General features: G+C 40.2%; 6 protein-coding genes across 7 annotated transcripts; 2 read left to right on the forward strand and 4 right to left on the reverse strand.

The window, feature by feature from the left end:
• Positions 1–20,750: 20,750 nt before the first annotated feature.
• Positions 20,751–24,199, reverse strand: LOC306817141 (neurogenic differentiation factor 2-like). The gene is made up of 2 exons (XM_079333789.1): positions 24,030–24,199; positions 20,751–22,109 (listed from the first exon to the last, which is right to left on the reverse strand). Exon 2 carries the CDS (start codon positions 22,095–22,097, stop codon positions 21,027–21,029), a length of 1,071 nt encoding a protein of 356 aa, XP_079189915.1. The 5' UTR covers positions 22,098–22,109; positions 24,030–24,199; the 3' UTR covers positions 20,751–21,026.
• Positions 24,200–29,850: 5,651 nt separating this feature from the next.
• LOC306817147 (protein phosphatase 1 regulatory subunit 1B-like) lies at positions 29,851–41,382 on the forward strand. Its single transcript, XM_079333799.1, has 5 exons — positions 29,851–30,187; positions 37,079–37,162; positions 38,511–38,586; positions 39,908–40,030; positions 40,133–41,382. The coding sequence occupies exons 1-5, from the start codon at positions 30,059–30,061 to the stop codon at positions 40,216–40,218; spliced, it is 498 nt and encodes a 165-aa protein (XP_079189925.1). The 5' UTR covers positions 29,851–30,058; the 3' UTR covers positions 40,219–41,382.
• Positions 41,383–41,649: 267 nt separating this feature from the next.
• Positions 41,650–44,831, reverse strand: pnmt (phenylethanolamine N-methyltransferase; the record flags this gene model as incomplete). The annotated part of the gene is made up of 3 exons (XM_079333790.1): positions 41,650–42,806; positions 43,801–44,011; positions 44,660–44,831. The coding sequence occupies 3 exons, from the start codon at positions 44,829–44,831 to the stop codon at positions 42,368–42,370; spliced, it is 822 nt and encodes a 273-aa protein (XP_079189916.1). The 3' UTR covers positions 41,650–42,367.
• A 5,767-nt stretch (positions 44,832–50,598) lies between these two features.
• aldh18a1 (aldehyde dehydrogenase 18 family, member A1) lies at positions 50,599–59,179 on the forward strand. 2 transcript variants are annotated; one of them, XM_079333754.1, is made up of 18 exons: positions 50,599–50,986; positions 51,180–51,283; positions 52,395–52,546; positions 52,644–52,793; positions 53,484–53,588; positions 53,713–53,871; positions 54,085–54,175; positions 54,535–54,659; positions 54,937–55,081; positions 55,405–55,478; positions 55,669–55,768; positions 56,007–56,227; positions 56,446–56,583; positions 56,687–56,882; positions 57,017–57,138; positions 57,289–57,475; positions 58,779–58,874; positions 58,981–59,179. In XM_079333754.1, the coding sequence occupies exons 2-18, from the start codon at positions 51,193–51,195 to the stop codon at positions 59,175–59,177; spliced, it is 2,349 nt and encodes a 782-aa protein (XP_079189880.1). In that variant the 5' UTR covers positions 50,599–50,986; positions 51,180–51,192; the 3' UTR covers positions 59,178–59,179. The 2 variants fall into 2 exon arrangements, with proteins under 2 accessions (XP_079189880.1, XP_079189881.1); XM_079333755.1 differs by having other exon boundaries at positions 53,713–53,865.
• A 3,442-nt stretch (positions 59,180–62,621) lies between these two features.
• On the reverse strand, positions 62,622–64,488 carry crygmx (crystallin, gamma MX). Its single transcript, XM_079333798.1, has 3 exons — positions 64,385–64,488; positions 63,460–63,702; positions 62,622–63,239 (listed from the first exon to the last, which is right to left on the reverse strand). Exons 1-3 carry the CDS (start codon positions 64,391–64,393, stop codon positions 62,964–62,966), a joined length of 528 nt encoding a protein of 175 aa, XP_079189924.1. The 5' UTR covers positions 64,394–64,488; the 3' UTR covers positions 62,622–62,963.
• Positions 64,489–64,868: 380 nt separating this feature from the next.
• On the reverse strand, positions 64,869–66,582 carry crygmxl2 (crystallin, gamma MX, like 2). Its single transcript, XM_079333797.1, has 3 exons — positions 66,426–66,582; positions 65,686–65,928; positions 64,869–65,202 (listed from the first exon to the last, which is right to left on the reverse strand). Exons 1-3 carry the CDS (start codon positions 66,432–66,434, stop codon positions 64,924–64,926), a joined length of 531 nt encoding a protein of 176 aa, XP_079189923.1. The 5' UTR covers positions 66,435–66,582; the 3' UTR covers positions 64,869–64,923.
• Positions 66,583–71,378: the final 4,796 nt, after the last annotated feature.

Genomic DNA, 71,378 nt, shown 5'->3' on the forward strand with positions numbered 1-71,378 from the left:
TATAGACAGCAGTGAAGATGACGAGGGACCAGATTGGCATCATCTTAGACAGTAGACAGACCCACAGATAGACATGAGAAAAGAGGGGAGGTGCTGCTATGTAATTGATGTGCCCACCAGGAGCTTTAGCTGGCTGCCTGGCATGGAAGAGGAGATGGGCACCGCTGCCAAGACAGCAGTCAGAGAAAGGGAAAAAGGGAGGCACGGGCCTTGGGGAGCACAGTAGCGGCGCTGAAACCGTGCCCATCAATCAGAGGCTAGTTCACCTTGCCATGCCAAGCGGGACCCCCCTCTGTGCCGAGGGAAAGGGGTGGCACAGGGAGCGAGGCTGGCACAGTTGCTAAACCTTTCCTAATCCTCCTGGTGGGTGTATATGTGCCACGTATACGAGCGGCAGAAGGGTGGATGGAGCCAGACACCGAGGGAACGGAAAGAAAAGTTCAGCTCCCCTTCTGAGAGTGGTATCACTGCCTGATGTTAACTTTGCGATCTTAGTATTATTTCAAGTCAGTACTGAAACACAAATTCTTATTTACTAGAAAGACTACCTGCTTATTCTGTGACCCCAACATTCTTAATACTCCTTTTGGAAAAACTTGAACAGAATATCACTGATTCGTCCAGTACATTGTGTGCCAAATGAGATCTTTGATTCAGTGTAATTTCTAATTATGTTTTTGTTAGAGCCATAACCACTGACAACAACCATTGCATTTTAATTAATCACTGAATTTGGCATAAATATACTGTGTATTATACCTTTAAAAAAAGTGAAAGTGAACGTAACAGATTGATAAAAGAGGTTAAATTACAGATGTTGCTGTAATAACTCTATACGGACATACTGAAAAACAAGTGGACTAATCTACTCTCTTATTGCAGTTGTCCACCCAGTTCCCGATTTATCAATCATTACCAACATCATGTCGTCAATAAAGCACCCCTAAACATTTTCTATAACTTCAACATATTGATAACTTGTATATTTATTAACACACATAATCAAACAAATAAACGGGTATTTTGAAAATGTTCCAATGAATCTTGCATAATCTGGTTTAACAGAGGCACATTTCTTCGTCATCTTATGATATGATGAATTCAAGTCTGTTAAAGTAAAATAACTTCTCTTCATCCAGTTTCAGGTTGACCTTGAGAGTCATAATGATACGGACGATGGGAAGATGCATACTCAGACATTTAGTGCAAACATACATAACTATGGTACATACATTGCGTATAAAGAAAAGTTTGACGGTACTCGTCTTTATCTCAATCTTCATTGTCTCTGTCTACACATAAACCAAATGTTCTTCCGTGTTGAAAGAAGATAAATGAAAATCGTTCGAATCAATAAAACAGCCTGCTGTCAATGCGTCTGGCTTCTCCAGTTTAGAGTTGAATCTGAATTCAGTGAACCTTCGCTTGAGTCAGCTATGTCAGACAGTTCCCGCTGCTTTCTGTTGATATTTTTTTGTCAGTCTCGTCTTAAACCGCTGAAAGGTTTGTTTGATTTTAAATTATAGGCTGCATTTTATCCCATGCAAAGTGTTCAATTATTGTCTATTGCACCAAAATATAACGTTTGTGTACTTTCTATGGAAGACTGTCAGTCCACTGGTTTCTATTCCAAACTAATGTAAAGCAGCAGATCAGAAATGAATCAGTGATATCAGTGAACTCGGTGCCCTCCTTTTTTTAATGAGACTAAAGAAGTACAAAGAACATGACAAAGATGTAAACTCTTGTGTTGGATAACCGTACATACCGGTATACATTTTAAAGCACATGACCAAGAAGTCTATTAATTCCAATTAATGTTCCTTCCTTCTGTTTTCAAACTCACACTGAGTTGACTATAAAATGTCCATAAACGCGCATTTGATTTCCTCTGCATGGTTTCAGTTCTAACACAAGAGATGGAGGTGTGCGAAAAAGCTTGGCAACCTTGTTGAGGGCTTTGAAGTTGACTACCCTCCCCTTTTTCCCCAAATCTCTCTAGATGAACTCGCATTTTACCTGCTGTGAAAAAAAAAAAAAGTCTATTTGATGCATACATGCCTCCTTGGCAATCCACAGATCCTAGACAAATTAAACAGGCAATACAAATAACAGATTTGCTATATGGTTTGTGCGGTTGGTTTACAAGCAGCTTTATTAAGCCGTGGCTCGCATAAATGTGCCAAACAAAAGGAAGAGACTGAGCTCTTTTTTTTTTTTTTTTGCTTTTCACCTCTCATACAAGTTTGAGATCAGTGAGCACGGAGGCTGGAAGCGGTCCAGAAAAACAGTGAAGCATTATCAGGACACAGTTTCTGCTTCTTTGGCAGCCGAGTGCCTTGAAGTGCAAGGGCAGCTGGGAAGACTAGCTGGGAGGGTGGTGGAGGGAGGAAGACCGAGAGAGAGAGAGAGAGAGAGAGAGAGAGAAAGAGAGAGAGAGAGGAGGGGTCGGCCCTATAGGACCATTTGTGATGAGGCTCATTTGCACAACGGCACTTAATTGGCTACAACAATTAATTAATGTGTTGGAAAGTTGGCACAAAAAGTTCATTTAAGAGGGTTTTAATAAGCAATTAGGGGGAAGTAACCAGTGAGGTAGAAGCAAGTGCAGAAAAAAAAAACCGACAGAGGAAACTCTGAAAGTGTAAACTCCAGCTCTTTGGGAATAATGTGCCATATCTGAAAAGCAGGATGTGGTTTGCTATTATGGGTTGTTACTCTGCATCCCATTGTGAGCACTGATGACATTAAAATACATTATTTTTACCCCGCACTTTAACAACCCCAACTGTTCATGGCACCCACTTTCCAAAAATGCCAAGCCCCCCCCCCCCTCCTTCATTCTCCCTCCCACTGTCTGCCTCCCTCTCTTCTTCCTTACTCTGTGTATGAAATATCGCATGACTAATGAGTGGAGCAGGTTGAAATCCTGGGGAAGATGTCCTTGGAAGACGAATGCATTTTCAGCAGAATAATTAACTTAATTAACAAATTCACATGCATATTCATCAGCCTATTAATGTCTCCTCTGCGCGGCTTGATGAGCAGTGGGGTAATAACCATCTCATTTGCATAGCGTGTTCACACGACGCCCCGTTTTTTAAAAGACAAAATAAAGGAAAGGAAGAGAGCGCGGGAGGAAACGACGGAAGGGGAGAGGAGACGACAAATGGAAAGGCGAGGGTGAGGCGCGGCAGGGGGGGGGGTTACTGCGCAAAGGTGAGGAAGTGACGTGGGGGCCGGTTGGAGAGAGGGTCACAGTTTGTCTGACGGATGGGGGACATGAGCCCCAACAGATTGACTCCATCTCTCTCTTTCTCTTCCTCATCTCTCCAGTCAACCTTGTAAACCATCTTCCCCCCCGCCTCCTGCTGTTCCATCACAATTTCCTTGCATCCATACTTTAATATTCTCGTTCTTCCCCTTATATTGACGGTTTTAGAGTTCCATCCAAGTCAGAGTCACCAATTATATGCTTGTGTTGGTACATTTTTGCTTATATGACTCAATGGGAAACGCATGATCATATGAGCGTGCCCTCTACGTTTGTCTGTCTCTCTTTCTCCCCTCTTCCTGTTCTCTCAGGGGGAATCTTCTTGGCATTGCTCCACTCCTTTCTTCTCCACTGCCAGCCTGCTGCCGCCGCCGTCTCCACTCTGTTACTGGTGTCTGCACACAACCTGGTGCTCCTAGCAACGCCACCTCTCACACATACACCCCACATGGCCGTCCACAGCTACGAGTGCGCGTATACCAAACGCACACACCTCACGTTTACTTTAGGTCTATTGCCAATCTCGCATTTGTGTCTGTGCCGAAATAAATCTTCAGTCTACACTTGTAAGCTCAATGTTTATTCAGCTACTTTGAAAGGAAAATTAAAGAAAACAATATAAATTGTCTAAATCAATAACCCTGCATGCTGTCAACACAACTGTCTGCACCAGTTTGGGAAAGTTAGCATTGCAAAACACTTCTCAGCCCAATATAATTAAACAAGAAAAAAAGCAATGATAGTACACTTTAGACCCTTTATTACATGTTTTTCAAGACCATTATTTGAACACACAACATAGTTTAACATAGTCAGAATATTTCTATTAATCAAAAATAACTATTTCATTAAGCATTTTCGACCATTGCTTTCTATTCTAGCTCTTCAGTATTGGCTTATCACTCACATTTTCCATACAGCTTGTGTGCTACGTTCAGTTTATTTGTCTTCGAGCTTGATGTTCTTGTAGTTAAATTATTTAGCCTGACCCTCGAGAAGTTGAAGTGTCCTGAGAGCACCAGAGGAAGACATTCCCGTACATCGAGTACGACGTCCTCAAAAGTAAGTGTTGCTGGTCTCTCATATTAACAGATCATATTAATTTATCAGTACACCTGGTGACTAAAGAGTTTCTACAACTTAGTAACGTTCTCGTTCGACAGTTGGACAACCTTTAGGATTTTGGCGAGCCGAGCTTCAGTATCTTCTCTTCAGCTGTCGCATTTCAAGTCTGTTTGAGTTTTACATCCCTTACTCTTTTTTTTTTTTTTTTTTTCTTGTTCGAGCAAACCATGCTACTGTGTTTCTGGTGCAGCAAACATTTTACTATGATTTATTTGTGTGTGTGATATGCAGGGACGTGTTAAGACCTTTTTGTACAAGGGTGACCACAACTTGGGCGCTGACTTGTGCAGGTGTGGCTTGAAGTTTGTGTTCACAATTACAGCACATGAATAAAGAGCATTCACTTACCCCTTCTGTCTGCACGAACCACATCAGACTTTTAGGTAACACAACAATGGTGACACTTACATCTTATAAGCTTCATTCTTCAAGGACTTAAACAAATACTGTGTGTATGTCCAAAAGTCAGAGTTTATAGTGTTTTAAAAATTGCAAACTATCAGCTTCCTGTTGCAACACAGCCAAATGGTTGATTTCAACACAAGGCCCAATTTTGGCAAGGCAAATAGCGAATCATTGTAAAGGATTTTTTGGGTGGCACCTGGGGTGACCAATAAGATTTTAAGGTGGCGCCACCCATCTGGACAATGACATGCCCCTGGTGATGTGCACGAGTACCGTATTGTGTAGATGAATGCAAAGCTCTCGGTTGGTCAAGGAGGTTCCAATCTCAAGTGTTTAACACATAGTGCAAATATAAAAGTCCTTCACTTAAGGGTGCATACTGTTTGTGTTGAGAGAAGATTGTGTATTGGCTCTCCACAAGAGGGTTAAGATGGCTTGCCTTGATGCCAACTCTCTTCAGTGGCCTTCCCATTGTTTTTCTTTAGTGGTGGACCGTAGTATTGTCCTTGTTTATTTTTTGCATCATTTCCCCAATAATGTCCTCTTCCACTGCACCAACCTTCTTTTCCAGGAGATCTGACTGTATCTTAACTTTTGTCTTGTTTTTTTTTTTTTCGGTCGGCTTTGGTCAAGCTTATTGTCTAAACTCAGGCTGCTGTGTGGACGAGCGAGGAAAGGCGATTGAGATACAGAGCATTAGCCGGTGTCAGGAGGAAATTAAAGGCCAGATCGCTTTCTTAATCAGAGCACAAGCACAGCGTTAAGAAGGAATTAGGTCGACAGCTGCTGTGTGGCTGCTTACCTTGCTTCAGCTATCTCCCCTTCCTCACACCCGCATCTTGTCCTCACACTCCGTCTTTTTGTTTCAGTCTTTTCACTTTTTTGTCACTAGTTAGTCTTCGTCAAGTCAACCCCGCCAGAATATTTTGTTTCCCTTTCTACTTACACTGTTTTTGGCCTCTTAGTCCATGTCCAATCTTTTCCCTAAAAATATTGAGAGTAGAGAAGTGATGGATGATGGATTGAGCGGGTTTTTGGTTCGTTTCCAGGAGGCTCAGTAGTCCCCCTGTGGCTGATGGATGAGCTGTCATCGTTGAGCTCTTCCACGTACACCTGAGATGAATGGACAAACAGCAGTGGTCCTTTCGCTCTCTATCCGTCTTTCTCTGTTTAGATACATTTTGCTGTCCACACTTGTCCCCCTACCCACACACGAGGCACTGAGCAGACACTGGTTTTTCAAGACAAATACCGTTATTTTTAGACCAAAACTGCCCAGTAGCCAATATTTTTGGTCTTTTACTGCATTCGTAACTTGACTATTTGTTGCCAGAACCTGGCAATGGGTTGTGCTTTTCCTAAGATTTGTGTTGTAGCTCGAATGATCAAAAAAAGATCTGTTTTTGTTGCTGGAATGAATAAAATCTCTGAAATAATTGCCAGAATGAGGAAACCATCAAGTTGTAGTCCAGTCACACTTCTTCAATAATAAAAGAGAAATAATACACATACAGACAGCAAAAGTTGAATTGTTTACACGAGTCACTATGAAGCTTTGAAGCTGTAGAAAACAGCTTTTTTGTGCTTCAGGTGAAAGGGTAATATCGTATAAAAGACCAACATATGCTCTGTGCAAAATGAATATACCAGTCAAAATCTACTCCCAAACATCTCTATTTGAACATCACTGTAGCATTTTTTTTTCTACCCCTTTTATAATACCCCACAAATCTGTGTCAAACCAGGAAAATGGGAGATTGGCCACCAAGGTCAGGAGTCACTCAGCTTTTCAGTCTGACAAATTTAATGTGTACGTTTGGAGTTATTGCTTTAATCAGTTCAATCAACGGCAATGACCATTTCAGAGACTTCTTTTACTTCGGGCCACAACTTTTTTTTTGTCAACTAAATGGTAGGACTCAATGACCTGGAATGGATCGTGGTATTTAAACACGGCATACATACTGCGAAAAATGAAAACACTTATTTGGTTTATTTCACTCCATTTTAGGGGAAACTCTCCATACATTAGGTATATTAAAGGTGACCTGCATGTGGTTAAAAATAAACTATAGAAAATGTACACATTTGAATGATATTGCTGCTTAGCGTATCATAGCCTTGACAGAAGGTTCATGTCATCTGGTCCCCCAACTAGATTTTGTTGTAATAAGGTTAAAAAAAGTTGTCTGACTAAGATTTTGAAAACATGCATTTTGCATCTGCTTTAAAATAAATTATTATTGATTATAGAACACATTTTAAGTATTTTGCAATGGGATTTTACAAAGAGTATACATACTTAGCACAGGCGGGTAAAATACAACGCCACACCTTGCCCTTGCAAAGTCAGTTAGATACATAGTCCTTGTAACCTACCTCTTAGCGGCACACGGCTGAAACTACTCTGTCCTCTCCAAGGGGGAAGCTTTAAAAAACATTTAATTAGGCTTTTGGCAAGGCCTCACATTTAGCCTGGAGGTGTTGGAGGAGCTTTTACCGACTTCATCCCTTTCAGAGGCGAGCAGATTAAACATTCATGGGAGCAATCAGCCGACCCGCTGCACTCCTCTCCTGCTGTACAACTTCATCTGCAGTTAGCATGTAGCGTCACATTCGTGTAGGTTTGCGTTGTTGAATGAGCGCACTCATAGCCTTTAGCGTGCACATTGTTTTTTTTTTATTTTTTTATTCTCACTTCCTTTCTAATGGCACAGTGAACGGTTTGCTCGTTGAATAGTTAAATAAATTCAATTTAAATATGCGTAATTGTAAAAAAAGGTTGCACGCATTTGCTTTTTGGTGGTGCCCATAACTGGCCTAGAGTGGTGTCGTATGAGAAGGATGGAGCAGAAAGGCGGAGGAGGTTTTTTTGAGGGGGGGAGAAGGGTGGGTAGTGGGGCAACAGATGGTACGCCACGCTGCGAGGGACGTCGGCTGCCACGGGTGGGGGGGCGGGGATGTGGGAGTGGGGGCAGATAAATGGGTGTGGGAGGGGGGTCCTCCCCCCCCCCCCCACCCCACAAAAGTGCCAGCAGGGATGACGAGGAGGGGGAACTGGCAGTGCGAGTGCGTGCGATCGCGTGTTTGTACGAGGGTGCCGGCGTCTTCAATGTGTGTGCCTGCATGTGTGAAGCGAAGGAAGAGCCATGTTCAGGCTGGAGTTTCTCATCAAGTGAGGTGAAATCTCTTTGCCCCCCCCCCCCATCCCTCCATGTTATGTGCCCACTCAGTGTCCGTCTGTGGACTTTAAGGATTCAAGGACTGAGTCATGGCTCCTCATGACAAGACTAGGGGAAAAAAATGATGCTAAAATTACTCGTAACCCAGTTGTTTAGCTAGCCTGCCCACCCCTCCCTCTCTTCTTCAACACCTATGCATGCACAGACGGCACACATGCTAACACACATGCACATAAGCGCATGCACCAAGCCCCAATTACACTGGCTGCTTGTAAACACACCAGCTTCAGCGGTATATATGGTGCTGCTATCGAACAGATGTTGTGGAATTTAAGATGCAAAAGCCCCCCCCCCCCCCCCCCCCCCCCCCCCCCCCCCCCATCACCCCCTTATCCAACACACACGTATAAACACACACACACATATGTAGATACACAAACCCTCGCTGTCTCCCTCCCCCCCCAGCTGGCCCTGCCATGAACGTGCCATGTGGCGCTCCATTCCCCCTGGCACTTCGACTCTGGCTGTGCCAACTCTGCCGCGTCTGGCCGCCGCCAACTGGAAAGACCAAGAAAACAGCCGAATCAAAGTGGACTGTTTCTTTGTGTGTCTGGAAGAGTGTGTACCTGAAGAAGCACAACAGTGCAAACTTGTTCTGTCAGCCATTGTAGCTGTTATTTATGTCGAGCTGAAGAAAGGATAATCTGTGTTTTTGTTTTGTTGGTGTAAAATGTGGTTCAAAATGTTTTGTATGCTTAGGTCGAGGACAGTGATCAGAATCAAAATGTGCTCGTTTGTGTGCCTCTACGTATGTCTTTTGCAGGTGTACAGTGTACGCAGTGTGCACAGCATGTCACACTGTCAGTCCTGCACATGCTGTTGCGAATTCACCTGGGAATGGCGGTGGAATTTGTGTTTCCATGGAGATGTCCAAGCTCATCTGTAATAAAATTTCAACTTGAGAGAGATTAATTCAGGGGAAAGTGTTGATTTATTCATCCTGGTGGATACTGATGCACTTCCTCATTCGCTCTGATGTTACACTGTGACGGCCGTCCATTCGCTGACTGGTTTTCATTTTTCACACCGTGTCCCTCATACAACACGGATGCTGCTGTTTCTTTTCTGTCCTTGTCAAGTTAAAAGGATAAGACTGCCTTTCTTATCGTAGACATATCCCATGAATAAAGACGCTAATAATTTGAACAAGTCCTGCCTAAAAGCTTGATGTAGTTTCGTCTTCACTGCCATAACTCCATTGTTCTCCAAAAGCCATTAAAAACACATCAATAAGCCTCAAAATTACGCTGCATGACATTTTCCTTCATTACAACAAAATTGGGTGCTGTAGTTCATTTTTGAGTCAGTCCAACATTCACTATCGTGCTGCCGCTACATTAAATCATTCAAATTAAACCACAAAGAATGTAATGTGTCTACGCCTGCGGACAGAAAAGCATTCTGTTTCAACACCCATTACAGCAGGACAACTAGTTAATTTCAGGAGCTTCATATAAACGACAAACAGGGACTCCAAGTAACAGCCTACCTGTGTACTCAGATGCCGGCATTATCAAGGAACACACCATTAGAAGAGATATAACCCACTGCACTCTGAAAATAACTACACTGTGACTTTATTGTGCGCTAATGTCTTTTGGCCAGCTGGGCATTGTTCACAATAAACGTCACAGTACTCTCATTTAAAATGTGCGACAGATAATTTCTTCTCTAAATCTGTTTCAGTGCTGACAAAAAAAAAAAAATGGTTCGACGATACGGCAACAGTGATTTATGATTTGCTGTGGTCACAACAATGACTTGTTTTAGGGAAAGATCATTGTTTCGGTTTTATAATATATCTATTGGCAGATGTGCCAAGTGGCAAGCAGTCCAAGTACTGCAGTATGTTCTCATTGCAATGTCGTCAAATACGAGCATTTTGTCATCGCTTTTAAATGTTGCCATTTGATTGGCTTCGGTGTAATCCATACATCGCACTATTAGACACTTAAAACAACTGCTCCGCGTAAGGTAGTTGAAAAACCATTCATGTTAAGAAGCTAGAAGTAATAAACAAGCTCATCAGTGTAAGAGAGATCCCTGTGAGACTGGATGTTAATACAGTTCTTGTTCTTACCCAACCTATATGGGGTTTTCCCAGTGTTTAACTTATCAAAGTAGTTATTTTGCATAAACCTCTCCAACAGACTGTTTGTAGGTGTCAGAGAAGAACACTTCTATTAGCATCTGTGCGACATGTAACAGAAGCTAACCCTGTGAGTCCAACGCATAGACCGTAAATATAAATGCACGAAGCTTGAGTGACGTCTCCCATCTGTTACTGAAGGGGGGGGGGGGGTTGGAGTCCCATCGATAGCAGCCAGTCGCCATGCTGGAAATGCTGTCTCACCCTAACTTTCAACCTAACAGTCTAAGAACTGAAGATGAGGCGGGTTTAAAGAAGTCTGTTCTGTAGTTCCCTCATGAGACAGCAGAGCATTTTAAAGCATTAATCCACATTCTCCTCCTCGCTGGGTTTTCTTTCTTAGATGGGATTCTGTAGTAATAAAACAAGGCTTGGCTCCTCTTCTGTAAGAGCATCTAATTGATGAAGAACTATCTTCCATTTAGACGACAACAAAAAAAGTTGTAAACTTGTAGGTGGCAACAGATACGGGTCACTTCCCCACAGCATGCAGGTGAAGAAAACCTTTCTCGCCTGCCAGACGGGCAGTTCCATGAATCCATGACATTTCATGAAATCGATGAGCTCCGTGGTTTTGTCTGTCATAGATGATCAACTATTAAAACCCCGCCAAGCTTATTTCTTGATTTCAGTTGTACAGATTAAAGGGTACCTTGTAAAATGGTCATCGATAAGTTTTAGCACCGCTGGAACTATGAACTATTTTAGTTCAGAGGAACTTTTTTAGCTCCTGCTTCAGAGTAGGTACCATGGTGATGCAGAGAGAAAAAAAAGTTCTCATGGTGTGTAATTCTCAGGGAACTATCTAGTGGATAGTTCCTCCTTCAAAAAGTCCCCCGAACTGGTTGGACTGAAAAACACAATTTGAAAAGATACACATTTCTATAAGATGATTTTTTTTTTTAAATGTCTACAATAATGAAATGATGCTCACATGGGTTTCATGGTTTCAATGATTGAACTGATGGAACTAACAAAGGTCAAATATTAGTCTGCAATGTGTAATGCACGGTCAGTGACTCAGAGCCAACATTCTGCCGAATGTTGGCTCTGAGTCACTGACCCTTATCTGCCCTTAGAGGGAGTAGCTGAGTCGGGATGGAGGGGAAGATGGTGGCAAAATGTAACGTCAGAGTAGGCAGTGTCCCGCTGTGTTTACATGCCTCGGCTCTCATACTTCTGCAACGCCATACAGTAACACATGCAATGTAAAATCACGTGCTGGGGCATCAAAAACATCCCTTTTGCGGATGCAATGTGTAAATTCAAAGGCTTAATGATGCTGGAACTCTGTAACCCAAACGTTGACGACAGCGAAGTACCCCAGAATTCTGCCGTTTGACAAAAAGCTGCTGAAAAGGAGGCATTACTTTTACGTGTAATTTTTTCTTTGTGCACATTTCTGGTATGATGACTGTACTCCAAGTATTTATTTTTGCTACCTTATTAACAGATGTTAGTGCATAACCTTCAGAATGGTTTGCATTCCTGTGCTTGTTTTTTTTTTCTATATGCATCCTTGCATATGCATGAGCATGTGTTCCATACCGAAATGTCTCTCTGCGACCCTCCAGTCTTCCTTTTAATTCATTGAATGACCCCCCCCCCCCCCCCCCCCCCCTCCACACACACACACACACACACACACACACACACACACACTCACACACACACACTCCCATCCTCTCCTCACCCCATGTGGGGATGTGAAGTGAGAGCTCCTCTTTCACTTCTCTTCTGATAATCTCTGTTAATCTGAAGAAGCAGACGTGGACTGATACGTCGATCCAAGGCTGCCAACGGGACACGCACTCCATTTTGTTTACTCCTACTTAGGATCCAAAGAGGGGTCGAGGGAGACGAGGAGCAGCAGACAAGAAGAGAGGGGAGAGGGGGAGAGCATAAGGTGGAGGGAGGGATGTAAAGGAAGATAGAGTGGAGAATAACCCAGGGGAAATTATTGCAGGTATGAGGGAGGAGGTGACATATAGTTTTCAAATCATATATAATTGTGTTTATAACAACACCAACTAATTACCACAACATGGTTTACAGTTGTATATCTGTTACTACTTTACATAACACACAGCCACTATTATAAAGCTTGTGAAAATTCATTGTAATCAGGAAAAAAAAGTGATTAGCAATTATTATCCCAGAATGCCCTATACAGTATCTATGACCAGGACTGTGTAATTATAACAGCATAACATAGACAGTTAACATAAAACATAAAATGCATTGATTTGTGAAAATGTTAAATTTACTTATAGGAATATTTTCCTCGAAACAAAGTCCTTAAGCTGTAACAACATCCAACTCATTCCAACCATGCATTAACTAACTGTTTACGATTTAATTGCGGCTTGTGGTGGCTTATTTTGTATTTTGATCTGATGCTCCTTCGTATAACGTCACAAAATTGCAAAACAAAAAAAACAACAAAAAAAGTATTTAACAAGAATTGCCCAAACATTGAGAAACATTTTTCAGAAAAGTATTGAACAAATTGGATTTTTACATGTTTGCTTTCACATTAGAAATACCAAAGAGTGACTGAGAAAACAAAGGGAATGTAAATGGAAAAGTGCTGCAAAAATGTTTTAATATGTACAGGGACAGATCTAACGGTGCCATTGGAAGAAAAAAAAAATCATTCTCTGGTCCATTTTTGATCAAAGACTACGTAACTGGTGTGCAACATATGCACAAATATACACATGGTCAAATGCACACTTAGAGGTCAGACCCACACAAAGTCAAAACCTGTGGGAGGCTGCGAAGTCAAGGCCAGCGACTAAAGAGATGCGTGTGTGTGTGTGTGTGTGTGTGTGTGTGTGTGTGTGTGTGTGTCTGTCTGTCTGTCTGTCTGTCTGTCTGTCTGTCTGTCTGTCTGTGTGTGTGTGTGTGTGTGTGTGTGTGTGTGCATGTTTTGAGCATCTGCACGTGTGAGGGACACTGTGGTCGTCTCTGTATGTGTGAGCGAGTGTTTAAATTCAGTGACAGCTGTTCATTAGTCTATTACAACCCCACATTGCTGATTCCTCAAAGCAGCAGAAAGGGATGCTGCTGATGGTGACGGCACATACTCTGCAGGAGGGACGAGACACATTTTATATTCTAGCCGCAAAAAAACTGACAGGTTTTCTTTTTTTGTTTTTAAGTCCAGTATTCATTTGTAATTTTGAATTTGTTTGTTTTGTAGCCAAGTTTTTTTTAAATTCTCACTGATGGGCAGATGAGTGGTCTGGGCAGTAGTATAACTTTCATTTTTTTTTTCTTTTGGTTTCAGTTTCTGTAGGCGTTGCTGCTTCCTATGTGTCCACTGATGCTAGTCTATTTCTTTAGTTTTTCGAGTAACAGTGCATTTCACTTTACCTATGTTACTGGTGATAGCGTTCGTATTCTTCATTATAGATATGCTGTGTGCGTACATGTGGGAGTTGTCTGTAGTGTGTGAGTTGGAAATCAGAGGGACATATGGACAGTGGACAGCCTGGGTCTCATTCACTGAACTTTAAATCACATCTGCACACCTGGCAGATACTCGTCTTCCAGTACTTACTCTACAAGCCTTTAGGTAGTTGCAGTCAAATGCTTTCCTTTCATTCAAATAGAAGAAGTAAATTACACTATATAAGGGGGACAAGTTTAAGTCACATTTTTAAGCACGTAGTCTTTATTACAATTGTTCAATATAAAGCTCATTTTATTGTGAAGTGTTTTACAGTGTACACATTTATAAAAGTCGTGTCAAGTTGGAACAAACAGAGCAAGAGGAATATTACAGCTTATGTAATAGTTTGGAGAGACGGCTTGTTTTCACCTTTCTCTCCTTTCCTCCCTCATCAGATTCCTTTGAGATTATGTTGAGAGAATGTCTTAATCTGGTGTTCCGCCTACATGGCCTTCTCTACTATATTTAACCATGTTGAACACCAACAGCAGCAGTTGATCATCTATATACTGATTTTAATATTTAAACGCTAATTTAGCTAAAAGCAACTTTAATAACAACCCATTTTCAGAAAACTCTTTCATTTTGTAAATGAGTCAAACTAATCAGTAATTCAAAGTTTACATCCAGAATAATTCATGCAAGCAATGTTTTTGAAAAAAGGAATAAACCATTTATGATTAAAAAAAAAATGTGCATTTTGGTTTTTACCTCAATTGCTCAAGATTGGTCATGTTAAGCTCTTTTAATGTTTATATAAACATATAGCCTCTTAGACATAATATTACGTTATGTTGGATTACACCAAAGAAGATAGGGTGAAATGAAGACTTCTGAAAAGTCTGGCAACTTTGGCAAAATTTGGTTGATTCAGAGAAAATTCTGTTCCTTTTTTTTTTTTTTTTTTTTTTGCTGGGAGGAGACTCAAACCCGTCAGTCATCAGACCACTTGGCTAACATTAGAGGGATCACCTCAACACTGCTAAAGAACCTGCTCATACTACCATCCATACACTGCTCCTTAACACAGAACTTGCATCTTAGCAGTAAGCTTGAAAATGTACTGTACGCATTAAACCGAACATAAACAGTATGTGGCAACTGTTTCACACTGTTTCATCAGAAAAGAATATGTTGGCAGCGACACGGAGCATCTGCGCTTAAAAGTCTCACTATTTCACATATTTTCTGTCAAGCAGCATCTTACTTACTACTAGTACTCATATAATCTAATCTAAGTAGACATCAGTCCTTTTTTGCATTCAAAACGTATATAATTTCTAGATTTATGAATAGAACAGCTGTTTTCTTCACATTTTACTTGTATCAGAACCAAGGTGTAACACACTTTGCTTTAAAGAAGAAGGGAACAATTTCAAGTTTGTTTGGTTGAATACGTCTAAATGTTCTCTGCAATGACAGAAGCACACGCTGAAAGAAAGTAATTCAAGAGTGGAAGCTGGAAATAGTGTGTGTACATGTGGGTGACCAGCGATGGAGGAGCTCGGCGAGGAGGGTGTGATGTTCTTTAAGAAGTTGTTAGCTCGAAGTGACCATGTGCCATCAGTGAGAAAAACTGGAGAAGAAGAAAGTAAAAGAGAGAACAGGCGAAAAGGTGAGGAAAAAAAAGTGCTGGGAATGGAAAGTGCCATGCAGGGAAAAAAAGAAATTACATCGTGTGAGTCTGTGAGTGGGATGGAGCAGGGCCGGTGAAGATTATGGGGGGGGGAATAAAGGGCAAAGAGAGGAAGCAGTGTATAACAAAAAGAATCAAAGATGCCAGGGAAGGAGAGGAGACGGTGGGAAAGAGGGGAGAAAAGGAGCAGAGGAGCGAGGGCAATGAGCTGGATTGAATACCATCTGACAGGTCCAGCTGGGAGTTTGCCCACCCCGCAGCACCGCAAAACCCCTCAATATGGAGGCCAATTACTGCTGCCCGCGTGACCGTGGCATGGCAGCATCAGAGATGCAACCCTCCTCCTCCTCTTTCCAGCTCCCTCTTCCTCCCCTCCTCGTTTCCTCACTCCCCCCTAAAAATAAATAAATAAATAAAATAAAAAAAACACTCCCACCATCTGTGCAGAGTGACAACAACCTCTATACCCTAGCTGTACACTGTGCACACACACACACATTTGGGGCAAACACACACATCAAACATGACATACACTCATTCATGCGCATATGTGCTTTATTTCCACCCAAAATCAAGTCCATACGACACCACTGCTTTTCTTTCTCTCTTTTCTTAAACAAAAAACCCCTGTGAGGTCTGATACTTTGACACCTTCTACATGTTTTTTTTTTTGTAACCCACAAAGACAGTTTGTCACAAGCAGGAAATTCTGAGACAATTACACACGCACGCACGCACGCACGCACGCACACACACACACACACACACCCACAATCACCATTGTTCCACAGATGCAGTGGAATTTCACCCCATGCCAGCTTTATCGTTCTACTCACAGAGTTGGGCGTGGCGCTCAGGCTGGCAGGATGGTGCTGGTGGTGATTGTGGGAGGATGCAGGCATTCAGAGTAGGTGGATGAGCATAATACAGTGGACCTAATGTCCATTGTTGGAGGTGACGACCAGATTGTGAAGCCAAAAGCTTGTAGTAGTGGTGTTTTTTTGTTGTGCTCCTTTAAACAGGTGTGTTGGTTAAAGGGGTGTTTCAGACAAAAATAAGTTTGACATATTCAACATAGAGCTTTCTTCTGTGCCCTGATCTCTCACACACACACACACACACACACACACACACACACACACACACACACACACTTGCATCTCTTATATTAAATATATGCATTCTTGCCGTGATGTTTCTTTAAGTCTGGTTTTCACCTCTGTCAACCTCCTTTCCTGCAATACAAATGGCTCTCAGCTATTTAGATGTAGTAATTACACTCCTGTATTTTTTTTTTTTCAAACATAGCCTAATCCCAAAATAATTAATCCCATAAATGTGCACCTAATCTGATAAATGGCAATAAAAACTGTCCAGATGGAGATTTATTTACAGTAGGTCTGGGCCTACTTTGTGTTGTTGTTTCTACTGTGCTGCAGTTTAAGCAGATCATGTTTGACTTTTTTTTTTTTTCCCTCAAATGGAGCTCTGCACTGGATTATTTAATTATGATGATTGCATGGTATTTAAAAAAAAAACAGTCATTGGAATAATTACGCTTGAATAGGATCCCAATTAATTGATTTTATGGGCTTTAGTTACGTCATGTAAGCACATTTGTCACAGATATTATAATGACCATATAGCATTACATGACGATCTTAGCCAAACTAGGCTACACCACAAAATGAATTAACATTCATTTAATGAACAATCCATGCAGGCGCTACAGGATTACAAATTCCAGTTACATTTTTCGTAACGTTTTCATAATTTTATCACGTAGGCCCATTGAAGAGAATATTGAATGAAAGTCTTACAAAAAATGAGACTATCTGGTTTTATTTTAGAAAGATAATTTCAAGCTTTGGATGTAAATGTAAAAAATGTAGTTTTCTGGACCGAAAGTTGAGAATAAAGTTTTGAGGACTGCTGTAAAAAGGACTGACGGGACTACCTAAACTCCTCTTTCACGTCGCAGGTGTTAAATTAGTTTCACGGGTCGCCTCCTCCGCAGTCTCGTGCAAATTTACGTGACCGGAAGTTTTTTTTATATATTAAAAAAAAAAAAGTCTCTATTGGTCCGGCAGCTCGTGCGGACACTCGGCCTCCTTTAACGGCGGAGAATAATGAACAGATGCTGAGTGAATTAGGAAAGAAATACTGGGTCCCTCCCACAAGGGCCACTTTGGCAGGGGCCGCCTGGCTGCCTCGTGGCGCAGCTGGCACGGGCTCGGTGACGGTGGTGGGCTTTTGCTGGTCTCTGGCTTTACTGGTGCTCAGACATTTAGCGACTTGGCACGAGCTCCGCCATCAGACCCTCTGCCAGCCGCCGCCCCTCTTCACTTAGAAAAGTCCACCGACTCACTGAGAGGTTAGAGACGAAAACCAGATCAGACATGAAGCTCTCACCTTAACCTCCTCGGCCCTTCCTTTACCCGGGACGGCGATCTTAAATAGACCAATAACATAGAGGGAGGCTGGAATATGTAAGGTTATAGCCTTACAGTATATGACTTTATTCTAAAACACTGTAATGTTTAAATAATGAAAAGGCTGAACTCTTTTGAAAACGATCCTCCACTCCTACAAGTGTCCTTGTTAACCTGGGCTGTTTCTCGGCTGAAATAAAATAAAATCGCAGTTTAAAAATTAATAAAGAAAAAACCCAATCCCGTAATTTCAAAATAAAGTCGGATATCAAATTTTTATTTTCTAAAATGAAAGAAACATTTTACAAACTGTACCTGTGGCTTATCTAAATAATGACACTGATAAATGTTGAGTTACCTCGTGAAAAACGGATGACCTTACAGGATGAAAATAGATTATAACTGCCTCTAAATTATTTATATATATATATATATATATATATATATATATATATATATATAAAGAAAAAAAAATGGGCTAAAGTATATTCAGGATTTTAATTTTGGTGAGGGAAACTTGACGTCATTTTTTCCTGGCATTTACACTAGTTTGCCTTCCTAAAAACAAAACAAAAAAAGTGTTTATAAGCATTTATCTTTTAGACTAAAAGTAAATTATCAATGACATATTGAGACTGAACTGTAAAGTTGTTATTTAGATTAAAAAGTAAGATGCCAAAATTTGCAGTATAATCCCTGTAACACATTGATTTTTCTTAGTTTAAGTATAAACATCTTTGTTACAAGGAGATTTGTTTTTTTGCCAGCTAAATTGCATCCTCTTCTATTATAACAGCTCATCCGTTTAGTGTATTCATCCATCTTTAAATATTATCTGTTGTTTTGGTTACCATTTGGTTTGTGTTTTTAATATCTAATGCACAGTTAATTTGAACGTGTTTTGTATTCATGCATGCACCCATGTATGTGTCCATAATGTTATCTCTGAACCCCCTCATTTCAAACAAACGGCCCGTTGACTCACCTGATTGTGCACCTGCAGTGCTAATACTGCTGCCCACAGCCAAATGTGCCTTATAGACAAAAAAAACAATGTAAAAAGAAAATATTATCACTAGGATTATTCAATAATATCTAATGGCTTGCCGTAGAATTTGCTCACAAGTCTTCTGCTCCTTTTTTCACCCGGGTCAGTGCTGGATAGGACGATTTTTACCCTGCCGTGCCCGGTGCTGATTTCCCCTGGACGTCCTCAGTAACATATGGGACCTAGGGCAGAGCTCCAAACATGGAGCCTGTTCTCACTATTTGAGAAACCAACAGTGATGCAGTAAAGCTCGAACTTTAACTCAATTATAGATATAGTTACAATAATAAAAATGCAGAAAAGTAATGAGCATCGTCTTTTTGAATTGCCTGTATTATTCTCTCAAAATTGCCTGATGAGCAGGTTGAGTGAAGAGAAGTATGAAACTTGCTTTTTATTACTCAGTATTTGTTGATTTAAAAAGAAAGCTATTAATTATTTAATCATTTTGATCAGGGCTGATATTTAAAGTTTGTCAGTAGTATAATTTGTCACAAAAAAACTTATCTACCCTCAGCTGAGAGTCTGACAGGTCTCAGTCTGACTCAAACTGTGCTGATATGATCAGACCCACAACTTCTATCACTGCTGGAAAAAAACCCAAAACAAGAGCCCTTTGATATCAAATCGAACTTATTATGTTCAGCATGTCAGCTGTTATTTTGTCTCTTGTTGGGAATGGCGGAGGCCTTTTGTTCACCTACTAATTCATCACTGCACGTCATAAAATGTGTGTGAAGTGTTTGAGTTAAAGAACACACACTTTACGAAACAAAGGTAAAAAGATCAATACGAGTATCACACTGCTTTTTAATCTGGCTTCTAAGACTGTATTTGTTTCAGAGAGTGCAGTCAAGTTAAAACCGTTCTGTGTGATTGTATCAGTGCTCCAAACCCTCCAGCCTGGATTTATTTTCTGTTAAAGCAAACTCAAATGAACTATTGTGGTTTCTCAGTGGTAGTTCACTCATTAAGAGGTTTCATTGTTATAATTCATGGCTGTGTGTTTCAATGGTTACTATCCCTTTGCTGCTGTGTATGTTACACAACATATACTTTTTGATGCCGCTTACCTTTTGCACAGTTCCAAAGGATGCAGCAACTACAAGGTTTTAAGCTTCATTTTATTCTAAGATGGAAGGTACGATTAAATAACCTTATTGAGACTTTATTATTATTATTACTGAAGCGTGCCCGTGTGTAAAATTATTATTGGAATGATTATTTTGTGTGTGTCCATCAGTTTCTCAATCCAATTTCTTTGATTGTTGAATCTTAACTGTGACAAGGTTCATGTTTGATTATTCAAGTGAAAGAATGTTGTCATGTGTAGCATCAATTAATGGAGCTCTCTAAAATACAGTGATTCTACTTCAGGCCTTTACTTTTTCAGATTTTTTCGGTTATCTGTTTTATTCTCCATATTCTACATGTTTTTTAAGAAACCTGACAGTAAAGCTAAATTATGAATACAGTTCATTTAAATAATGTTCTGTGTGTAATGAGCCGCCTACTTTCATGACAATATGCATCACTTTACTACTTTATATAGAAGTGCATTCATTCTTATTTTGAAATGATCTCACATGAATAATGAATAGATAAAGTCAAATTTAAAAACTTGATTATAGTGTATATGACTTTAGACCAAAACTAAGCAAAATAAATGTTTACATAAAAAGCGTAACAGTGAATACTTTATAACCTCCAGGGAACAAACCTTTAATGCTGAATTTTATCTGACTGAAAAGGTATTTCTAAATTTGTTCAACATGATAGTTAAGACTACTATCGTATTTTCTTCGTCATTTGATTATTTTTATTCACTTGAAAATGTTGTCATTGCTCCTTTCTTAAAATTCTATTTCATTTTATTGTCTTTTGCAAGCATAGGTCATTTTTGTGAATAATCACTTCTTTAGGCCCACACCCGGAGTCAAAGTGCCCCCTGATGTCAGAAAAAGATCATTTTAATCAAGTCACACAATTATAAAACACTTTATTTCTGCTGTTTGTGTCATAACATGTTTGGCCTGTACATGGTTAATGCCAGTTGCACTCATTCTGCATACAGGAGATTGCTGCAGTGCACACACTTTGATAGGATGTAACACAGTATAGGGATGACATCAGTAGATTACAGAAGGAAATCAGGGGACTCTGTCTGCCTCCTCCTTCCAGAAGCTTCTCTTGTTCCACAAACAATATTACACATTTAGGATTGTCACTTTAAGGTCACCAGGTCTGATTGAAAGGGCTCAGTTATGGAAAAAAGCATTAAGGTCCTCATACGGGGGCGCCCTGTCGTGGTGCAAATGCACATCGTGGAAAGGTGGAATGTTTTCGGAGTGCGCACCAGCGCTGCGCGCGCCTGCAGGCCCAAACGGGATGCTGTGGCCGGGCCGGGATGTGGTCAGTCCGGTATAATGCATAGAGTAATGATAGTTCCTGTCCGTCTCAGTGGACTCCTGCTGCCTCCCGGACATCCCGCCGTTCAGGCAGACGGGTGGGCTGTGCTGGCCCTCGTAATCCGGGCTGTTATAGTCAGGGGACGTCCCACCCGGGGGATACGCGCCCTCGTACCCAGAACCATAGGAATGGCTCCGCATATTAATTGCACCGGACCCGGGCTGGTAGTGCGGACTGGAGAGGCGGGAGCAGCGGTAAGAGTAGGGATGGACAGAGAAAGGAGAGGTGGGCATGTGGAAGCGGGATCCCTCTGAGCATGGCTCAGTTAGGAAGTTCCTGGTGTTGAGCTGCAGACATCCTGCCACAAGATTAGTGGTCGGCTGGGACAGGCCTTTGCACAGCATCTGCACGTAGGCCACAACATCTGGTCGTTTCCCATTGCGTAAAATCTCCCCAAGCGCTAAAATATAATTCTTGGCCAGCCTCAGAGTCTCTATCTTGGACAGTTTTTGCGTTTTGGAGTAGCATGGCACTACTTTGCGCAGGTTGTCCAGCGCTGAATTTAAGTCGTGCATGCGCGTGCGCTCCCTCGCGTTCGCCTTCATTCTGCGCACCTTGGAGCGCTCCACGCGCGCCGCCGTCATCTTGCGTTTCTTTGGGCCGCGCTTCTTGGGTTTGTCTCCACCGTTCTCATCCTCGCACTCCTCTTCCTCGGCCTCGTCATCATCGTCGTCGTCGTCGTCGTCGTCGCCTGCCATCTCAGACTCTGCTCGGCTGCTGCCTTCCAGAGGCTCGTCCAGGTCGTCGTCGTCGTGCTCGTCGTCCTTGGCTTTGCAGTCCTCGCTCTCATTGTCCTCCGCCCAGTCGGCCGCCAGCCTCTGGACGTCCGGTAGCACCTCGCTGAACAGACGGCTCAACATCGTGCAAGCAACCTGCAAGAGACATATGGTGGAGCTTTAGCTGGACTGTTTGCCACTATGCTGCTGTTCATGCACTCACAGGTGCGCTGAGCACTGGAGCCTGCCTATAGAGATCTCACAAAGGCCGTAATGTTGTATGTCCCTCACATGCAGGCTGAAATATACAAAGTGCATTTTAAACGTTCACAATTTTGATCAGTAATTTTATAATCGAATGTCTAACAAAATAATTTCCTTGTTTGTATTTACTCCGGCTTTTCATTTAATGTCCAATCATCTTTTGTCTTTCAGTGAATCAATGAAGACACATGTCTGATGTATGTTTATATAGAGAAAAAGCCTTCTGATTAAAATGTCGTCACCTTATGTGTAAAAACCAAAAAACTATTCAAATTTAATTTAAGAGAAAAATCTAATCTATGACTAAAGAACGGGTTAACTGAGGCCTTAAAACGTGTAGGCCTTGAAAGCTATGTTTAAAAAAAAAGTTGGTTCAGCTACACTTACATGTTATTGTGATATTGTTTAAAGAAGGATTCCTGAAAGACTGCATGCTGGTTTATTTTTTGAAATGTTTCTAATGTGTCACTTTTATTGACGAAGAGCAATAGAGTGGATGTCCCTTCGGCCTCCTCGTGAGCCTCTGCACCCGCAGTCCCCGTTCAGGGAGCGGTGCTGCTGGCCTGTCTCAGTTCGTCCTCCAGGGACGCATTAAGGGCGCGGGTCCCTCCGTCCAATAAATTACAGCCCTGGAGGAATTCCAGCACAGCCAGACAGGCCACATTCTGGACCGAACCCATACATCTGAATGAACGTAACAGGTTGATCTATAATCTACTTTTGAGAAAATGTATTCAAAACATCCATAAATGATTCCTGTAACTTAAAAAGGCACATAATTTTTATTAGCATTGTTGAACTATTTGTGGAAGTGCACACTGTAATAACTGTTATCAAAAAGGGCTCCTGTTTGTTCATTAAGCCAAATTTTTAACCCCGATATCTTAAAGGCCACGAAAATGAACATTTTTAGTCGTTTATAAAGATCTAAGATAGAGACACGGAGTGTGTTTTAAATGTTACCACTTATAACCTTCTTGACTTTATCAACTCGCCTTATTCCTTTCTTTCATTTGGTTTAAATCTGCATTTTTAAACAAAAAGTCGTATTCAAATTGCAATGATGCCAGTTTTAATGAAATATTTGCACATCTCTGTTACATGAAATCCATATGTCCCCCACCCATATGTTAAGTTATCTAATTCAAAACCATTTCCCAAATCTGTAAGGCTTCGAAATGTTCCCAGATTTTTCCAGAATACACTGAGCTCAGCTGTGCAGGTGGAGCCCAAGGACTTCATCTTTTTTTCTAATCTTGTAAGCACAATGTAATTAATGCCAACCAATACCTTGTCAATTAGCCTGTTTGTGTCTGTGGAGAATTCAACCCCCACCGTGCTGTGAGACACACGCACGCGCTCCCCCCCCCCCCCCCCCCCCCCCCACAACACATCTTTCCATACACGCTCAAACATCTTGATGTTTTGTTAATGTACACATTTTTTTGACATAAACTATATAAATGTGTTCCCTAGCTAAATACTGACAATTCAAAATAAGATGATGAAATCAGTGCCAGAGTAGCCCTTTTGTGTCTTATTTATTTAAACAAAATACATTCAAAGTAAATGCATCAATTGATTAACGCAATAAACGATTAAAAAAGCAATTTGATAAAACACACTTAAAAGCGCCTGAAGAAGAGCATTAAATCTGTCTGATCACGTCGCGTCATGAGAGAAATTCGCATTGAAAAACCATCCCTGATCATTATCTCTGCGTCTTATCCTTTAGGCGTTAACACAAAGACAAAAATCTGATATTGATCTTCATCTGATGGTGAAGTTTAATTATAGAATGTTTGAACCTACCTCCGTGATGGAGCTCAGTGACGGGGTGAAGCAGGTTTGTTTACACCATCTCTCTCTGGGTGGGCATCACATCCACACGCCCTGCATGCGCGGATGCTTTTGCAGGAGGAGACGATCTAGATCTATGCTTCTCTCTCTCTCTCTCTCTCTCTCTCTCTCTCTCTCTCTCTCTCCTCTCTCTCTCTCTCTCTCTCTCTCTCTCTTCTCTCTCTCTCTCTCTCTTCACCTTCTTCTTCTGCTGCTGCTATCCTGAGCCCGCTGAATGCGCGGAGGGGATCCGTGCATGTGGCACCTCAGAGGCAGGACTGGGTGGGTTACATACCAGCTCTGATGCCAGGCCCATATGGCTGGCACGTCATTGGCAAGAGCCATCACATGAGAGCCGGTGATTGACATGCGGCCGCATTCACAGAGACTGGCTTCGCCCCGGGGGAGAGGGACTCGCCATCTGTCACCGAGCTGAAAGAGAAAATGGAATAAGGAGTGAATGGCACAAAAAACACAAACTGGATTGGAAAAAGCTTCTGTAAGCTTCCATCTTTGGGAGAAACGGGGTTAATCTCATAGAAGGTTTAGGCAAACAATCCCCTTACGAGAAATAATTATCACAATCCTATAATGATTAATTTAATAATGATATCGTTCTAATATCATTGAATTGTTAGAGGATTATCCAGAGGATATTAATTTTACAGATAAGGAAATTCTCATTAAAACATACAATCCATAGAGGAAGTAATTCATTGAATGTTATAACGAGAAACAATATAGGCTAATCCCGGTAGAAGTACTTTGAGGTGGAAAAAAAAATCATATAACATAACACTATAACACAAAGGGCCCTGGACAAATAAGGGACCCGCAATAAAGATCAGAGTCAGGGTGCAATTGCCTAAACGAGTCAATTGAACTGAGCCAAGCGGAGCATCTTGGTCCGGGTTGCCAGGTTGGCACAGGTGCACGTGGGCGGGCTCGTGCCAAAGGTGGCAGAAGCACAGATTGCGGAGAGGGGCCAGAGGATGGGGCAGGACAGGAGAGAGATGAAGATGGGGACAGAATAAGAATGACGAAATAAGGGGAAGGTTTACAATCACAATAATGTTATACAATTTTCTGCGCATCAATGTTTCAATATCAGATCAAAGGCTTTCTGGATATGATGGTTCAGTCTGCTAAAATGAAGATGTGCTGTAGAACCAGTGCCACAACCCCTTTTTATATCTGTTAATCCTAACTGCTTATGTAAGTTTGTTTGTTTCAATACCTAGTTCAAAAAGTCAATTTTTTGATGCAAATTGTTTATTTAATTTAATTTAATGATTTACAGTCCAAATATCAGTCTGTTAAGGGCCTGATGATTTATTAACATTTCTCAATTATTCAGTATTTATTTAAAATAAATGGTTGTTTGTAACAAGAGTTTAGTGCAGCACAATGTTGACATGCACAGAGCTCTTGTTAATTGATGTTGTATTTTTCAAATGATTGACAAAAGCTGACTTTTAAGTTAAACAGTTCAGGCCCAAATAGTCAGTTTAATTTTGCTGGCATATTTCGTGTCTTTAAAAAAATGTATAGGTCAACACTAGTTTTGAATTTAAATGTGGAATCCTATTTTATGGTCATTACTTCTTTTGAAGTCTTTTTTTTTTTTAAACTTTAAATATGCTGTAAGATTTTGTTGCTCTGTTCATTAACAGTCAATTACATGACAGGGGCAAGTTGTCTCACTTTGAGTTTCTATAAGCTTACTGTTGGTGACATCTACTGGCAAACTGGTAAAAGTGCATGCCAGAAAAACAAATCTCACTGAAGCTTTTTTCACACATGCAAAAAATTCCGAGAAAACATTCCCCGAATTCTTGGGATGCTGTATGTGTAAACGCAAAGGGGACAACAGTGTATCATACATCTGAAATGAGTTTTTCACCCGCACCTTTATTTAGACCTTTTCCTGCCAGCCCCCCCTTCCAAACTTTCCACGTGAGCCGATGTGTGACAGCAGTAGAAATATTCTAAGATATTCCCCATTAGTGCATCATGTTTTGGGTAAGTGTGTTTGTATCGCGTGACCAGCGCAAACTTCATGCATGTAATGAATACTGTGAATATGTCTAATTATTCTTAGCATTTAAAGGCAAAGAACTGTCATCATGTCCCTCTGATGCATTTCTCTGATTCTGATGCATGGTTGCATCAAAACTCAAAAAAAACTGCTGGGTCAAAACTAGACCAGCTTTCACCTCCAGCGAGGTCACTATGGTACAGTACACACCCTCGGTTACTTTTCCCAGATGTTGTTGTGCCTTATAACCTTGAATGCTGAGTAGTTGAAATAACCTAAGATATCCCAATTCTGGGCTGAATTAAAACCCATACTTTGGGTTGTTGAAATAATCCAAGCTAGATGGTAAATTTAACATGAAATGTGTGGATCACAAGGGCGACTGACCTGCAACAGCCAAAACAGTTTACGTGAGGATAAATATACAGTAGATTCAGAAACTGTATTCTTTTAAAAGCAGATTCAAAAGCTTAAAACACTGCATTTGTTATAGTTGCATTTAACTTCAAATGTGCTGCTCATATATGAGTGATTCAAAGTTGAAGAGATTCATATCCAAAAATCTTGCACACTAAATAAAGCAACAAAAACAGCCCATCTTTTCTTTATCATCTAGGTTTACTCCCTCCCGCCCGCTGTGCTCTACCAATGAAAGGCATCTGATCCAACCCTAACAACTGGGTCCTAAGTCTGAAACTAGACTCTTAGTTTCTGTCGCCCCCCAGTGGTGGGACAAAGTACTAAACATTTCAATGTATTCAATCTGCAAAGCTCTTTCATGAATACCTATACACTCAGTGATATTGATGATGATTTGGATAATGACTATATTTAGGGTGGTTTTGAAGCTGATAAGAACTCTTAAAACCAGCTGTTGATGTTGTTGATGACGATATATATTAACTTGAATTATTTTTTAGAAAGTGCTTTGCCTCTGTGCATGGCCTGTCAGTACTTGGGTCCAATCGGACCTAAAGCTGTTCATTTGCACTTTCTTACATTTCCTTCTCTCTCTATCCTTTCTTGTGTTTTACTTACTTCTTATTCCTGGGTTGATAAAACCCAAAGACAGAAAGTTAAGCCTTTCGCTGTATTTTTTCAAAGATAAAAGAAATAAATTTTTTCCATCCCATGATTTGTCCCTTTTTTGAAGTTTTTTACAGTTAATATTATAATTTCCATATTTTAAGCTTACTTCAATCAAGTACAAATTCGTATTTCAGTATACATATAGTGGAACAGATCCTCAGATTACCTACATTTTACGTGCTAACACCTTTACTCATTGAGGAAAAAGATGCTGGGAAAAAAAACACATTTTAGTCACACAAAATTTAGATTTGCTCATCCACTGTATATTTTGGTCACGTGACAGATGTCGTGGTGTGACTGATAGCAGGTAGGTTAACCGTTATCGCCACCCAGTGGTAAAAAGCAAATCCACACTGACTTTGGTAACCAACAACATTCACTACATTATTGATAATACTGATGGACTATACTTTATCTTTTGTGGATGTAATACTGTAATCCTATAGATAATTCCTCTTCAGCTCAGGGCATGTTCATGCTTTCTGGGTGATTGAATGTAACTCAGGATGTTGTTTAACATACAAACCTGTTCTCATTTTCATTGGAAATATTTCCTTGACATTAAGGTCACAGCATAGTGTTCATAAGGCTCATAACATGGTCACAGCATAGTGTTCATAAGGCTCATAACATCTCTTATATTTTGGCATTTTTAAGGAAATCTGAAAATAAATCAAGCCACAGATTGTCCTTTTGAATTTACAAAGTGGAAGATTTTTTATTGTCTTCTAAAATGTGTATCTCGTGAAAGAGAGACAAAGTGTCACAGGTTCAGCTAAATTCAGGTTGAACCTTTGCTCATCTGGAGACAAACGAGGATCAAATGTGTCACCTCATATGATGGTTTGCTTCTTCTCCAGTCTAACTGCAGGAGATCTGAGAGGAAGTGTTTCAGAGACTGGGAGGAAATTGTACAGTAAGCAATTAAAACAATGTGTAAAGCTCTCATAAGACTGTCCCATTCTCCTCTTTTAGTTCCTTAGGTGCAGCATATTTATAGCTTTATAAAGCAGGGTTTTGTTTGCACATATGACCAGGAGCCTCCACCGTACTGCTAGCTGATTGACATTAAATAAAAAAGCATGACATCTACAGTAAGAGCAGTACACCAAACCAAACATAATCTCTCCCTCTCCATCTTTTTGTTGCTCATTTGCATACAAATTCATGCTCTCGTACATCTCCTCCAACTTAGCTATAGTGCTCACACACACACCAACACATCCATACACGCTGCTGAACACGTTGCCATGGCAATGGATTTCCCAAATGAATATACCTCTTTTATAGAGATATAGTAGCCTATAAACAACATTTGATAAAGTATGTCTAAGGTAACAATGGGAAAAAGAGCAGACTTGTTTTCGACTAACTTGAGAAACATTTGAAAAACATGTTATAGGAATGTAGAAATTCTACATAATCAATGTCAGAATTTAAAACTGTAAAGTGAGCAGGGGTCTGCTTAAATACACTCATCTTACAGTCCTCACAGCAAAAATAAAATTTAAATCACAAAAAAAATTGCACAGATGTGCCCTCAACCCTTTCAGATTATACACATGAATAACTAAGACCTCTAAATCAGAGTATGTGCAAGAGATAAATGAAAAAAGATACAAAGACGTCTCATTTAAAGTTGCATTTAGCAGATCTGTCATTCTTTAGTGTCTCTGGTTGTATGCTTTTTTTAAAAACTATATTTGTTTTATATGAGCTAGAGTTGAAAGATATCTGGTACACTTTAAAAATCTCTACCCCAAAGTTATTTCACCCTCGTTTAGTGTGCTACAAAGAATAACAAAAGAGAAAAACCCAAGTTCATTTTAGAAATGTGTAACACATGACTACAAACACACTGCTCTGATGCTGATGTTTTTTATTTCTCATGCACAAACACTATTGAGCTTACCCAGTGAGTCAGTCCAGCTTTTCCAAGGCTAGCTCAAAATGAGAATTGATTGGCTACCTAGATTGATGCATCAACCCTTTCAACGTAAACCCTCTGGTAGCCTATATAATTTACATGTGGTTTTTAAACAGTGATAGCTGACATTTTTCTCTCTTAGACTAAGACTCTGCTGCACTTGTTGATGTTATTCATCAACACATATCATTAATATGAATAACTGATACTGTGTACCACATTAAAGCAAGTAAAGGAGGACAATACAATATGACAACAGAACAGTAATCGTCTGATGTGATACAATAATAATAATGATAATACATTTTAGTTATAATGCACATTACATTTGAGGCAAATCTTAAAGTACAAGTTAATATAGGTCTCATTGAATAATTTTATTTCAAAAGATAGATTCTTGTCAATTTTGCATGTGTATGAATACACTACATTATTATAAACGTGTATAATTCAAAGATAATGTTTTTGTGACAATGAAGAAATCTCAGGGGTGTTTTTATTTTCTTTTATCAGCCACAACACAGGGCAAATCATTGCTTTCCTTTCACTTTTCGATTTGTAGTTAAACCAAATTTCCAACGGCAAGTGAAAGCATCATACCGCTTTGGCACGATCTTTCCCACCATCACTATTGCCCACACAAACAGCACAGGTCTGTATAAATCCGGTGGGAGCCCGACGCATAAACTGACAGTGTGCGCGTGAGAGAGAGAGAGAGAGGAAGGGAGGGAGGGGGGAGAGAGAGAGAGAGAGAGAGAGAGAGAGAGAGAGGAAAAGCTGTCAAACGCAACTCAAGTGCAGAGAGAGCAGTCAAGGATACCGCTGGTCGCAAACAGCTAAATCTTTACAGAATATTTACAGATTCATACAGCTTCAACCGGAACAGGACTTTCATTTTGCTGGTCATCTGTGCGCTGTAGCTGCGGAGGTGACACGCTGGGTGTCATGGACCCGCTGCTGCCCTCAGACGCGGAGCTCATGGACCGAGAGGCAGACAAAGATGAGAGGAGGAAGATCCAGTTCTCGGTGCCATCGGCCGTGCCAACCCAGCTGGACCCACGACAGGTGGAGATGGTGAGAGGCACTTGGTTGAGGGCGGTGTGTAGGCCCTCCATGGATGGTGATGCATGCGTGTCTATTCGGAAGAATGGGGTCAAAGTGGGGTCACCTGTTTCATGATACCCCAGACATCTCTGCCAAAATGAAAACTTTTTAGAAGCTATGGTTTCAGCACATAGTGTCAGCTTCATCTTAGAATGAGATTATTAAGCAGGGGTGTGTCAAGATTGTTTTTGGTTTGTTTGCCAAACTACCACACTGTGTACTGTTTGTGTTTGGGGTGTGTATCTTTTGAAGGTCTCAAACAAATATGTATCTCCAAAAGTTGTTCTGGTAACAACACATATCCTTTTTAACACGGCACAATAATTTGATTGGCCATGCAAATACAGGTCGCCCCTCTGATCAGTCTGTGAATAACGTGTCTCTGCTGGAAATATAAGTAATGATTAAAATCTGTTAGGAAGCTTTATTTATACTTTCATTCTCATTTTCAAATACACTCAAAGTTTATGTTGCCCTTGTCTGTAGTATCTCAAACATCAGGCCTTGTCACCGACAGACAGTTACGTAAGCAGTCTAGTGCGACTTTGCAGAACTCAGTATTTTGATGTTGGGTATTTCTCTGTGGGCAGCGCTGGGATTAAGCTGAGCTGTGCAGCCTTGATTTTTGTTGCCTTTTAATAAAAAAAATGAGAAAAAAAACAGATGAGGCATCTCTGCCCTTCAAAAGAAGTGTAGGAGGAGGAAGAGGACGAGGGGGAAGTGAGGGATAAAGTAATATTCAATATGAGATTATAGGCTTGAGTAATAATGCCCTCCCCACACATTGATGAAACAAAATACGGAAGGTCAAATTGTGAGTCATATGTAAGAGGGAGGTGGTGCATTATGTAAAATAAAGTTATATGGCTATGTAGCTTTTGCTGAACCACTCAAATGAAAAGCAGGTGAAACATGCTGACCTGGTGGTGAAATAGTGCACTGTGAACAGAAACAATGTTGGCCTGGAGTCAGACCGGCTTCAAGTCTGGCAACAACAACTCATAACACTGACATAACTCTTTGGCTACGATTCCCTCTGCGTATTATTTTCTAGGCTTCCACTTTTCAGAAAACACTTAAGTGTCTTCAGTGCACGCTGCTCCCTTAAGTGAGATCTCCTTGAACACCTGGTGAAATTTCACACACCCAAAAAAAAAATAAATAAATAACAAAATCCTTATTTATTCCCAGAGTTGAAGATTTTGAGATTTCATGGGGCTTCTGCTTGGACAGCTTGTTTGAGACTGGAATGTAAAAATAAACTAATAACTCAACTTTTCCCCACACATCTGTTGTTTATAGCCCAACTCACAATCTCTGTGGCTTTTTTACCCTTTCATTTGCGTTTTTTAAGCAGCCCCATGTGTCAACTCAAAATATTCCCCCAAAAACACTATGTAGGTTAAAGCAACTCCCTTGAAACTATCGAGCCCTTTATTGGTTTTCTGGTTCTAAACAAACTCTTTGGTTACAACTGCTGCTAATTGCTGCCGCAGCCTTAAATTATTAATACCATATCCCATTTATTTTTCAACATGTAAATACTCATTGACAGCATAATGTGAGCTGAGACAGTCTTCACTTCAAGACTCTTGCAGTCTTCTAGCTATCTTCAAGCATGGTTACAGTGAGGATCAAAGCAGCAACATGCAAAAGGTTACGATGTTCTTTTGCATGATATGTCAAGGGATACATCTGCCATGTCAGAAAGAGACTCCTTATGGGATCACCTGTTTCTGGAAATGGTAGTGGAGAAATATCAGCTGGCAAATTTTGTGAATTTGTCCCATGATGAAACTAACAACCCTCCAGCTGTGGGGATAAACACTCGTGCAGCTGCAAAATATTTGTGTCTGTTCATAATTTAGACAGCTGGCATAAGAAACCCCTCTTTGTCACCATCTTCCTTATTTTCTAACCTTACAATGCAGTGCAGGCTGTTTGCCACTCCGTTGCATAGAAACAGTGCCTCATGTTGGATGAGAACAAGTCATAATAGTGCAAACCACAAGCTTCACAGAAAGACAATCTTAAGACTTTTTGAATATTTTCTGGAAGCAGTGGCCAGTTTCAGGGTTTTTTTCTTGGATAAGAAGGTTTCGACTTTCTGGCCAAGACTTCCCTTTCAGGTCGTCATTTCGTCATCGTTTACATTTTGACTATCAACCTAAGACATAAGAATTGAGTTCGAGTAGTGAACTCCAGCTGAATGAAGCACTCATCTTTAAGGTGCTGGGATATTAGATACAGGGACAAATTCCCTTAATCTCAAGGGAAACTCCCAGAAAGACTTTTTACAAAGAGGACCTACGGTCATGGATTAGAGATTGGAGAGGGGAGCTCACCTGTGCCTTGTTCCTGGGCATCTCAACAATACGGAGGAAGTGACCTGGCATCTCTCCAGCAACCAGACTAACTTCCATCTCATGGTCTACACCTACATGGTCTAAAGCTACTTGTGCCCCAAGACAAGCTTTTGATTTTTACATTTGTGTGACTGTATCTCCTGTGATGAAAATGGAAGTTATTACACTTGAGTGTGAGAGATGTTGTTTTTCAAATCCTTTTTTATATAGACAAAGAAGGGTGTATCATCCATTTGGTGCCCTTGTGAAAGGCAGGCCATGCCACCAATAACAACTAAAGTTGACTGTAATCTCTGTAAGTATCAGTAGGGACAGGATATGTCAGGATCAACCAAGTTCATGTGTCAAACATTTCCATAAACAGGCCATAACATTAGCATTGAAATGGAGAGCCCCAGCATGGAAAAAAAGAAATGGAAAAAAAATAACAGATAAGAATAAAGAGTGGGAGGTAGGAAACAAGTCGAACAAAGCATTGAGTTGCCAAGGACAGAGAGGAAGTGGGAGAAAAGAGTAACTGACAGAAGGCATGTAAGAAAAAACCATCAGCCAAGGAGAGGACTGATTAAAATCAAAGAGATTAGCTGTGGATGACAGAGGCATGGATCAAGGGCAAGGGCAGCTAACGCGAAGAACAAATTTCCACTGCAGCACAGCCAAGAGCTCTAAACTCTACAAATCCAGCAAACTCCTATCTGCTCCTGAATATTCAAACACTTGAAGGGGCACATTTCCTGGAACCCGAGGAAATCTGGTTGCATTTTGCTGCCATCAAAACCAAAAGCAAACTTCTTTTTTGACTGTTGAAGTAAAATTGACCTTATTTTGTCGTTTCATACATCTCACATTTTTCCTTTACTACCCACCTGCTTTTGCAGTGTTGCACAACTACCTGAAGTTGTATGTTTTGAAGGGTTAGTCAAAATGAAAGTCCTCTTTTATCCTTTTTTTGTTTTTTAGGGTGTCATCTGAAATGTTGGCTTATAACACATACTTTTGCTTGATTGCAGGTAGCAGGAAAAAAACATTTACTTGCTATTGAAGAGAGGCTTTGCAAGTGTGTATGGGTGTGGGTGTGGGTGTGTGTGTGTGTGTGTACGCCACTCTCCCACACGTGTTATAACTACTGAGGTAGTTTTGGCATCATGATTGTATTTCCAGTCTAGTGACCGTGTTAACTTTTCATATCAGATGTGACAGTCGTTAATCAACTCCTCAGAAATTTCTCTTTGGATATAGGTCAAATGGGAAAGAGTGAATTTCAACATCTATGGGATTATTTAAAGAGCATGTTGAAAGGAATGAACACCAACAGATTTACAGCACAGCATGCTTTCACTGATTGCATTCCTTGTTTAAGGGAGAGGTTATTTCAGGTCATTGAATCTTTCCAGTGATGCAGCTTCATCATAAACGTGCCATATTTCTGCATCACCATGAAAGCGACTCAGCCTACCACAAAATAAGTGAATTGATTAATGATTTATTATGTATGCCTCTCTTTCCAGCTGTTTCTGAGGCCCTGCTGTTGTTGTCACTACATTTCGAGCTGGACATTTTTTGTTGGTCATTTCTCAAATGGGAAACAAAAAACAGGTTATATGGGAACAGACATTCACAAGAGCAGCTTTAAGGGTCACACTGTCGAGGCACGTGTCACCAAAATGGATTTTTTGAAGCTCACATCAATATTTATTTACAAGATTATGCTATACACTTAGTAAAGACAGATGGTCAAAAACCCAATACTATTGTTTAAAATGCATTTTTAGTCAAATTATTTAGAGTTTCAAATGAGATTCTATTAACCAGGAAGAGCCAGTTATTTGACCTTTCTTCTCACATGTTATCACAGTGTGAGACATTTGAGAGGAGACCAGTCATCGCGGAGGAACTGAAATAACTAAAAGTGTCCTGAACTTTTAAAAATAGCTGAAAATACTTTATTCTTGGTAAGGTGTCTCGATCTATTTTTCACTTGATTGAAAGCCAAGGCACATCTCATTCGATCTTTCTGTGCTGCCATCCCCTAAAATAATCATTGAAAAATTATTGAATGAGCTAAAAAAAAAACGTGTCAATAATCAGGATGTCTGGTTCTGTAAATGTTAAAAAAATTAATTTACCTCCACAAACCAGAATACTGAACACATACAACTAGGCCCATATGAGTTACAGCCTCATGATCAATAAAACATCTGATGTAATAAAGTAACACAATGTAGGCTACCTTAAAAAGAGGGAAATAAATCTTCTATCTTCTAGATATGTGTAGCTAATCAAAGCAGTTTACAGCTTCCCTCAACCAACACAACAAGGAACTGATGAAAAGTGTTCCACGTGTGCTTGATCTTTTCCGTTACCGTGTTAGTGAAGCATCCATGAAAAGGTCACTGTGTCTGAAAAGTGCTTTACCTTTAGTTCGGTCCTTTGAATTGGCGTCCTTTGTCTGAGAGGTACGAGTGTGTCAGTGAACGTGTGCGAAATCCCTCCCGATTGTTCAATCAAACGTTCATGTTGACACATTTTTTAACCTCTAATTGGATGTCCTGTAATTCATATTTAAATGTGTTCTCCCACAGAGGCAGCGTGTTTAATTCTAGTATCTGCTGAATATGTATGAGTCCAGAACGCACAGCAGGGCAAAGGCAGTGAGAGTTACTCCAGAGAGAAAGCTGCCCACATGTTTCATCATGCCTACGCTGCTGGCAGCCACTCACATTTCACAACAATCTTATTACCATAACACGTTACAACATAGAGAAAGTGATACATCTTTTGTATATTTCATAACACCTCTAGTTATTGTTAGCCAGAAGAAGGTGTTTTGTTATTTTTGAAAAAACAAAGGTTGGTGTTTCTTGGACTGAATCATGGGTGAAAATAACATTTTCCAAATAAATCAGCATTGGCAGCCGAAGACACTTAAATTATTATTAGTAAAAGGAATGTAGAATGGTCTCTGCGGAGTTCATAATGTTAACGCTTTAACAAAAAAAGTTTACTTGGCCGAAGTTGTCCTCATTAAAAGTCAGCGATGTCAGATTTAAAGTTACATATCTGCAAATTCCAACTCATCTGCGTAACTGTTCCTATCATAGACTGTAAAAATATGTATATGTATCCTATGTATAACTCACTAGCGGCTTCAGACCTAGAAAAACCATTCAAATGAAGAAGTTGTCAAGTTTTCTGGTGCTGTAAAAATGGAACCCAAAAGTGGTCAAAGCCAGTTCAAGTCAAAGTGAATGTTACGATACGATACACTTTATTTGTCTTTGATTCACAGTGCTGCCAAACCTCCTGTCGCTGCCACCCGAATCAATAAACAACAACGATAGAAAAACCACATCCACACATAATGTAGAGGAAATATAAAAAACATACAGGTACACCATGACACTATTCCACAATCCACACAGCCTTACGAAAACATCATTCAGAATTTTTATCAACGTGGAAACCAAAGAGTTTTTAAAGCGGTTCAGTTTACATCGGAGGACTCTGTATCTTCTGCCAGAAGGTAGAAGCACATTCTCAGAGTGGAGGATGTGAGACGGGTTGGACAACACTCTCTGTGCCTGTCTGAGATCAAACTGCTCATACATTTGGCTGGAGAGAGAGATTATCGTACCACGCTGACATCTCGTATCTAAGGATACTCTCCAACATGGCCTGATGAAACAAAAACATGATCTTGTGTTCAACACCATAAGAAAGTTGAGATTTGGAACAATTGGTGCGGTACATTAGGGTGCCAAATTGGGTGGAAAGAGATCCCCTATTTAAGAACTTGAGGACATACATTGCCAAGGACAAACCTGGACACAATAAGAGCAGTACGTTCAGTATCCTTAACCATGTCGTCAACCTTCCAAGTTACAGCATCATACAAACTGAGGACAGTTTTTTTTATTTGTAAGGATGAGATTGGGTGATCTCAGACGGGCACTGACAAGCTAGCTAACGATGCCAAATAAATTGGACTGAATAATCATGTCTAGATGCACACGACCAAAAAAGCGAGGTGTCTTATCATTTAGCACCAAGATTGTTCAAGATGCTATTTGTTTGTTTTTTTCAAACTGACATGATAAAATTTCACTGTGGAAGCTTAATGATTTACCACCAAGTGAGAAGAACATGCAGTAAAATAGCAAGCATTTTTTTTTTTTTGTAATCCAGCTGTCGTCTATGACAAGATTTAATCCTCATTCAGGAATAATCTGGACAACAATCTTTTGGATGTTGTTATGTAATGATGTGCATTTTCTCATTGCATAGTTGTCACAGAAGAAAATCCACCGCAGTCAAAATGTCAGGAAGCACATGGCTGGATGGGTAAAAGGCACAGAAAGGCAAAGTCAGATATCCTTCACACCTTGTTACTGAGTTATGAATGGGGCTTTTCGTGTCAGGGTTTTGCATAGTTTACAGATATTCAGAAATTCTCATGAAGCATTGTTCTAATCTTGGTATTTTCCTCTTTTTAAAGATCCGACGTCGAAGGCCGACACCAGCCACTCTCTTCAGACTAACAGACCCTCCATCACCAGATGAAGAAAAAAGCCCTCACCAGGTAAATCAGCTAGAGAGCAGTTGTTTGGATTTTTGTTTTTAATGGAAATCCATCAAAAACATTTTGGAAAAAAAGAAGCTGGATTCACACTATAACATTAAATATGACGATTTTAGGAGAAGCTTCTATCTATCAATAGTCTTCACACACAAAAACACATTGTGAAGGCAAGTTAATTTGTGTTGAGTATGGGGTATGAATTTGAGGTTTTTATTCGATTGATAATCCCTCATGCTATTTCTGGCTCTTGCTTTATGAACGAAAGCAAATCTTTCACGCATATACAGTACAAAATGATTTAAACTGGCAGGTGTGAATGTTAAGGTGGCATGAGAGAAGGTTACTCACTAAAATGTATATCTACCATTGATGTACGTTTACATATCGAGAAAATAGGATTGGAAATCCAAATATAGACAAAGACATAAATGGCAAGCAGGATGCATGAAGAAAAGTTTTCCTAAAGGTAATGTTTGGGAACTCCCTGTTGTCTTAAACAGATCGAAGAATACAAACACGATTGTTAGTTATGTATTTTAAGTGTCATGCACACATAGTGCTCATAGTGCTTGTGGGTTTAGTAGACACAAGATATACAGCTGCAGTTGTCCAACAATTCATGAATAGTCCTGAAAAAGTTGCTCCTTTTACAGCTCAGTCTTTAATAATGTATTCTGCTCGTTCTCCCAGACTTTGCAGATGAAATCTGCTACAAAAAGGTTCCTATTGCTGCTCTCTCATCAGACATCTTTATTACTGTATTCCAAAATCTATTTACACTTGCCTACCTAATATGGTGTGGGAATAAGTCTTCTTTCATTGTGGACAGCATTGTCTACTTTCTGTTTGTCAAGGATAGTCCAGTGTATCCTCGGCTACATGACAGGAAAGAAAACATTCAAGCATATTTCTATGAATTAAGCTTCTGCAAGTAGTTGTATCAGTAGATCTGCGGTAGCACATTAGTGCATAATACTTAAAGACAAGCCTACAACATGACACACCTTTTTTTTTTTTTTTGTGATTTGTCTCAGCACCAATGATAATAATCCTGGGGTGGACCTGTAGGGAAGGTCTGTGAGACTGCAGCAAGACTATTCTAGAAAGAGGGACAGTGTGGCAGACTGGGCAGAACAAAAGTAATTGACTATGCTGGCTTTTTTTAGTTTTCTTTGGTCAACATAAAACTCCACAACCATTTAAACAGCTGCTTAGAACACTGGTTTTGTTTTGTTTTTTAAAAAATCTCAAGTGAAAAGACACTGAGCTCTATGCTGTGTAAGATACAAACATACAGCACTTCAGAGTCTGTATTATTGATATCATGATTGTGATGATTGTTTTGCAGTGGGTGCTGGGAGAAAATGGAACCCTGAAAGCCAAACTGGTTCACTCGTCAACCTACCAGCCGCCCTCACTTAAAGGTAAACGTAATGTCTTGAATCAGTTTCACCAATATGTTTTTTTCCAATAATGGCAAAAAATGACAGCAAGTCAGGAGACCTAATTCTGCTTTGGCAACTGCCGTGTGGTATTTATCTGTTTGGAACGTGTGCCTATCCAAAAAACACAGTGAGAAGTGTGTGTCTGTGTGTGTGTGTCTCTCCCTCTGTGTCTGTGTGCGAATAAATGTGTGCGCTATGTGAGATTAGGAGAAGAGACAGCTGTGAGTCTGTTGTGGATCATCCTGGATTATATGCTAGGCAAACAGCTGCAACATGGACACACACACACACACACACACACACACACACACACACACAAATATGCAATGACTCAAACATGTAAAAAACAAATTCAAACACTTTTTGACATAAGTTGATGTCCATGATATTTATCGTTTTGTGTTCAGTGTGAGATTCAGACTTCATAATCGTGACTACTGCGGCTAAAAATGTTAATTTACTGCAAATATTTGCATCGTATATTACATTTTAACATCATTATTCTAACATGTATGCATGTTGGGCTGTGGCTCAGTTGGTAGAGTCGGTGCGGTTGACCTAAAGCAACATGTTCGATGTGTCATTAGGCAGGACACTTAACCCCAAGTCGCTCCCACTGCTTCGTCAGCGGTGTATATTTACGAATGGATTCCTTTCTTCTGATGGCCTGTGTAAAAGCACTTTGTGTATAGTAAGAAAAATACAGAAGTGCAATTCAATCTCAAGTCCATTTACCATTTATTTTTTACAGTCTATGGTATGCATACAGACACCCACACTGATGTTGCTCTCATCAAAGTGCCCCATTTTAAGGTCTAAAAGGCCTTTTAACAACCTAGAAAATATGAATGAAGGTGTTTGAAATCTATCAAGAAAGATGGTGGCCAATGCAATATCAAATGATGTGCATTCAGACAAGTTAACAACAGAAAAAAGGATCAACAACTGAACTTAAACAGCTAAAAGAAACAAAAAAGTGAAATCTTTGGGGTGGACTTTTGATTTGTCAACTGAGTTGTGTAAGAGATTTATAAAGTAAAATGAGACATTCAAAGACGCAGCAGTGTCTTTCTTTTCCGTCACTGTTACGACTGGGAGACACTGCGGAGGCTTGTTCATGGTGCGCCTGAAGGGACAAAATAGCATGAGATTAATTGTGATTTAAGTAGAAATTAATGGATTCATTTTAAACCTTAATTAATCCTGATTAGCTGTTCATCAGTGTAAGGAAGGAAACAGACCTTAACTTTAACATTTGGCGCAATGCTCTTTTATTCTATTTTCTGATTTGCTTGTTTAGCCGTCCAGAGGATGGCCCTGGCCCACTTGTCCTCACTAGACATGTCCTCTGTGGACAAAGATGAGCCGTCTTCTGGAGAGGAGGAGGAGGAGGATGAACATGCGAGGGAGAGTCAGCAGACAGGTGGGTCATTTAAGCCGTGTTTTCCATCTCATACTGAGAGTTTTTCAAACACAGCCAGAACTTGTTCTCAAAAATTCCTTATCTTGTCGGATGTGACGGTAGAAAGCAGACCGGGATGCGGTGATCTCAGTCCTCACAACGGAGACGAAGAAGAGGCCAAAGAAAGCGAAGAAGAAAAGGGAGAGTGACTTCAGCAAAACACTAAGATGCAGACGAGAAGTTTAGTTAGGATCGGCCTTTGCATAACACATGCATTGGCAACACGTGTGTGTGTGCATAGGTGTACATATGAATGTGTGTGTTTTTGGGTATGTGGGCGCATGCATACTGCAAAAGAGTTCAATGTGCATAACAGAGAGGGCGAAAACACATGGACACTCAGGAGGGTCAAAATCATGATGTGAATGTAGGAGAAAGTTCAAACCTGAGATCTGAAGTTGAAATCACGTTTCGATGAGTTGAGGAAAACAAGGTTCTGTACACAACAGCCAAGGATACATACATACATACATACATACATACATACATACATACATACAATATAAGATCCACTACTATGGCATTTCTCAAGCAATGTTTGTTTTGAGTTTCAACAGGTTATAACACGATTCTTGATTTGCTTCATTTGGTTAATACTTTTATGATTAATCAGATTATAAATCACCTCATTTGATATTTCAAGGCATCTGTAGTGATACAGGTACTCAGAAATACTCACACTCACATTAGAACAAAGGCGAGACTTTCTACTGTCAGATAAAGCAAAGACACATTTTCTGCTAACATATGCAACATCCTATGCATGTTTTACCGACATGTAAGATTTGATTTGATCTGTTTATCTCCAATAATAAAAAGGTTATTTTATAATATGTCTCATTCACTTTGGTCATATGGTTATTATAGTATATGGCACGTATGATACATTCTATGACATAATCCGCAACAGTATGATACAAATATAGTATGAATTATTGTAATGTGTCCAGTAAAACTATAAAACAGTTTCAGTTTGCTTTCCTCAACTTCACTGTAGACATTTGCTTGCCATGTGAAGGAAGTCAAAAGAGAACGGATTACAGATGATCGGAGTGCAGTCACAGGAAATCAGATATCAAGTCAAAGTAATCAAGATGTCACAGAACACGTTTATTCTTGTGTAAAGAAAGATGTACAGGCTTTTGTAACATCATGATTAGTAACTCTGGTAGGGATGTCAGAGAGGACCTTTTTTTTTGTTTTTCTTTCGAAAACATGACTTGTGTACATACATGGTGAGTCTGAACATTCGTTATTGACCTTGTATATAAAGATGTTTTGTGTTGGTTGCTAATAAAACCAATGTATTGGGAGTATGGTCGTTTGTGTAACTTTATACCTGAATGATTATTCAATATTCCAATCATGATTTAATTCCTAAAACTAAATGGCTGTATTGTGGTATTAGTCATCACTTGGATCTTAAACAATAAAACAAGACAGATAATTCAGATGTGTCTGGAGCAACTCAAATGGCAAAACAGTGACGCCCAGTGTACACTTACTCTAATTACATATTCAGAGGCTTACACAAGTATCAGAAGGCTAATCTAAAATAACATAAACAATGATACCATAACCAATATTAAGTTATGCTCTGGAGTATATTGTGCTTTGTATTGAGGTACTCAATCCTATTATTGAAATCTTTTCAAACTTTAAGTTTGATTATTTGTATTTGTAGCCAATAAGATACATTTTTTAAATCAACATCATTGATATGTCTGTGATTTAAAAAAGCCCCAGAAAAACATTGTGCTAGCATTACTTCTTTATTTGCATGATCACAAATTACAAAACACATCAGGTAACATGTTGTGTCCTTAGTGGATGACATTTTAATGAAGTATTTCAAAATATATTGTTTATTGACAGCCTGAAAATGCTTTATTATATTCGATAAATGGTATGACAATGTATGCCTATTTTGAAAAGGGTAAGGGGTAAAAACATGAGCATTACATTCAAGATGCTGTAGTTGCTGTGTTTGAACTGAAGAGGGCAATGTCTCATTACTTTTCTAACACTAAGAATCATTTTAGGTAATTCGAAGGTAGTTTGTCTCTCCTACAGAAAATTTAAAAAAAAAATTGGAATATTTGTAAAACAATTGAGGTGACCTCTTACTGAACTAAAAACATTTGCAAACTTGTGTGGCTATTGTCATCACAAATACCATTTTTGCTGTGCTTATCCATGATTGCCATTTTATATCGCTTGAACTTTAATGTGTGTTTAGTTTCCCTTTTCATTTTAAGACCTTTATCGATCACTTGTCCTCCTCTTCCAATTTACCTTTTAGTCCTTTCTTGCCTTAACAAAGAACACCCCGCTGACGTCATCCACCCCCACCCTCATGTCCTTGGGCAGTGTGTAAACCTCCAGCCTGATCAGAGTGTAGCCATTCTCACTCAAACTAGCACAGACCTGAGCCTCGTTCAAAGGGACCACTGGGATCTTTACTCCGGGTCCTCCGAAGTAGTAACTTTCTCCCAGGGCCCCAATTAACAGGAGGTGGCCACCCGGCCTCAGGAGCCTCCCGATGTGACCCAGGGCGCGGGTAAAGGCTGGCAGGTCAGGGCTGACGCTCTCCAGGCAGAAGCAGGACACGAGACAGTCGGCCCCATCTGAAGGAAGGACGTCACTGTCCAGAGGCTGAGGACGATGCACGTCGATGGGGAGGATATCTGTGATGACCTGCCGTAGTTTGGCAGCTTTCTCTGTCCATGCTGACGGCCTAGTAGAGACAATGTTAGAAAAAAACTCAAAATGACGTAAAAACAACAAAACATTATTCAAAATTATGAAGCAACTTCACAACATTGGCTATGATAAAATGCCACAGAAGACTGTATTTTATAATAATGTTGAAGGTTATTCCAGGGACATAGCTATACACTGACAGTAATAGTGCAGTTGGTTCATTCCTTTGGTCCAGATTAAAATATCACAGAACACATTGGATGAATTAACGTTATGTTTAGAACAGTCACCCATAGTCGTAAAGATGAGTGACATACTTTCTTTGCTGATCCTGCCACCCGCCACGATTTTGTGAAACGTTTCAACCACTGTTGAATGGATTTCCAAGAGAGTCATGTACTGTATGTTCCCCTCAGGATAAATAATGTCATGATCCCCTCCCTGACTGTCCTCCACCGAGCATCAGTATAGAAAACAAAACAAAAAAGACTTTTGCTTACAAGCGGATTCCTTTTTAAGCGAGAAAAACATGCGTTAGCCTGAGTGACCCTTTAGGAAGATAGATAGATAGATAGATAGATAGATAGATAGATAGATAGATAGATAGATAGATAGATAGATAGATAGATAGATAGATAGATAGATAGATAGATAGATAGATACTTTATTGATCCAGAGGGAAATTCAAGCATTTTGATGTGCTCAAGAAAGACAAAACAAAATGAACAGGGCAAATACTCTACTTGTTTAACATCGACCAGTTATGGTTGAAACAAGTGTTATTCACAAGGAAAGAGAGAAGGAAGAAAGGAACTGCAATGTGATTTAAAAATATCCTCATTATCTTTTTAAAATAAAAAGAAACTCTTTCGTCTTTCGTTACAAACTTAACATGAAACGTAGCGATAATGCCCTGACATTGATGGTAGCCTAACAACCATTATTCTTCGTAAACTTTGGAGTAACTGATGTTTCAAGAAACAAAAAAGTCTTCAAAAAAAGAGTTAAGATTCAGGCTGTAGTCGTACCGTCGTCCCTCCAGCTTACAGACGTGCTGCAGGTACGGGGTCCAGTCCAGGCTGCAGCCTCCCTCGTCCTGCAGCCAGTGCCTCAGCTCCTCTCTGTTGACCTCCAGGAAGTCTGTGAGGAGGACCTGGTTAAAAACTTCGCAGCCACTCAGCACCTGATACAGGGTGGGACCTGAGCCTATGTCCACCAGTAGTTCACCACTTACATCACCTGGAGAGGCAAAGAAGAAAAAAAGATGAGACATGAGACTCAGGGAGTTTACTGAGAAAATGCCTCTGTTTACTTGCAGCTCCTATCTAACGTTCTTACGTTTTTGTGGGATATTACTTAGAAGGCTTCAATTTGTATATTGTGGAAAGGTTAATGTTGCTTAATGTATGACTATACAGTGAAAAAATTCAGAGATATTGTGTAGTTATTTATTTAGAATATCAGAATATTTGAAAATGATCCCTAAGAAATAAAGAACAATATAAGATAATGGTGGGAAATTTAAATAGTTTTACAATCACATCTTTCTTTCACTCTCTCAATAACTTTTCACATATTCTGAAATAAGCCCTTGCATCACGTTGTGCACATTTCATAAAAACTCTTTAGATTTATGAATACAGCAACCACAAAATAAATTCTTCAGTTTATACATTTTTTTCGCCCACTTTTAAATAAAGAGCGACAGAGAGAGATTTTCCCTTTTTCAAAAACCAAGACTTCCTGAAAATGTAAACTTATTACATTTAATGAATCACATCTAATGTCAATCATGCCTTATCGTTCATTTAAAAATGTAAAGCTTATAATCAAGCATGAATTGCTTTATAGAACACATTTACACAGTCCATCACCTTGTGTATTTACCTTCAGTGAAAGCTCTGTGCAAGCAGGCCAGTTTCCACGGCACAATGCTGTCCTTCCTCTCAAAATCAGCTCGAGGTGGAGTGTAGTTATACTGCAGATACGCTGCAGGATCAAATCTCTTGTAGCAAGCTGCCATGGCTGCGACTCCTGTTTCTGTCCCTTTGTCTTCCATACTGCTGTTTTCTTTAGGACTCAACACCTTGGTGTAGTGCTCAGCATTCAGGTGCACTGTTACCAGATCTACTGCCTTATATACCTGTGCATGAGTGTCATTATGTCTGTGCTTTGGGCTATGCTGCGCTATGGGCAGAGATAGCAATCCATTTTTGTTTGGTTGTTGCCCATGTTGCTGCCTGATAGCATTTGTTCTATACGCCTTTGCTGCCCTCAGGCGCTGATACCATCGGGGGCTTCCTCCAACACTAGACCCACTAATGGACTCCTCGCATGGCTTTCAGGTCTTCCACCCTCCTCTCAGAGGCCCTCTATATCTCAACAATCACTCCACAGGGCTTTATACATGCAAACAACAGACCAGGCTTGTCCCAGGTAACCCTGCTTGAAAGGAACAAACATCTATTTTTTTTAAAAACAAACAGGTTATCTATGTCTCTGTTGGATGTTTCACTTTATGGGGACAGATTAGTTATTGCAAGGTTAACAAAAAGTCCTCCATGTTAACAGGTTGTATTAGATCATTCAAACTAGTGGAGACCGAGACAAACTGCCCTCATTTAGTGCATTCATTTTAAAACATTCATCTTCTCTGTCCTTCATAAAAAGTATGATGTGTGCATGATTTTACCATGGTGGCCAAGGGGCTTCCTAATTTTCTTCTAAAACTTCAAAGAACGACATTTTGCTGGTTAAACATCGCTTATCTTTCCTCCAAACAATAATTTATGATTTTAATGCTCTATATTTTATAACATTATTTTCCACTCATATTTCACTTGTTTGCACCACATCAGATCAAGGGCCAAAAAGAAATATGGGGGAGGAGGGGAGGGGGGGATTCCCCCCCAAAACAATTTATGGACATTTTAAATTAATATTCAGGCCCTTACTAAACATTTGCATTGGTGCTAAATATCAATCAAAGTAATGTTTTTAGCACTGACTGTATGGTTCACATTTTTATGTATGTCCATCTTGACAGTTTTATTTCAGCTTTTACGTTTATTGGGTCATAAAAAAAATATCTTAATCCGTTCTTAAATACAATTGTATTTTTTGTGCCAGGTATTGTCACCAGTTTCATTTATCTCCATTAAAGTGGCTTGCAAAATTTTGAAACGAACGACAACACTGTTCAGCTGACCAAACAGTGAGCCTCATCCCCACTGATTGAATTAATTTTCTGTCTATTCCCAGCACCACACAAAGCAGCAGCTGAACCAATGTGGAGCTCAGCCATGTAGTAATCAAACACACTCTCCCCAGGAGTCTCTTAACACCACGCTCATCCCTGGCAGCTGAACCACAATCCACAACACAAACACACTCACACCACATATTAACCCTCTTCAGACATCCAGAATATGACAGCGTCTAAGGGAGACGAGTTATTTAGGTTTTGGAATTCAGCCAGTCGGAGAGTTTAAAATTGGGATATTTGTAGATTACATTCAGAGTCAGAGTGAACAAAAGGGGGCAAGAGTTTTCATTTCCAGACAATTGTTGATGCAAAGCATTCTTTATCTTTGGCATTTGGCAACTTTTTTTTAATGGTTTTTGGACTGAAACTCAATTTTTCCAATTTCAGAAAAACTCAAAACATTATTAGTTTTAACCTACTTTATTATTCTGTCTCTTGAACAACTTTTTGCAAAAAGAATTTTGATGATTTATGGATACAAATGATACCACTGGAATAAACAAGTTTCTAAGCAAGATTTATTTTGATCATATCCTCACTACAAATTGCCCCATAAATAAAACATTTGTAATAAGTTTACATTTATTTTGGAGGTTCTTCTTAAGGGCCCTCATCCGACATATACAGTATATACCATTAAACCACACCCTGATAAGGAGAAACCACACAAACTAAATAAAATAAACCAAATCAACTAAAAAATAAACATACACAAAACTTCAGATCACTCTGATAACAGTTGATGCAATAAATACATTTTTTGATTGAAATAAAATAACAGATTAATAGTTATTTTTCTCAATATTTCAGCCAAAGAAACCAATGACATGCAACAACTATATATTTTGACACACAATAATAATAACAATAATATTTCAAATGAAATACAGTGTGGGCTTCACCACAATTTGCATTAAATAAAATCTTAGAATTCTTTTCAGCCCATGAACCTGGCCAACTTTGTTGTCTTCACCACAGTCTTCCTCCCACCTGTCTCCAACACAATACTCCCTGGTTTTAGGCTCCCACTGCAGACTTCCTCCTGGACATGAACTAGGCCTTGGGTAACCTTTGACCCCATCATAGGAAGGTCAGAAGTTGGCAGATGAGGTTGTCTAGTTGAGTATGTTTTAGGTTTTGAGTTATTCTTGCTGATGGCTCCTGAGATAAATCGCTGGAGGAGCCTCCTGGCCTCCAAATGTTTCTCAGAGTGATGCGCCTCCATCACTGTCAGCCTGTTAGAGGGTCCAAAGTCACACAGATACAAAAGCATACTTGCCTCAATCAACACCTTTAAATATTATTCAGTGTCCACATGTAAGTTTGATAATCTTCAGGATGTTGTGACTGACCTGTAATGCTGTTGGGTAACTCGGTCGAAGCTGTGCCAGTGAGCCACATAGCTCTGCCCTGTCTGCCAGTCTTCCTCCTGGACACTGCAGTCCAGCTTGGCTCTCCTTGCAGCCCCCACACCGCACATCACTGCTGCCTCAGACCACCAACCAGCAAGCCTGTCACGCAGTTAGTTAACAGCTTGCATACAGATTGAAGGTTATTTAACAATACCTTAAAATATGGACTTTAGCTGGAAGGTGAAACACATAAATAAACATCTGACAACTTAATTTGATTATGATAACCAAACATTAGTTTGACATCATGAAATCATGTTTTTTGTACTTTTCCTGTACTTAACCTTTTTGAGTCCCCAAAAAGTTTGGTAAGCATTGTTAGGATTTTTTTTTTAAATAATATACTGTACATTTAAAAGTTTTTTATAATAATAGGTCATGTTACTTACATTTAATGTTGAGCCTTTCCTCTAACTAATGTGCCTCCTCTTGATCTTATTGTTTTTAATTTCCAGTTCACCAGTCTATTCTCCGGTCTCCCCTTTAAAGTTTGCCTTCGTTGGAACTTTTCAAACGAAGATAGATTTTGGTCTTCATTGGTACAATTCAGCTTCTCTGATCTTCTTTCCTCTTCTCCACTGGAGAACTGGTGAGCCCCACTATGTGGGTCCACTATTATGGGGCGGTTATAGTCGCGTCCCAATTATGTAACCTCCTGGGACATGCTGTTATTAGAAACAATCCACATGCTGCCATTTTTAAAATCAAAGATTATCAGTTGAGCCACAATGAATGAGGCACACAAAGAGAAAAGTCAGAAAGCACTTGGACATGTTCTCAATTATGAAGATAGCATGAATGTGTTTTAATATTTCAGTATTTGTAGATTTGAAAAAGACATAAAAGTGGTCAAAGTTCATCTCACAGTCTTCACTCTGAATAGAATTAAAGGATATTATTTTAAAAAATTGCAGCCTTCAATTCTAATATTGTAGTTTGATGTGTACTACATGACCTGTCAGACATGAAAAAAATGGCTTTAACCAGTAAAGAGGTGGGAGTGGGAGAAGGTTAAGCTCAATGGGGAGTAAGAGGAAAGCACATCAGACTTGCTAGTTTGAGAGAAAAAACCCTGTGAAGTCCTCCAAAGTATCCTCAATATATACTACATTTGTAAATTTAAAGCAACACAGGTTAGATTGACACTTAAGATATTTCAGTTCTGGTCCTCATGGTTCATCAATGGACCAAAATATTTCCTCTAGCATGGCTAAAAAAACTTTTTTTTTTTTTTTTTAAAGTTCACCATCAGAATCAGCTGTGATCATCAGTGATGTATTTCCTTTTTGATAATGTGCTGAGAGCAAATCTGTTACAGCATTATAATGCCAAGTAGTTTAAGGTGATACTGTATATGAAATGCACAGTCATGATGTAAAATGTACTGTCTTTTAGAAGTGCGCTATTTCTATGTTGAAATGAACAGAACTGCAGTAGGTTAAAACTAAGAGATAATGGACACATACGGACACACACAAGCACACACACACACACACACACACACACACACACACACACACACACACACACAAACAAACACATACACACACCGATATTGTTAGTGGATTAGTTGAGCCAGGAGAAAGGTAAAGGTCAGTTCCTTCCCCTGTGTCTGATGAACAGATAAAAGAGCGAAGAGGAGGAGAAACACAGAAGAACAGATAAATTGCCAAAGCAGACAACAGGGGAAACAACAGGACAGACACAGATATAATGGAATAATACACATTTAGCCAGAGCTACAGGAGCCAATTTAGTTATCTATGGTCCTAGGGGCAGTGGGGGGTCCAACAGTGTCAGTCAACTTTGCCATGGGTTACTTTTTATTTATTCACAGCATGATAGTGCAGGTACAGACAGCTTTCATTGTTGGTGTAGCATTTTTTTTTTTTACCACATGGATAAACTTCAAAGGAAAACAGGTAACTGGAAGAGCCAATCAGGGCAGATAGGTGCTAAACACTTTTGGATTCTTTTTGTCTCATATTGAATGACAGAGGACAATTATAAAATGCATTGTATGTATCATAGCCATATGTGTTTTTACATAATATAGAGTAGAGGTTAGTTGTTGTTTTGTTTTTTATTAGGGCCTGAAGCACTGGCAGTGCGAAGGACCCTATTGTTTCAACAACAACAACAACACTTACACACAGACATCTTCGGGGCAAAAGGCAGGACAGCAATGACAGCTACATTGCAACACACAAAAATGAACTTGTACGAGGGGGTTCATCCAATCATTGCAAACTCAGCATCATTTTTTAATGTATAAATGATGACCAATTTTTGCATTCTCAGGCCTCCTTTTTAAACATACCCATACATTTTGAGACCTTGTTCATGCAAACATTACCAACTCAGTGTCAGTATGTTCTAGACATGTTTAAGATCTCTTAAGTGTGGCCTCAGTGTACTGTCAAACTTTCCCTTTTACACAAATCAAACTGTAAGGCCTGCTGCTTGACCATGTGTTGCAGTTGCACTCTCACTGCTGCAACACACCCCGGCATGCACAGGGTGCTTCGGGCCCTTCATCACCGCTTGTGGTTTTAATTAATTTTGGTTTTTGACACCAAAGTTGGGAAGTGAAATTCTTGACATTTCTGCACACTGCAGAACATTTCTTAAAAATAACATAACATGATAACATAGGATGGGAATATTTTAATGCTGAAGGACATTCTTGTACCATCATTACAGTAGCCTACAAAATAGAGGATCACAAAAGAGTGCTTTATTTGAGAGAGATATATACATAATCATAATATTAAAAAAAAATTCTGAGAGAAATATGCAACTCTTTATGTCTGTGTTTGAACAGCCAATAGGCTATTATTGTCATTCTTATTTTACTGTTTTTTAAACGTACAATAATAAAGACACGTTTGTATTGAAACATTATGGGGATTTTTTTTTAATTTAAAAAAATGTCGCAAACAAGCAAAGCTTTTAAAACAAAATGTTTGGGTGGGCGTATATATATATATATATATGTGTGTGTGTGTGTGTGTGTGTGAGAACCTAAGTACGTGAGCAGATCTGAACTATTATTTATTTATTGAAGATCTGAATTTTTATTTATTTATTGCTTTTGAATTTTATATTGAAATTTAGAAGGATTAAGAAATTAGAAGGCTTCCGTTCTTCTTCCGCATTTTGCCGGCCGGTCGCCCTGACGTCACTTCCTACCACTTCACCGCCAATTTACGCTGCTTTCTACTTTACAAAAGCCATATTACATTCTCTTGTCGACGGCACCATCTGAGAGTCAAAAATTCTTATTTTTCACAAACAGAAGTGGCGAACAGTCGCTGTCGCATCAGAGAGCCGTTCTGTTGAGTGTTGTTGCAAACTGCTGTGACAGTTTCATCAGCAGCTCTCTCTCTGAGGGGAGGAGTCCGCACGTGGAGAGCCCTCCTCTGTTTAAGTATATGTTTGAAAAGGAAAGATTTCCAAGTAAAAGAAGATGAACAATACTCAATGAACGGCATTTCACAGGGCACGTACACAGTAAGGACGAGCTCCAGAGGCTTAGTAAGTACATGTGCTCAGTTACTTTACAATGTAGGAGGACACGAGATGTAACACATGTGGCTGTGTGTGGATGGATAGTTAAGTTATTTGCTTCTTTTGAATATTATAATGAAATGTGTCATGTAAGAAACACATTTTATATTTGAGGTGTTGATATGGTGTCTTCCTCTGTCTCTCTCTCTCTGTGTTGAAGCATTACACTGACCATGCTGCTGCAAAGGCTAGCACTTTGTTCAAGGACCTCTGTGGATCTCCAGAGACACGTTACCCACTTACTCACAAGACCACTGACACAAGGCAAGGAAATATTTTACTGTCATATTTCGCTACAGTATACAGTATATATATCACATGTCAACACTGTATAGGTTATGAATCCCCCTCCCATAGAAGATAGCATAAGGATAACGCAATTTTGAGCACAGTGCAGTGGGGTAAAGTAAAACCACACAGTTGTATCCATATTAAAACAAAAAAAGGAAAATCTTGTGTATTGTTAAGTGTGCAAAAATTAGACAATGTCTTGATAACATGGATTTAAAAGACTATTCAACTATATGGACATGTAAGGGTATATAATTTTTTTAATCTTTTAAGCACAAATGCAAACTACAAAAAAAACACTGGTTTTAGTTTATCTTTAATTCTGTTGGCAATTTTTCAAGGTGGAAAAGTGGGTGATGCAATTTTGAACATTTTGTAACATGACATGGTCTACATAACTTATTGATTATCTCGAGTACATTGACAGAGAGAAAACCTGATAAACTTATTTAGAGACGTACATTACAACTTTTAATAGAATATTCTGACACCTCCTCTCGTCTGTGACGATTTCATGGGCCTCCCTCCCTCCCTCCCTCTCTCTCTCCCTCCCTCCCTCCCTCGCTCACTCGCTCGCCTCATTGCTCCGGAGAGATGTGTAATGTCAGCACAGGCCTTTCTGTCTGCCCTGCTGATGTGGCACTTTGAAGGCTGTGGTTATCTGTTTCCCAGGTTACAGATGGATGAAGTCAGTGGCGTAACTCTGTTTGTTTCAGTCGTGTAATCAATGAGTCCAGCTGAACACTCTTGTTTGCACGGTTATGTAGTGTTTGCAGTGTTATGTGTCGAGATATATATCAACCAATCATTCCATTCGAATAAGCACGTTAGTGTTTAAGAGGGATAGCGCAACATTGTTTATTTCTTTTATTTTGAGTCGAATTTCATTATCATTCAGTCTCCTCTCTGTGATGAATTCTGAGTCATGATCAGGTTTTTCCTGTCAGGGTTTAAGCATCAGCGAAATGTTGCTCAACTATCTCTCCAAATGTTGCTCAACTATTGCGCAACTTTATTTTTGTTACCATAAAGCGGATTTTTGTTTGTATTGATTTCAAAAAGAACATCTCCTCCTCCTACACAGTGGCCCAAAGAAGAGCTCACGGCAGCTCTTTCGCACACCGCGGTGAACTACGACAGGCCAAAAGGATTGTAGTCAAGCTCGGCAGTGCCGTGGTCACCCGTGGGGATGAGTGTGGGTTGGCTCTGGGGAGGCTGGCCTCCATTGTGGAGCAGGTAGGAGGATAAACGCCTGCACAAACTGTATATTCTAAAAGTGAAAGTAACTCCAACAGGTTGAGTCCTTATTGTGGTGAACTGTTTTGTTGTCCAGGTGGCCATGCTGCAGAACCAAGGCAGGGAGATGATGATTGTCACCAGCGGAGCGGTTGCCTTTGGCAAGCAAAGATTAAGACATGAGATCCTGCTGTCCCAGAGCGTCCGACAGGCGCTGCATTCAGGACACAGCCAGGTCAAGGACATGGTAAGAAAAGGGTGCGCCCACTGTTTCCTCGAGGTGCAGACTTTCAGTCATGCAGGTACAGGGCAATCTCAGGGCTTTGGCACAAAGAGAAGTCACAATCAAGAGAACCATCGCCCAATGTTTTTTTTTTGTTCTTATGTATGCAACAGGTAAGCTCTGTGCTGGTGACACCTGTCCAATACAGTACAAGCTTAATATTTGATGATTTAACTTCCGAGAACAATTAAATTGTACCATTCTGTTGTTCACTGTAATGCGTTCTATACATTTAGTCACAAACATTTCACTACAGATATAAAGGTCCTTTGAGGAAGTGGCAGTTTTTTTCCTCCACTGACGCGAGCTAGTGAACTCGAGCTGCACTGATTTCACACCTGACGTTATGTCATTATCCACAGTCACCTGACAACACCTCCTTCCAATGAGCGGTCTCTTTAACCTGCACCAGCTCTGCACCCTTGCTCAGCCCCGAGATCCACCTCTAGTCTCCGACTGTGGGGTTTTAGATATCATAACGTAGCTCTTCAAATGTCTGCGTTGTGAGGTTGGAGCATAGATGGCAAACACAAACTTGGTTCTGCTGAAATAAATATTTTATACAGACACCAACTTGAGTTGTATGAGTGGAATGGTTTTAAGTTTGATGGCTGGATCGATGTAAAAGAGACGTCTACTTGGTTTGTGTTGCAGTCTTTACCGGTGCTGGAGGCCCGAGCCTGTGCGGCAGCAGGACAGAGCGGCCTGATGGCCCTGTATGAGGCCATGTTCACCCAATACAGCACCTGCACTGCACAGGTACTTCCACTCTTCACTGTAAAATAGAAACCATGAGATGAGGAGACCATGTTTCACACAGGAAAATATTACTTAACTGCCCTGGTTATACTTACCACTGTGACCTCCTTCTTCCCCCCATCAGGTCCTGGTGACGAACCTGGATTTCCACGATGATGACAAGAGGCAGAACCTGAACAGCACCCTGCAGGAGCTGCTGCGCATGAACATTGTGCCCATCATCAATACAAACGATGCTGTGGTGCCCCCACCGGAGCCCAACAGCGACCTGCAGGGGGTAAATGTGGGTACATAATGCATGGGGCGAGGCCTTTCAGGGGTGATGCTGGCAGCAGTGGGGGAATGGTAGAAACGGTGTTCACATACAGTGGAACGGCACTCTTCTTTAGTTGGAATATTTTCTTGAAATGGCAGAGGCTGACATCTTACCCCTGCTTTGAGTTCTTGAGAAGCTTACATCATCCATTTTTTTTTAATTATTTTTTTGCTCCTCTAGGTGATCAGCATTAAAGACAACGACAGTCTGGCAGCACGGCTAGCTGTTGAGATGAAGGCTGACCTGCTCGTGGCACTGTCTGACGTGGAAGGTATGTGTGTTACCACAACAACAGTCTGGGTCAGCTGTTGGGTAACAACACCATCTGTCTGCCCTCCTCACTAAAAACAAAAAAACACTCCTCTCAGGGTCAGTAGAGAGTCGTAAGAGGGAGACAAACACAGACCTTCTGCCTTCAGGTTTGAAATGGATGGGTTGCACAATGTGCGTTGACTTAATGTCCCCAATATAAGTCGATTTTAAATGACGTGTAGACTGGAATCAAAATGAGAGACATCACTGTGGGACTATTTGTATGACAAGTTACAAGGACTGTATGTTGTGATGTTTAGCTTGTTAAAGACACCTCTGTGCACCAAGTATTTAATGGAGGAATGTTTATTTTTGAAGGATTGTACAACAGCCCTCCGGGAACAGACGATGCAAAGCTTATCGATATCTTCTATCCTGGAGACCAGCAGTCCATCACCTACGGAACAAAATCCAGAGTAGGGATTGGAGGTATGGAAGCTAAGGTATGTTAAGACTCCACACAAAGTTAAATACCTCATTAGAGTACAAATCTTCCTGCCTCAAGTAGGTTCTCACCAATCAGCATGAGCTGTAAAATGCTAATTAGCCCTTAGCCCTCATAACAACTGTTAATATTATTGCATGCAATGCACAACTGTTGTCCAATGGGATTAAATCAGCCTTTTTTTTTTGTAGAAATAGTCTACAGACTGTTTTTAGACTTTTTTTTTTTATTATTTTTTTAAATTATCAGTCTCTTTCTTCTTGATCCCCCTGCAGGTCAAAGCTGCTCTCTGGGCTCTGCAAGGTGGCACCTCAGTGGTCATTGCGAATGGCACCAACCCCAAAGTGACAGGTCATGTCATCACTGATATTGTGGAGGGTAAGAAGGTGGGGACCTTCTTCTCTGAGATCAAACCTGCAGGTGAGTTCACCTTTCTATCAGCAGCCCTGACTTGAGCTCCATCCCTGACTCAGGAAGGTGATGATGTTCAGTTTTGCAATGAGTGAAAAAATGTTTGTTCCAAAAATGGTGAGACAATAGTGCAAGGTGCTGTGGAAGTGTGCATGTTTCTCATCCTTTTCTACCATATTTCTATGAATAATGGTACGCTACAGAGTGGAAACAGCTCTCATGTAAACAAAAAACTGCTGTTCTTACATTAGTTGTAGCTGTGAGTCCCTAATAAAGCATAAAGCAAGTAATATGTTAAGCAAATGTAATCCTGTCTCCGTCCCATTCACCAGGACCGACCGTTGAGCAGCAGACAGAAATGGCACGAACCTCTGGTAGAACTCTGGCGTCTCTGCACCCAGAGCAGGTGACACATTGTTTGAAATGCATCTCTCCCTGTGTTCTGTGTGATCAAATAAAACGAATGAATTTATATATATATAAGTGATCAAAACGTAAGAGATCATACCTGAACTTGCCTTCATTTGACAAAGAGAAACAGCGACCCATTGTGGGTCATCGGGCCTTGTGCTCATCCTGCTTGTTTGTTTTTGCAGAGGAGCGAAATAATCTGCCAACTAGCAGAGCTGTTGACCGAAAGGAAGGAAGAAATTCTTGCTGCCAACAAGTTGGACATGGACATTGCAGTTAATGCAGGTAACAAAGAATCAGAATATTACTTTGAGACAAGAAAGAGTCGACTCCAACTGTAATGAAACGGTGACATAAAAGTAGCGTCGACATGATTAAGAAAATACAAATGAGCAGCTCAATACTTTATCTTTCCACAAGAGGGCAGCCTTATCATGATCCTTGCCTCAGTTAAAAGACAGAGAACCAACACCTAACAATGAAGAATAACTTTGCTCTCTCTCTCTCTCTCTCTTTTCTTCAGGCCATATGCCACAAGCCATGCTAAAGCGTCTGAGCTTGTCACCATCCAAGCTGAACAGCTTGGCCATAGGTCTGCGTCAGATCGCCGTGGCTGCCCAGGACAGCGTGGGTCGTGTTCTGCGCAGGACCAGGGTCGCTCACAACCTGGAGCTGGAGCAGATCACAGTGCCCATCGGAGTTCTCCTGGTTATTTTTGAGGCCCGGCCTGACTGCCTGCCCCAGGTATACCGACAAAGATTCTCAGAAAACTGTCAAATTAATGTTTTTTTTTTAAGTTATACTTCAGTTATTTTGAGTATTTTCAAAGCTATAATATACACATGTATTGTAAGGATAGCATATTGATAACAGCATTTTTGGATTGTTCCTTGATTCTGATTCAAAGTCTGCATGAATGGATAACTTCAGCTTTACCAGAACACCTGTGTGTTTTTCTCCAGGTGTCAGCATTGGCCATAGCCAGTGGCAATGCCCTCCTGTTGAAAGGCGGTAAAGAGGCAGCCAACACCAATCGTGTACTTCACCAGCTCACCCAAGAGGCCCTTTCCATGCATGGAGTCACAGAGGCTGTGCAGCTGGTATTAAAAAAAAAAAAAAAAAAAAAGGAAGCTTAATCCTAAGCAAGCCTGTAGCAGCTTGTACTCTTGAACTGTGGGCCTGACAAACCTGTCTTTAAACAAGGTGAGCACACGGGAGGAGGTGGAGGATCTGTGCAGACTGGACAAGATGATCGACTTGATCATCCCTCGAGGCTCCTCCCAGCTGGTTCGGGACATTCAGCGGGCAGCCAAGGGCATCCCTGTGATGGGTCACAGCGAGGGAATCTGCCACGTCTACCTTGATGCAGAAGCCAGCATTGACAAAGTCATTAAAATTGGTCTGCATATTTAAATATCCTTATTGACCTACAATGTATAATATTCATGCTCACACTTAAATTGTATGAGAAAATGATCATAACTAATTATTTACCCTGTGTTGCAAAATTGACTTGATCTTTTCCTGTTCCAGTCAGGGACTCAAAGTGTGACTACCCAGCTGCATGTAACGCCATGGAAACACTACTGATTCACAGGGACATCCTCCGAACTCCACTGTTTGACCAAATCATCGACATGCTGCGCACTGAGCAGGTAAATCACTGAGTCCTTGTTAAAAAAAAAAAGAACTCCTCAAGAAAGCTGATCATTCTTATTTCCAAGTCATGAATTTTTTTAATGCATTTTTTTTGTTGTTCTGTCAGAGGACTTCTATTCTCACTTTTAAACGTGTGCTGTCACCAGGTGAAGATTCACGCCGGCCCTCGGTTCGCCTCATACCTGACATTCAGCCCATCAGAGGCAAAGTCTCTGCGGACAGAGTACGGCGACCTGGAGTGCTGCATGGAGGTAGTGGACAGCATGCAGGAGGCTGTGGATCATATTCACAAGTATGGAAGCTCCCACACAGATGTTATCGTCACAGAAAATGGTAGGTGACTAAATGTTTCAGTGTTCCTTTTTCCTCGGTGTCACTGTGAAATTCTTTTCAACCTATTAGCTGTTTTAAAAGGAATAATAAAAAAAAGGAACAGTCGCTCACCGTGGCCTGGACAGCTCTGTTCAGTCCTTGTCAATGTTATCTGCTGTACAACATGTTCTTCTTCTCCCTCCCTTGGTTCCTTTTTCATGCCCATCTAACTTCCTGCCGCGGTGCCTAATGAGCTGCGACACTTTGTTGTCAGGATGAGTGCACAGCCTTTCTGTGGGACTAAAACGCAGGAGACGGTGCCCGTTTTCAAATGAACGGCATATGCTGAGACACAGTTTAAAAGACTTGCACCCGTCATAAGTTTGGGTCATGCTTGATCACATTTTCCGCTTTCAAATGAGCCATCTCAATGCATCTTTCTCTCTACCTCATGTTGATTAAAGTCATTCTATATAGTCTCCTGTGTGTTATGCACAGAACACAGCTGAAAACTGTCACAGTGCCGTTTTGATCACACATTAATTTATCAGCCAGTTTTCTTCATTAAGGTGTATCATGAACATCTAAGAGGCACTATTGTGTTTTTGACTACATAAATGTAGTCAGTCAGCATGTGGATAGACTGCAACAAAAAGGACCTTTCAAATAAAATGTAAGTAAATAAATAAAAATGTAAAATTGGAAATACAAATAGACTAAAAGAACATGTACGCCTGGTTTTAGGTCATAAAAAAGACAGTTGGCAGCTTTTGAAAAATACAACGGGAAAGTGTACTGCTCACTTTTCTACATCAAGATTATTCTCAACTGCTCTGAAAGATGTGCCAGCTCTGCCTGCTGCCATCTAGTGACGAGTGAAGGTACCACATGAAAAGTAAAATGTAATCAGTTATTTGTTTCAATGTGAATGTGAAAATACAGAGATAGATAGATAGATGTAAACATTTGAACAGTGTTCTTTCAGATAGATCATTGGATTGTGTAAATATCTTTGAAATCATCAAGATCAGAAACCTGTCTTGGTTGCTTGTGCAAATTGATCAGCCTGTTTAGTCATTTAGTGTATTTCTTGGTCTGTAGTAGGTATTTACATCTTAATGAGCTTGATACATTAAGTGTGCTGTAATCCTGTCTTTTTGGGGTACGGACAAAAAAATTCCAAACATTCATGCCTTTGCTCTGTTTCAAAGCAATTTTCACAGTACAGCCATTTTCCTGCATACAATACACTTTGCTTTCATATAGTAAATGTGAATGCTGGTTGTAAACCAGTTGTACCAATAATCCGTTTCTTCTCTTACAGAGGACACCGCTGAGCAGTTCCTGCAGCAGCTCGACAGCGCCTGTGTTTTCTGGAATGCAAGCTCACGCTTTGCTGATGGCTATCGCTTTGGGCTTGGTATGTCATGGCCTTTTTCACCTTTTTTTTTTTTTGGTCTTTCAGCACGTGATTAGGGGTTTATAGTTCTCACTCACTGTCTTTCTTCTCTTGTCTTTGTCTCCAGGAGCAGAAGTAGGCATTAGCACGGCTCGTATCCATGCTCGGGGCCCTGTTGGCCTGGAGGGGCTGCTCACTACAAAGTGGGTTCTGAGAGGTGATGGGCACACAGCAGCCGACTTCTCTGAGCACGGTACAATGAAGTACCTCCACGAAACCCTGCCTGTCGGGCAGCCTCTTGCTGGGAAAAGGGACAGCAACTAGGCCAGAGAAATACACAAGACTCTCCTTTTCTTAATATTGTTCAAAGTGGTCTGCAATTGCCACCATATCCCCCCCCCCAAAGACTTTATTGTAGGTCATCGCTCACATCAGTATTATACATCTCTGAAGCACACGGCATGGAGAAAAAGGCTCAACACATGGACGGCCCATTTTATCAGAGCAGCCAAAAAAAAGCCCAATTCAGACTTTAATGTCATTCATGGACTAAGTTTGCAGATGTTTTAAATCCTACCTCACTTTATGATACTTTTCAAACTAAGGTGAGTCACTCTCATACGCTCCCTCAAGAGGATTGCAACAAAATATCTCTGCAGGTGTTCGTCAATTCAGACTGCTGAGATTTTCTTCAAAATGACAAGGACACTATTTTGAGACTGAAAATGTCTATAAATCTACATCAGAAAGAAGAAAGTGAGAATATTCTTAATTCACAGTATTAAAATGTTCTTTACATAGAAATGGCAGTGTGCAAAGTCCGTTTAAAATGGATCTTCCAGGTAAGTGCACGGTATTGTACTGATAGGCCTTTTGTGTTTTTATCTTAAACTCTTTCACAACATAAACTATATTCTATTAAAACAAAAACCCATTTTAGTTATTTACCTGAAGGCCCGTATTGATTTAAGATTATTACAAGACCCTCTGTAAGGGCTCTCTGTGTTTATTTCACACTAGCTAGTCAGTTTCTCTCCGGTATCAAACGTTGACTCTTACATGTTTCTAAATGTACTGTAACTTTACTGTGGTAGGGTGCTGCACAAAATCCCAAACATGGACTTTTATTGTTACAATTTGACTTTTTTTATTGAAGAAATTTTTGTTCAAAAATGTCTAGGTTTGTTGCAGATTTAAACAAAAAAACCCACTTCCCATTTTTATAGTATTACAAAAGTTTACATCGAAGTGTCACACACATGCCACATTGATTATAAGGCAATATAAGTTGAAATACTCTGGTATTCACCCACTTATTTACCATGCTTTATTTATTTGATCATTCTTACAAGTTGTTATTTTTCCATGCTTTGCTGCGCTCCTGCTTGTTTCTTGTGGCGCCCAAAGCCCCTGTCAGAGCAGCATCAGTAATTGACAAGCTGCCTCCTTCAAGCTGGAGGGGAGAGCACGACTGCTTTTAAATTAAGCTTTGTAACATTCCAGCCTCTGAGCTCTCATCTGATGTCTTGCAATGCAACTCATAGGATGGGTATGAGTTGTTTAATAGCACTACTGTAGAATATTAAAAAAAAAAAAAAAAAAAAAAATGTTGAAAAAGATTTTTTGGGCGATATCTTTTTTTTTTTTTATACCTTCTTTGATTTCTACACTTGAAATGTTGAAGATTTTTTTACACATATATTCATCTCTGTCCTTGCTCTAGTGTTTCTACTTTCACAAAGAACACAAATTAATGGGAGAAAAGACATACTGATCTGAAAAACAGATGTCTAAAAAGGGCCTTTTTAAAGTTGGCCATAGGGGAATTCGCAATGCTGGAAGTGGGGCAAGGAAGATGGAAGACAATACTATAGAGGTTTAATTATCCAGCCATCAGAAATGAAAAGAGGGGGAAGGAGAACTGAGACTAATAATGGAATCACAGGCTTGTGTTCTTGGTTTCTCTGTTTCTTTCGTTTTCTCTCTTTTCTGGCATCTAAAGAATTCATTCTCTAAAAACGCACTACTTACCCTTCAATCAGCTTCCCATCACCAAGTCCAAAGGGTTCAGAGATGAAGAGGGAGACAAAACTCGGATCTCACTCCTTTGTCCTTTTTATCTGTGAAGCGATTGAAAATGTATAAATGACTTGCGGTAAAGGAACAATACAGGGACTCAGAGTATTGCCTGTTTGAAGTGCGGTGTTTTATAGCCTTGTATTTCTCAATATCATATGCTTCAAAGTTGTTTGTAACGCTACACTAAACCGCATCCATTCAAAGGTACAGATTTCTACCTTGTCACTGTGTTAACAGCACTTAAGTAAAAACAGGACACTGAAGAGCGTTTTGTTTTAAAACGGCAGGCTTTCATTACTATTTTATGGACTCGGTTTTGTATCATCTGAAGCTGAGGAGTTGATTCTTCATCGGCATGATTACATTGTTTTCAACCCTCAAAATTAGTTAAATAATTTCAGAATTTAAAGAAAAAAGACGAGCTGGCTTCACATGTCTGTTAAAGATCTGAAACAACTGACAGACTGACAGTAATGGTTCAGGAAGCCCTCACATGTCAAAAGGAAATATATTCTTAATTTGTCATTCATTTTGTGATCACCCCAATTCTGATGTACTATCAGAGTTTGCAACTTTGTGGTGCAGTGTACTAAGAGTGTATCTAAAAATACAATACCAAGTACATGCCATGAACTGATTATATTGACTTTGCAGGTTTTATCTAAAGTCAACTATGCAACATAGATGTTTAATTCTCTGTAAGTATTAAGTACTTACTTCCTGAACTTGGTTAATTTTTTAGGCTGCTGCCCTCTTGGACGTTAAATTAACCTCCAATTATGTCTGAGACCTGTCAGCCTGTACTTTCCTCTCATCTCTTATTTGACATTACCCCCAGACCCCAGCTTATCAGATCCCATGTTACACCATGTTGATGTTGTGACGTCTGCTGGGAATGTCCACGGATATAAAAAGGATGATGAGTGCAAATAACTGGGGTTGTACAGCAATGATGACAGTTCTTTAATTGGACATTACTCTAGGCCAAAACTCATACTTCTTGGTGTGCTTGATCTTAAGAGACTCTCAAATGCACTCCCTGCTGGGCTTTACATTTTTTATAATCATTAATTAATGGTCACCGTTATTTATTCATGTGTATCTTCGCCAATTACACAGTGTCTAATTAACAATTTCAATAATTGATATTTATTTCTGAAAGGGTTCAGTGTCTTTGGCTGATGAAAAATGCATGAGCAGGGATGTGGACTTGGTTGTGTTTTTTTTGGACTGAGAGAGCTTGATGCTTGGGGCTAATACCAGGCCACTTTGACTCCAAGTCTTTGAGTAGGCACTGGCCCTGTGATGTGGATCTAATATGGGCATCTTTCATAGACCAAACACGCCTACTCTGAACCATGTGATCTCGTAAAGACTCCTACATGCCCATCCTCAGATACCCTTTTCTATGATCTTTAATATTGAACTTCAAAGAACGAGCTTCTTTTTCCTTGATAATTTTTCTTTGTGTATGTTTAATGACAGTATCTCAGCAAACTGTTGAAACTCTTGGTCTTACTAGGACCTCATGGGTTACACGTCGACATCTAACTCTGTGGCCTGATGAAACTAAAGTCAAATCACCATAATAAAGAGAAAAATATTCTTTAGATTTATGAAAAGCCATATCCCCCTGATCTTTTTGCAGTGACAGCTGTAGCAGTCAGTAGAACATTAACAAAGGCTGCCTTTAGTTGACTTTCATCAAGTTTTCTTTTATTGTGATTCCAGTAGGACAGGAGTTTAGGGACTGGCAGGGAAATCCATTTTGCTATGGGACAACCAAAGCAAAAAAATATCATGACTATATACTATGAGCATTGCGTAAGTGCTGAGTTGGAAATCTATCACAATGCAAAGCACCCCAACAAAACCAGAGCCCATCACAGGACACACCAAAACTCCTATCATTAAAATGTAGATTTCAGGTTTGGACATAACAATGTTTAGACAACTCTGGAAAAGGGCTGGCATAAGGAAAACATCAGGGAGCAAAGCTTAACGGTGGGGCTCAAGAAGGGTAAATGAACATCAGTTGGCGTCGGTAATACGTCTCAGGGATCCAATGGTGGGGGTGGTGCTTCCCCACTCGCTGTGCCTCCTGTACTCTCCAGGGTGCAAGAAGTACTGGCGTCCCCTGTAATTTGGGTGTTCATGGAGGATCCAGTAGCCCTCCATGACATTGACAGAGGAGATGTCACGGGTGTGGAAACGCTCATTCAGATCGGGACAGTCTTCCATTAGCTCCAGATTCTGGCCACCAAAGTCAGAGCGCTCAAAGATCTTCATCCTATAGTTTCCATTGTACTAGGAAAGAAATTAGAGAGAGACAAAGATGATATGGTCTCTTTTTGTATAACAAATATCTTCACAAATACTTAACTTTTTTTCTTGGGCCCATTTTTTAACAACAGTTTTGGGTTGAGCCAAAAATAAGTTTTGAATAGCCAAATGTACAGGCCCTTAATGTTAAAAAAAAAAAAAAAAACATTGGTGAAAACAGGTTAGAGCATTAGTTAAAACTCACAGGAGGCACCATACGGCAAGAGCGGATACAGTCATTGAAGCCTGCCCAACGTTGGTAGTCAGGATACTCGCCCTTGTGCAGCATGTACTGGTAACCACCATAATTGGACTTCTCATAGGCCACCCAACAACCACTGTCCACTCTTATCGAGTTACAGCGACTGAAGTGGTTTTGCATCTCAGGGGAGTCACTACTGCATTCATAGTGACGACCTTGGAAATTCCTGTCTTCGTAGAAGATAATCTGCAAACGATTTATGGGTAGACATCATCACTCTGACGAGATAAACTTAAATACAGTTAACTTTTTTATCCTGCAGTTGTTCGTAGACTAACTTCAAATTTTTGTTTTTATGAAATGTGTTACCATATCATTTGTTATGGTTTGCGAGATGGCTTCATCCAACAAAGTTTTTAGTTAGAATGAGTTTAAGTGGAGCTTTTGAAAATAGGTTTTCATAAAGTAAATGGAAAAATTAACAGTAAGTCATAAGGGTGTACTTTATTAAAGAAAAAAAAGCTTGGCCTTTCTTTATTTAGTAGAGACAAAACCTCTGGATCATATTTTTAAACAGAGGACTGAGACATAATTTAAAAGCTTTAAGAATGACAAGAAATATATTCTATCTACTCTATTAGATATATTTTAATAAAACTCTTTATTAAAAAAAAAAACCTTTATTAGTTTGATTGTAGCCATTACCATTTTGCAGCAGTTACAGCAGTGTGTAATGGCATTGTTTAAAAATACTGACCATTGCACATCTATCCACAAAAAAATAAGTAATCATTTGGTGATGGTCTTTACCTTTTTAAGTGTGAAATTATATCATAGTGTCTTTTATCATTTATCAATGACCATTTAAGATTACACATCCAAAATGTTAGGGTTTTTTTGCAATATACTTTTTAAATAGCATTCTTACCTTGCCCATTGTAACTGTGAAAAGTTCAGTCCAGACCAGATGCTGGGCTGTATCGGACCTCTTTATAGACCTGCTGGGATCAGGGCTTTGCAAATGGGAAACAAAGCTTTGTTGTGTCAGCACAACACGCTCTATAGACTGCAGAACACTATAGGACTGGTAAGCTGCCACAGCCTCTTTGTCTTTGTCAAAGCTCTTGCTGTCTATGGAAAATACTGTACAACTGCACTTTCTAATAGGGCTACAATAAGAGTTGCATCATCTGCCTTTATTGGCATTAGCCAGACAGAGATTCAGACTGTGAGGATAAGCAGGACAGCAAATAGTTTAGTGTATCTTGATGGATTTTGACATTATCATTGAGGACCTCGCCGGCTTTTATTAGTTAAAGATAAAAAAGCAAACGTGTGATCCGGCTAAGAGGAGTTGATATACTTTATATCCCTGTTTGCATGTTGCATGTACAAATATACTCACAGAAACATTTTTATTTTAAATCAAGTATTTATTGTTTATTTTAGATGCGCAAAAAGAGAGGTTTACAGAGGGAGAGTCCTCATCCTCCTGAATGAGCCCACCATAGGGTTGTGGCAGCCCCAATCACCACAGGCCCTGTACTCTCCTGGGCGTAGGAAATACTGGCGTCCCCTGTAGTTAGGGTGCTCGTAGAAGATCCAGAAGCCCTCCATGATGTTGCAAGAGTAAATGTCACGGAAGTGGAAACGGTCATACACGTTGGGGCAGTCATCCATGAACTCCATTGAGTGTCCCATCATGTCAGGCCTGTTGTAGATTCTCATCTTGTAGGATCCTCTATACTGTATTTGACAAACACCACAAAATGGTTATTTTTCTATGTTTGAAATGATTAACCATAGAGTACACATTTACTAGAGCTTTCAAATCCCTTCTGATTTCTTTAACGTTAAGTGAGTATTTATACCAAAAGATTTAATGAAGTTATGAACAACAGATAAGAAAATAAGCAACACCTCTTTCCAAATCTGAAAAGTGGAGATTTTTCTCCCACCCGTAACTGCTAGAAATAATCTGTGTACTGAATAGAATTTGAATGAAGGCACCAAGTCTTAAGGGGGGTGTATCAAAATCCTTTTTAAGGCTGTCTGGGTCTCCTTGTGGACTTAGCAACCAACTTTAATTCTATGACCTGCCTGAGTATCTATAAATGACATCAAAAGGCCAATGATTGACATCCGTTTCTAAAGCAGCATTTGAAGTACAAGGTGAGTGATGGAGGTTGGGGTGACTACTAATCCTTTCTGTCTTTTTGATTGACTTACGGGGGAGAACATCTGGCAGGAGCGAACACAGTTGTTGAAGCCCATCCAGGTGTGGTATTCTGGGTACTCGCCAGGGCCAAGGATGTACTGGTAGCCCATGTAGTGAGGCTTCTCATAGGCCACCCAGTTACCCCCACTGACGCGAATGGAGTTACAGCAGTTAAAGTGCCTGAAGGTGTCCATGCAGTCACTGCTGCACTCCCAGTGGCGGCCCTGGAAGTTGCGGCCTTCGTAGAAGATAATCTTGAGAAGAGGAGAGATACACATCAGTCAGGTTAATGTTTTGTTCAAACAATTGCATGTTGCAATACTCTTGAATGGACTGTAGAGGACACTGCTCTCCTTTGAACAAACTACATTTCTTTGCCATCAGTCTTTCCAGTGAGCCTCTCTGCTCTCCACACCTGTTTTTTTTTTTCCACTGCTTGACAGCAAATCGGGCAACTGAAACATTTTTTTTAGACAACTTTTACTCGCAGAACTGCTCTTTGTCAGTTTGTCCAATCCCAAACCTCTGACATTTTTAAGGAGGCAGAAATTATGGTACCATAAATGTGTTAGATTTAAGCACTCAATTTTTCTTTCAGTAGCAGATAGTTCTACCCATGAGGTCACTTGAAACCTCTCTTTATGCTGTTTCATTTTGTCTCGTAAGAAATTTGACACAAATCCAAATCATGCCCTTTCCCTTGGTCCCTGATTTTGTCAAAGTTGTAACCATATTACTCTTCAGCTCATACCTTTCCCATGGTTGCAGGGCTGTTGATATTTAGCGCACCGTAGCCGGGACACACTTACAGGTCCTTTTATACTCTCCCACTGATGATGAGGCCTCTGACACGTCAGGAACTACTACTCTTTACATGTTCAGTTGCCCTTTGTCTGACAACCTACGGGAACTTATCTCCAGTCTGCTAGAGTTTACCTATAGAATTGCCAGCCTCCCCTTCCAAAAACAAACACTACACAAGGGCTATTCTGTGTTTGTGTGACCCTTGTGCCACCATGACCTTGTGATGCAGCCTTTTGAAAAGTCAGACAATGGCCCTTTAGGCATGTGGCTCCCCTAACAACAAAGCTTATAAATTTGACAGATAGTTGGGACATTTTGGGTGGTTCGCACTATAAGCTTTTACTTGACCGCATTAGGGTTACATTTTTTTGAGTGGAACATTGTATTTGTCACTCCAGAGAGCCATATGTGTTGAGCCAGTTGTGATCAATGCCCTCTTTGAGTGGTACAGCTCAGATTGAAGTTCTATTCGGTTTCTGTTGAAGAAAAGTGCTTTTGATTCTGTGGAAGGAATCAAGCTTTTGTGTTGATGTAATTCACAGTGATTTGTTGTTTCTTTCTGCTTCCATGTCCTACAGTGGTACTATGAAGCCAGACAGACTGCCATGTTTACAGATGAACAGACAGACCTGCTTAGTGTGCGTTGCGATTTAAAAGTAGGGTTTTGGGGCATCTGTATGTTTGGGTCTTTGTATAAAATGATAGATGTTGAGACTTAAGTCTTTGGCTTGTAAGCATAGCCCAAAGCTGAAGAGGAAAAGGCCAGAAAATGTTGCCGCCATATATTGTGCTACCAAAGCCCAGCTGATGCCAGAAAGGTCAGCCTCATCCTTTAGCCTTTCATCGGGATAAAGGGCTTCGCCCCCCTCGTCACTTTGTGTGTGATTTTTGCAGCTTCAACTGTGTAAAAAGGCAAATGTTTTCAGAAAGTACAATAGCCATTATGTTCCTGGGTGAAAAAACACTGCGTTTGTGGTGCTGTACCCAGAGCTATATGACACTGTTTCTGTTTTAAAGAACAGCATTGATAAGCTTTTGCTCCTTTGATCATTCATTGACTTGAAACTCTCATAGGCTTCGATAGCTTTCATGTTTGAAGCTGCACTCTTTTCCTATGACATAAGTAGATCACTGATCTCCTTTCATCACAGTGTGCTGCGTAATTGTAGCAGATTATCAGATGGGGATGTTATTTTGTTTTGTGACTTATTTTGAGTAAATGTTTACTCCGGGAGGAAAGGTTTTTTTGGGGGGTTTTTCATCACGATGTAAAAAAACCAAATGTTTATGTTTTGTTCATATGTTCATTCATGGATTAATGATTTCTTTGATCGTGCTTATTACTTCAATTCTTTGTACTCAGTCTTGATGCAAGAGGGTGGAAGAATGATCATACTTTGGCTGGAAATCACTTGTTCCAGATCTTTTTGATACAGGAGCAAGCATAACTTCTCTGAGTTGTTTGATCGGGAACCTCTGACCTTTGCATTGAGAGAAGCATGTAACTGAGGTGCAATACAGTGTCTAATCAGTAAGAAAAAAAAGTATCACCGCATTCATTTCCATTGTTCTTATTTTCATCACAGGAGAACATCAGCTAACCCTAACTCATTAGTCGGGACCTCGTCTCCCACCGTTTCTCTGTGGCTTTCAGAGGGGAACCTTGTTTCACAGGCTCTCAAATGATCATCTTTAGCTGTGCTACAAGACATCTCCTCCCCACCCTGAAGGGAAAGTAACATCACAGAGGCCCTTGCCTGCTTTCTCAGTTCCCCCTGGAGGAGAAGAAAGCTACCCGCTGTGGAGCATTCTACTCTTCATCTCAGAATGATGGAAGAAAAGAAAAGGGAGAAGGGGAACAGAGTGGGGGGCTCGATTTGCAGCTCCATTGTGTCCGAGGATCTCATTGTGCAATCCATGTAAATCGCATGGGAGATGACGACACCAATAGCCCGAAGAATGACTGTCAGTTGGGGACCTCTGTGATTGATATGCATCCCGCAGAGATAGGAGAAACTTTGACAGATAGCAACCCCAGCACTAGTTAACTTGCAACCTTTTTCATCTATGCGGCTTCCAAAAGAGAAACTCATTCGTGGAGCTGATACCTCATTAGAATGTGAATGTGCAATTCGTTCAGTTAAACATATTTCAGGTCAGAAGAGACCTCTTTCAATTCAAAACAAATCATATTCTCTAATCCCAACCATGGTCTCTCTGACCCTGCTACATACAATAAGTCTCACCCCTAAAATGTTTTAGGGAGAGATAGGAGAGCAGCCGCGCTTGCAGTGCTTCCAATGTGCTCTTTAACTGAACAGTCATTACAAAAACACTGTCGAACCGAGGTGTAAACAAGCGGTCCATGTGAGTTTTGCTCCTGAGAACTGGCTAATCTGGTGCTGAAAATGTGGTATGATCGGAAAGTGCTCGCCAAAAAGCCGCCCAAGCTGGGAGTAGAATGAGGACCTCTCTTTTGCTGAGAGATCATCCTCTCCATTCTTTCTGTCGGAAAATCTCCAGGCGTCCTCCCTCTCTTGTCACTGCCAGCGCGCAGGCTCTATCGGGATTGCCAGACGCAGGAGCCACTATGAGCCTGTGCCAGGGCCAGGATTTACCGCGATGCGTCTGATGTGCTCCATCTTTTTGCTAGGGGATAATTAAAAGAGGAAATGGTGTTGGAAGAACAGAGTGGAAAAGCAGGAGGAGGGGGCTTGGACCGAGCAAGTGGATGCAGCTGTCAATTATGTTGCGTTGTTGATATGTTGTTTGTTTTGTCGTCTTTGAGATTTCGTGTCAAACTGTTTCCCCATCAGGATTTAGTTTTAAAGTTTGTGGTAAATCTTTACTCCATACATGTAATTAAAAAGACAAACTATTGAGGCTAATTAAGAAGCACACTTGGCAATGAAATCACCAAAAAGATTTTCTCTTATTTTGATTCTGTGGACCTGCAGGGGGTCATTTAGGTGCAACTTTGATACCAAAGTTTCCTCTAATTGAATTTGATAACAATACACACAACTACCGTAAATCTAAGAAGCATCTTTTTCCTATCCCTCCTCTATTCACATTTTTCACATTTTACAAGCTGTGACAGTCCAGCATGTCAGTCGAACACCTATCCAGGACAATAAAAAATTCCCCCATAAAATCGACTTGTTGATAACTTGAAGTGACAATAGCAAACAATAACAGCTTGGTGCTACAGTAGGGTGAAATGTTTTTTTTTTAATAGTTAGATGTCATCAATCAGTATTTTTAGACCTATATTAATCTATTTTTCTGCACTCAAATATGAGGGATTTTGGCAGATACCAATCTCAAAGTATCTGAATTGGTATTGTAAAGTAAGAAAAAATGGCACCAAGGAAAACTAACAAGAACATCCCCGTAGGACTCTCACATCAGTAAGACCCTCAACACCAAATTCCTTTCAAATATCACACATTTTTAACAGTATACTCTTTTTTTTTTGTCTTGTGTTTGAATTGAAAGTTGGACTTCAGAAATCCTCAACAGCAAATCTCTAGTTCATGTTGGATTTTCTTCACGTCAGTTCAAGCTGTCTTTCAGCAAAACCTGGACGGTTCAAATCACTCAAGCGTCTCCCTTTATTTGACTAAATCCATTTGAGATGCTCCGCCATACAGCATGACCCAAACTCAGAGCAAAGCAGGACAACTCCTCCGTCTTTTCACCGCCGCACCTGGGGGAGTTATGGCTTCTTTTTGTTGCTCTCACTCCTCATCTCCGCTCTCTGTTTTGACGTGGCATGTCTCCCATGCCCCAAAGCTTTAAAGGGTTTAAAGAGCAACTTTTCACCCTGTAATTCAGGTGTCTTTCAAACAAGTCACGCTGTTTACTGACACATGACAAAAAAGTTCAACCCCCCTCTCATCTCTCTGCTTACAACACTGTACCTCACCTCAGCGCCTGGTAGTCATTCCTCCAGAGTGCCCCTGAACAAACAGAGCCTCGGCAAGAAGAGGGACCCCTTGCCTTTCACCACTCGCTAAATTTGTAATCAGATGTGATGCTGTTGTTCACTTCTTCAAATTTGTCATCAAAGCAAATGCGTTTTGACAACAGCTAGTGACAAGTGCACCAGAGGAGAGGCAGAAAATCAGCTTTTTTTTTTCACACTGCATATCAATTATTGATCATGTTGCCCCCCTCTATCCCCTTCCCCACTACTCCAGCAAGTAGACACCTTGTGATAATGAAATACATCAATTTGAAAAATAAATAATAAACCGGGTCGGTTCCATTGTTGCAAAGCCTTAAGAGCTTGATTGACTGCATGCACATTTTCCTCATTGGCAGTCAGGCAGATCAAAGGCAGGTTCCTCTTATTGCCCAAGGCCACTTGCAATTTATTTAGAGGAGCAGTGCCGCTGTCCCAGCAGGTAACATTATTGGGCAGAGACACTCAGGATAATCAGAGCTTTGATGTGCCTCCCAAATCCCACCTCTGCTGGCTCTGTCATGCGTGTGCAAAAAATAGAGGCATCTGAATTACAATTATCCTTTCTTATTATTTGATATCAAGAAATAGATAATACTGCAATAATGTCCTCACACAGAATATCAAGTTGTTCAAGGTGTTGGCCTTGCTGCACCAGATATGTTAGGTAATATGATTAGTATGGCTTCTGAGTTTATGAACTAAGAACACAAAATGTTATATTTAGTAAAGTATATCTCAAATAAAATAATTTCCTTAGATATTAAACAAAAACGTGAGCTTTTCATCCAACAATCTTAGGTGCTGCTTAATCAAAAAACTGACTGTTGTCAAAGGACAAAATGTTCCATGATGTTTCTTCAAGTTAAAATGTTTCCCGTGCAAAGTTATGTACAATACGAGTAATTGAAGTGTTTCATCTTTTTTTTGGAG

The sequence above is a fragment of the Symphodus melops genome, assembly GCF_947650265.1.
Source record: "Symphodus melops genome assembly, chromosome: 21".
In the NCBI taxonomy this organism is placed as follows: Eukaryota; Metazoa; Chordata; class Actinopteri; order Labriformes; family Labridae; genus Symphodus; species Symphodus melops.

Coding starts and splice junctions, on each gene's coding strand:
- LOC306817141 (XM_079333789.1), bottom strand. CDS start 22,097: ATGTTGAGCCGTCTGTTCAGCGAGGTGCTACCGGACGTCCAGAGGCTG.
- LOC306817147 (XM_079333799.1), top strand. CDS start 30,059: ATGGACCCGCTGCTGCCCTCAGACGCGGAGCTCATGGACCGAGAGGCA. Junction 30,188..37,078: donor ACCCACGACAGGTGGAGATG/GTGAGAGGCACT, acceptor CTCTTTTTAAAG/ATCCGACGTCGAAGGCCGAC. Junction 37,163..38,510: donor AAGAAAAAAGCCCTCACCAG/GTAAATCAGCTA, acceptor ATTGTTTTGCAG/TGGGTGCTGGGAGAAAATGG.
- aldh18a1 (XM_079333754.1), top strand. CDS start 51,193: ATGCTGCTGCAAAGGCTAGCACTTTGTTCAAGGACCTCTGTGGATCTC. Junction 53,872..54,084: donor GCGACCTGCAGGGGGTAAAT/GTGGGTACATAA, acceptor TTGCTCCTCTAG/GTGATCAGCATTAAAGACAA. Junction 55,479..55,668: donor CGTCTCTGCACCCAGAGCAG/GTGACACATTGT, acceptor TTGTTTTTGCAG/AGGAGCGAAATAATCTGCCA.
- crygmx (XM_079333798.1), bottom strand. Junction 63,240..63,459: donor CTTGCCGTATGGTGCCTCCT/GTGAGTTTTAAC, acceptor TTTCTTTCCTAG/TACAATGGAAACTATAGGAT.
- crygmxl2 (XM_079333797.1), bottom strand. Junction 65,203..65,685: donor CCTGCCAGATGTTCTCCCCC/GTAAGTCAATCA, acceptor TGTCAAATACAG/TATAGAGGATCCTACAAGAT.